General features: G+C 46.5%; 4 protein-coding genes across 4 annotated transcripts; 3 read left to right on the top strand and 1 right to left on the bottom strand.

Annotated features, from left to right (window-relative positions):
• The first annotated feature begins 3,952 nt into the window (after positions 1–3,952).
• On the top strand, positions 3,953–4,657 carry LOC136467854 (predicted GPI-anchored protein 58). Its single transcript, XM_066466656.1, has one exon. It carries the CDS (start codon positions 3,953–3,955, stop codon positions 4,655–4,657), a length of 705 nt encoding a protein of 234 aa, XP_066322753.1.
• A 7,567-nt stretch (positions 4,658–12,224) lies between these two features.
• On the top strand, positions 12,225–17,709 carry LOC136504198 (beta-glucosidase 6-like). Its single transcript, XM_066499050.1, has 13 exons — positions 12,225–12,541; positions 14,097–14,163; positions 15,005–15,063; positions 15,175–15,250; positions 15,386–15,457; positions 15,539–15,626; positions 15,736–15,991; positions 16,090–16,205; positions 16,284–16,507; positions 16,702–16,736; positions 16,840–16,942; positions 17,047–17,155; positions 17,261–17,709. Exons 1-13 carry the CDS (start codon positions 12,344–12,346, stop codon positions 17,433–17,435), a joined length of 1,578 nt encoding a protein of 525 aa, XP_066355147.1. The 5' UTR covers positions 12,225–12,343; the 3' UTR covers positions 17,436–17,709.
• A 12,545-nt stretch (positions 17,710–30,254) lies between these two features.
• On the top strand, positions 30,255–37,957 carry LOC136504207 (beta-glucosidase 6). The gene is made up of 13 exons (XM_066499059.1): positions 30,255–30,524; positions 31,854–31,920; positions 35,441–35,499; positions 35,601–35,676; positions 35,835–35,906; positions 36,004–36,091; positions 36,180–36,435; positions 36,544–36,659; positions 36,754–36,977; positions 37,077–37,108; positions 37,202–37,304; positions 37,399–37,507; positions 37,582–37,957. Exons 1-13 carry the CDS (start codon positions 30,378–30,380, stop codon positions 37,754–37,756), a joined length of 1,524 nt encoding a protein of 507 aa, XP_066355156.1. The 5' UTR covers positions 30,255–30,377; the 3' UTR covers positions 37,757–37,957.
• Positions 37,958–45,743: 7,786 nt separating this feature from the next.
• On the bottom strand, positions 45,744–58,516 carry LOC136550215 (26S proteasome regulatory subunit 6B homolog). Its single transcript, XM_066541707.1, has 6 exons — positions 57,929–58,516; positions 51,150–51,380; positions 50,149–50,307; positions 49,684–49,836; positions 47,094–47,177; positions 45,744–46,299 (listed from the first exon to the last, which is right to left on the bottom strand). The coding sequence occupies exons 1-6, from the start codon at positions 58,427–58,429 to the stop codon at positions 46,165–46,167; spliced, it is 1,263 nt and encodes a 420-aa protein (XP_066397804.1). The 5' UTR covers positions 58,430–58,516; the 3' UTR covers positions 45,744–46,164.
• Between the last annotated feature and the right edge of the window lie 2,432 nt (positions 58,517–60,948).

The raw sequence follows: 60,948 nt of genomic DNA on the forward strand, positions 1-60,948 counted from the left end.
ATAATGACAACCTTATTATACCTGCTATGGTTAATATTGATTGCTCCTAATAAGTGAGTGCTCTAGTACAGGTGCAAATCTAGTGGATAGGTAAATGATGATAAACTTGATGCGAAGTTTAAATTGGTCACTATATTCTTAAGCTCTTTTATGCAACTGTGTCCAGCTAGCCCACCTCATAAGCCTTGCATGACCCTTGGTGTCCTTTATTTCTGGTTTTGACGGGTAAGTCTAGCTGAGTATCTTCTCGTACTCAGGGTTTATCCCACCATGTTGCTGGTGAAGTTCTCGGCCTGTTGAAGATAGTGGCTAACCGCCGGTGGGCTCGGTGATTCTATAGTTACTTCTCGTCTATATGCTTTTGTCGGATGATGTCACTTATACTAGCAATATATTTGGAACTTATATCAATGTAATCATTTGAAAGCTATGATTGTTTTCACTAAGCGGTTTTGAAACCCAAACTTATACTATTATTTGTGAACCCATTTATAATATTATTTTCGCTGCAACTCTGCGTATGTGATATGTATTTGCTTAATCACGCGATCTTGGTTGTGATGTTGATTTATCGAGGTCTTTCGGGACACTCGGTGGACTACCGGGTTTATATGAGTGAAAGTATGCGCGTGTCAACATGTTAGCGGGGACATCCATACTTGATCTTGTATAAATTGGGTGGTTCTGTTGCCCGATGCTTTCCATGTGTCATCAGCTTCAAACATTGATCGTCCGATCTCAATGGTCATCAGTACATTTAAGTAGTGTCCGGACGCGCTGCTCAAAGTGACTGGACACAGGACCTTAGCATCCGGTCATTTCTAGTAAGCTTCTAGAGGTGGAAATTCATGACCGAACGCGTCCGGTCACCCCTGACCGGACTCACCCAGCGTTCGGTCAGTCACCCTCTTCTCTGTGCGCTGCCACATCAGCAGGACCAGACGCACCCCGTTAGTGTCCGGTTACGAAGTGACCCAGTATCCGGTCAAAGACCGACGTCAGCGTCTTCACTGCTTCCACTGACTGAACGCACCGGTCTAGTTAAAGCCAGCGTCTGGTGCACTCTATGAAATCCTATCTTTTCTGTATAGGGCACCAGTGGCACCGTCGGACCATCCGTACTCTACGGACGGACACTTCATCGGTGAAGTTTTTTACCCTTGCTCAAATGTGTCAACCACCAAGTGTATCACCTTGTGCACATGTGTTAGCATATTTTCACAAATGTTTTTAAGGGTGTTAGCACTCCACTAGATCCTAAATGCATATGCAATAAGTTAGAGCATCTAGTGGCACTTTGATAACCGTATTTTGATACGAGTTTCACCCCTCTTAATAGTACGGTTATCGAACCTAAATGTGATAACACTCGCTAAGTGTCTTGATCACCGAAACGAAAAGGCTTCTACCACTTATACCTTTGCCTTGAGCCTTTTGTTTTTCTTTCTTCTTTTCCAAGTCCAAGCACTTGATCATCACCGTAGAATTATCATCATCATGTCATGATCTTAATTTGCTTCACCACTTGGAGTAGTGCTACCTATCTCATAATCACTTTGATAACCTAGGTTAGCACTTAGGGTTTCATCAATTCACTAAAACCAAGCTAGAGCTTTCAGAGTGCCAATTTATATAAATTCTGGAATATGCTGTTCTAGAATTTGAGGGGCTTGAATGCCACTAGAAAATGGGATTCTACTAGAAATAAAGTGGTAGAGGCCACCTATGAGGTGGTTTGTTTTCAGGGATCCAAAAAGGACTACTTTGATTCAGATTTCATCAGGAAAATTCTACCAGTCAGTTTTGATAGCTTCCTGTTCGTCCCTTCTGAAGGTGCCTCAAGTGGTTTACTAGTTGCTTGGAAGTCATCCTTGTTTGAAGGAACTCTGAAATTTTCCAACACTTTTGCCATGGCTGTTCAATTTATTTCAAAACATGATGATTCAACCTGGAATTTAATGAATGTATATGGTCCATGCACAACTGAGGGAAAGAGAGAATTTACATATTGGCTAAAGTCCTGGACTTAACACAAGAGGAAGATTGGATGCTTCTCAGAGATTTCAACCTTTATATAGTGCTAGAAAATAGAAACAGACCAGGGACAGATAATGCAGATATGTTCCTTTTCAATAGCACCACCAGTTTGTTGGGCCTAATTGAGACTCCACTTCAAGGGAAAAATTTCACATGGTCTAACATGCAATCCCCTCCACTCCTTGAAAAGCTTGATTCGGTCTTCACAAATACTTCCTGGACCCTTTCTTTCCCCAACACCACCTGCAAAGCTTTGGTGATGGAAATATCTGATCACAACCCCATGGTCATTACCATATCTACAGGCCTACAGCTATCCCCAAAGTTCATATCTTCATATTTGAAAATTATTGGCTTCAACGACAAGGCTTTAATAAAATATTATTAGAAAGCTGGAACAACACCATTGCCTTGCCTGATAAAGCTAGAAGCATTACCAAAAAGTTTAAGTCCTTGAGAAGTGCTCTAAGAACATGGAGTTCAAAAATTTCTAATCTAAAATCCTCCATTGCTAACATCTCCCAAACCTTGCAATGGCTAGATGTAATTGAAGAATACAGAGATCTCAGTCTAGAAGAGTGGAACTTCAGATCTATTCTCAGAGAGAAAATGCTTTCTTTGCTAGAGCAACAAAGTATATACTGGAAACAAAGAGGAAGCATCAAATGGGTGACCCTAGGCGATGCTGGCACAAAATTTTTCCATGCTAATGCTACCATTAGACACAGAAGCAACCTGATTACAAAGCTACATGATGATTTTGGGAATTTTAAAACTGAACATGCTTGTAAGGAGAAAATTATTTGGGAAGCCTTCAAAAAGAGGTTGGGACAAACTGAATTCAGTGAAATCCTTTTTGATCTTCCTTCTCTCATCCATCAGGTCCAAGATTTAGAGTCTCTTGAACACCCCTTCTCTACTCAAGATTTTTTTTTTTTGAAACAATGGCAGGAGCTCTGCCTTTCAATTAAGACGAATGAAGTTTCTATACAAGCAAAGATAGCCAAGCGTGGCGCCAAACACCACGAAAGGTTACCCACCCACGCAACGTGGCAGAGTACACACTACCATGAGTCATCGTTGCCGAGCATAGTTGCAAAGCAGCTAGCAGCTCCGACTTCCCATGGCATAACTAAACACCGACGACCCATCCTAAGATATCAGACTTACGGGCCCGATGCAGGAGGCTGCAACAGGTCATCGTTGCCGAGCTCCACGGCTCCACGAAGAGCAGCTCCGACTTCCTGCCATGACCCCACGCCCTGCCCACGGCGAATGCCGAGCCTCTAAAGCTGAAAACCCAGCCGTCGGAGAAGGAGGGTACGACACGCGTCGTCGTTGCCGAGCTACATCCCCTGATGCAGCAGCTCCGACTACACGATGCAGCACCCGCCGTCTCGCAACAGCCGGGAGGACATCCGCCGAAGGAGACATCACAGCCGAGATAAATTTCCAAAGCGACACCTTCAGGAAGGGTACGGCGTCGAATGCGTCGCCGTCGCTTGTCCAGGAATGGACCGGGTTTTCACCCGTGGAAGACATGGCTAGGGGCACAAGAACACGACGCCCCCAACAAGGAAAACGGCGCCCACAGGCGTCGTCGTCGCCAAGGCTTTCGCCCGAGGTGCCCCTAGCACATACGTCGAGCCAAGATGCTGGACCGTAGCCTGTCTCCACCGTCGTCGTCACTGCCATCCCGTAGAAGCTTCTCCAGAGGGGCATTGACGCGCCGGCTGCTCTCAGCAGCCGCACAGCTGCGTCGGACGCCACCCCCTCCGATCGGGCAACATGCAGAACTGGACTTACCCTACCACGCGCATCACCCTGCCGCACGCCGAAGCCACCGCCAGCTAACGTCGCTGGCTCAAGCATCCGCCATCGACGCAGCCGACCTCCGCCAGCCACCGTCGGGCGCATGCCCCACCACGGGCGCCGCCCACCGGATGTGGCCGTGGCGCCAGACCCAGTGACCCCAGCAGGTGCCGCCGCCACCACGCATGGTGAGACGCACGGCAACCCGCGTCGCCGCACAGCAGACACGGTATCCCGCGCGCCACCGCACAGCACACGCGCAACCGCGGCCCAACCACTAGCGCCGCTGGCCGCGCAGCACACGCCGCCGGCCGCACCCGCATCACCACCAAGCCACCACCATCAGGAGGTCCACACCGGGCACGAGCCGACTCAGGACCCAGTCCAGCCGCAGCCAGACACCTACGCAGTAGCCCCAGCCACCGTCGCAGCAGTCCCAGTCATCTCCGGGCGCGAGCCGACCCAGGACCCAGATCCAGGCGCGGGGGCGACGGATCCGGCCGAGAGGACACCGGATCCGCACACCCCTGGCCGGGAACCGCCGACAGGCCAGGCCGGACGAGGCATCCCAGCCCAGCAGCCCCACCAATGTCCGCGCACCAGCCACCGAAAGCTGCTCCGTCTCCTGATCAGACCACCGCAGGACAAGCCGCAGCAGCAACCACCTGAGGCCACCGCCCTGCCGACATGCACATCCTGGCAAAAGAACCGGGGCCAAGGACGCAGATCCGGCAGCAGCAGTGGCGCCGCCACGCCGCCGCCTCCATTGAACGTCGGCACACAGCATCTCCACCGCCGCCGCCCGTGAGCCTGGTGAAGCCCACACCGGAGGACAAGGAGAGCGCAGATCCATGGGGGAGGAGCACGGATCGGGCCGTCTCCCACGCGGATCTGCTCTTTGCCCGCGCCGCCATGCCATCACCGGACATGAAAATCGGCAGCCATGGAAGAAGGAAGGAGGAGAAACTTGGAGAGGAGAGGGTGTAGGGCCCTGCTGCTGCTTTCATCGCCTCCGCACGGCCACCCGACGGCAAGCTCGAGCAGCAGCAGGGTGGGGACGGGTGGGAGGGGCTGGCGGCGGTGTTAGTTGGGGGGGCCGCCGCCCGTGTCGCCCACGAACGGGACGACGCGGGGGCCGAGCGGGCGGTATCTGATCGTCCTCCCTCTACTCAAGAAATTGATGAAATTATAAAGAAGCTGCCTAATGACAAAGCCCCTGGACCTACTGGATTTTCAAATGAATTCATAAAAAAATGCTGGCCAACTATTAAACAAGACTTCTATGATCTGTGCTGGGCTTTCCAAAACAACAATACTTGCCTCCAAAGTATCAACTCCTCTTTCATTACTCTGGTCCCTAAAACTGCAAGCCCCTCATGTATTTCTGATTTCAGATCCATCTCACTTCTTAATTGCTCAATGAAAATTATTACAAAATTGTTGGCTAATAGACTACAAATGGTCATCATTTCTCTGATCCACAAAAATCAATATGACTTCATCGAAACCAGAACAATCCAGGATTGCCTTGCCTGGTCTTTTGAATACCTGCACCTACGTCACCATTCTAAAAAGGAAGTCATCATCCTCAAGCTTGACTTTGAAAAAGCATTTGACAAAATAGAGCACCAAGCTATCATAAAGATACTAGAACCCATAGGTTTTGGGGCAACCTGGATTTCCTGGATCACCAACATTTTGTCCTTTAGTACTTCAAAAGCTCTTTTGAATGGTGTTCCAGGTAAAACAATTCACTGCAGAAGAGGTGTTAGACAAGGTGACCCTCTTTCACCACTTCTATTTGTTCTAGCTGCTGGCCTGCTCCAATCTCTCCTTAACAAAGCCAAGGACATTGGGCTCCTTAGTCTCCCAATCCCACCAAATGCTACCCCTGACTTTCCTATAATCCAGTATGCCGATGATATCCCCATTGTGATGGAAGAGGATGCTAGGCAACTTCATTTTCTGAAGTCAGTGCTTCAATCCTTCTTTGAATCTACTGGTTTAAAAGTCAACTACAACAAGTCAATGATGCTTCCAATCAACATCCCTCCGGAGAAGTTTAATCAGTTGGCCAATACATTTGGATGCTCAAAAGGGACATTTTCTTTCACCTACCTTGGACTCCCTCTTGGGATCACCAAACCAAGAGTTGAAGACTTCCTGCCCCTTGTAATCAAGTGTGAGAGAAGATTGGCTGCACATCTTCATTCCTATCTCAGGCAGAAAAAATTGAGTTAACAAATGCTGTTCTTTCTGCCCTGCCTACATTTCACATGTGTGCTCTGTCATTGCCTAAGGGAGTTATCAAACAGATTGATAAATTCAAAAAACATTGTCTATGGAGGGGGCTGATATTAACTCAAGAAAACCACCAAAAGCAGCTTGGGAAATGGTCTGTGTGCCCAAAGAAGATGGTGGACTAGGGATAATAAATCTAGAAAAGTAAAATGAGGTCCTTCTAATGAAAAACTTGAACAAGTTCTATAATAAAAAGGATATACCATGGGTTTCTTTGATTTGGGAAAAACATTATAGCAATGGAAAGCTTCCAAATAATATAACAAGAAGAGCGTCATTTTGGTGGAGAGACATTCTGCAGTAATAATTTTCTCCACTGTTCAAGTACAAAATGGAGATACATGCCTTTTCTGGCATGACAAATGGTTATAGCAACCTCTTGCAACCTCTGAAAGAAGATTACCCTAAGCTCTATTCTTTTGCCTTGAACAACAATGTGTCAGTTACAAATTATTATGCACATCAGCAACTGCAAGAGATTTACAGTATTCCTCTATCTACTGAAGCTTTTCAGCAGTTTCAGTTAGTACATTTCTTTATTGAACACTTTCCCTTAACAGATCAACATGATAAATGGTCATACAATTTGGGGGAATATTCAGCATCAAAAGCCTACAGATCACTGATGGGTCAAACAAATGTTCCCTAGATTTACAGTTGGCTTTGAAAAAGTTTTTGCTAGCCAAAACACAAGGTGTTTTTTTGGCTATTACTAAAAGACAGACTAAGCACAAAGAACATTCTAAAGAGAAAAAATATGCAATTAGACTCTTACCACTGTGATCTATGTCAGTTGTCAATGGAGGAAACATGTGAACATCTTTTCATTGGATGTCCTTTTGCAAAAGATTGTTGGAACCTGCTGGGCATTTCATTTCAGATGGGACTGAACATCTCAGATTGTGTTACACAGCTCAAAACTCAAACCCATCCAGTTTTCTACATGATGGTGGCAATACTAATGTGCTGGCAATTTGGACAGTGAGAAACGACTCCATCTTCAAGAATGTCCAACCAAGTGTTCAAGCAGCCAAAGAAACATTCAAAAAGGAGTTGTCATTACTCGCCCTAGGAGCCAAGGCTAATGTTTCAGTCACATTTGATTTATGGATCCAAAATCTGTTGTAATCTTCTTGATTTTGCTTATTTTTTTCTTCTCTCTCTTTGTTTCTTGAGCCCTGTTCTTTAGTTTAGTTTAGTCTAGTTTTATTCTGTTTGTACTGTACTGTTTCAATTTTAATAAATTTCTGTAGGGGGTGCCCCCCTCCAGTTTCATAAAAAAAAGATGAATTGTACTTGATAGCCACGTGAATAGGATTCTAGTTTATGACCACATGTGAATCTCATAAAATGCTAAACCTTTTTAGGATTACAAATCAGTGGTACAAAATTGCCAAGGTTAGAAACTTGGCAGGGACAATGAAACCCACAAGACACGATTAAATCTCATACCAACCCTCGTGGAGTGCTTCAGGAACTTCTCAGCGTAACGGCGGACACATGAGTCCTCTTGCTTGTCCAGGGTGTTGCGGCGGAATATGTCCACGCAGTGTGTGAAACACATCTCCACCAGGGAATCGTACATTCTTAGACCGCAAAGTGATAGAGCAAAGATGTGATCATTCTTGATATGCAATTTCACATATGTGAAAGGCGTGAATGACCAATGAAGCTAACCAGGCATTTGCAGGGGGGCTTTAATTAGACAAGAATGTAAGATCAAATCTTAGAGGAAACGCCACTTGAAATTATGTCAAGCATTATAGTATTTGCAACAGTTTTAAGTTACACAAAAGGCAAAATTAAATTTACAAGGAAACACCACTTGAAATTAAGTCAAACATTTCAGTATTTGAAGGAGTTCTGAGTTAGAAAAAAGGTAAAAAATAATAATTAGGAAACACCACTTAAAACTAAGTCAAGCATTATAGTATTTGCTACAATCAAGGACCATTCATTAATTTTACACGAAAAAAATTTCCCGAACATGCAAAAGGCTTGTACGTCTTTGTATTAAGGAAGGAGTTTGCAGTACAAACACTATGGTAACACTATAGGGGGGCTAGATCGGATTACAATGAAGCTCATGCCCTCCCTAATGATCAACGAGCTGTTCGGCTGATAGTTTCTTCAGCTAATAAGCCGACTGAAACTGATTTGTTGTAAGAGAAAAACGTTTTACTACGGTTGATAAGTTGAAACCCAAAACACCTAGGCTAGCGGAGAGGAGACAACCCAATGTGTTTGCGCCGGCCTGCACCCACTGCTCAGCTTCGTGATTAATAACTACGAGCAGCTGTTGAAGCTGGGTGAAGGCGCCATGGAAGCTTCTCGTGATTCTCTCCTTTCACGACTCCAGGCAACTAGAGCGAAGATGGTATCTGCTCCTCGCCTATTGGTGATGGTCCACATTGATCTCCAAGTGCTCGGAATATTGTTTCGAGGTTTGGGAGACCTTGCGGTTGTCCGAGCGCCACGAGAACGTTCCACCATACCTGCTTGCGGAAGGAGCATGAGACGGCGATGTGGTCTATGGACTCCTGGAAGCATGCCTCGTTGGCGTCTAGACCGTGCGTGCCTGTGCCGTCGGTCCGCCGTCTATTCCTTCGGTCGCAGAGCGAGCCACAGGAAGGCCTTGGAAGTTCCCCAGCTGGACTGAATTCGCTATGCTCTAGTTTTGAAATTTTGATCCGGCTGGTCAAATCAGGCCCGGGAAGAAGCGGCCGAGCACGTGCTCGATCCTCATGGTTGCGGGGGCCCGGCCCACTACGCATGCGGCCTACCGGGCTACCGCCGAGCTGGCGGGCGATCACGCTGGGCCGGTGGTCCTCTGCACCATTATTAGACTTGAAGTTTCTTGTGTCGTGCAGTGCAGCAGTTTGTTCCCATGTTTTGTGGCGTATTGCGTTTCTGTGTGGTTGCCTCTGCTATGCTACTTGATTAATCGTGCTTCGAAGCCTTTCTCAAAGCTACATCATTGTACTGTTGATCCTTCTTAATGCAACACGTACGGGATCAGACGTTTTCGTTTTTCCTTTTTTAAGAAAGTAATGGTGCGAGTGCGACGCACAGTCCTTACATAGTTACATACCCTGCCAGTGGATTGCAGTCGTCTGATCAGGACGGAAACGGGCCGGCGAGAATGTCGTCGCCGTCGTCGTGTGTACAGAGGAGTTGGAATATTAGGCCAAGAACAAGTGGCGCTGGGTAGCGTTCGGTGCAGAAAGAATGAAATGGACCTAGCTGCGTGCCTTTCCATTCTTTGCATTTGGATGTGAAACACCGCGACGGTGGCTGCGGCGTTTTTTGTTTCTGCTTGCAGTTGCAGCAGGTCTCTACAGCTCACGAGGCAGGCGAACGTACGAGAAGTCTGCAACCGCGTGAGCTCAGTTCACACTTCGGGTTCATATATTTTTTTTTTCCAGATCAGACATGCACGAGAGACAGAGAGGACCAGAGAGCATGCAGGGAACTGGGAAGGGCAGTCGATACAGTACTATGTGAGTGCAAAACAAACCGTCAAGCCCGGTTCGTTTTGCTGAAATTTAGCTTACGTTGCTGTTTATGCTGATTTATTGTGATAAAAAAATACTATACCTTTGCTAAAAATACTGTTGAAGTAGTGCTGAAAAATATTGCTTATGCATGTTCAAACATCATGTCCATTATTTATTTATCCTTGATCACTACAGAACCCTCTTAATTCATGATGGAAAATTTCTATCACGGATTAAAAAAACATCACAAAACAATATTTGCAATGGTTTCGGATATCATCATGGATGTACGACTCGTAAGTATGGAGAGATTTATTAGTGTGTTGATTGGTTTCTTGGCACGACATAATCCAGGCTAGGGGCGTACTGGTGTGCTCCCTCCGTCCAAAAAAATGCAATTCTAAAAACAGTGTCACGTGTTATTATATCAACTTTGACCAATTATAAATAAAAAGTATAAATATTTATAATATTAATTAAATATCATTAGATTAATTACAAAATATATTTACATAATAAATTATTTTGGAGTCATTAATGTGAATACTTCCTCCATCCTAAATTATAAGACGTTTGACTTTTTTGACACTAAGTTTGACCACTCGTCTTATTCAAAAATTTATATAAAATATCACTTCTAGTGTCGTGTCTTGCTTTATTAATAAAAGTTCTTCAAAATAACTTAAATTTGACTATATTTACATAAATTTTTTGAATAAGACAAGTGGTCAAACTTGAGGTAACAAAATCAAACGTCTTATAATTTGGTATGGAAGAAGTACTATTTACTAGAAACTTAGTTAAACGTAAACCACTTTACGTGGCACGCAACCCATAAGTTGCATTCTTTCAAGGACGGATGTAGTATCTACTCTCTCTGTCTCTAAATATCTGTCGTTTACGTTTTCTGAGAAACAACTTTGACTAAATATATATTAAAAAATATTAATATTTATAATATATAATTAGTTTCATTGAAAAGATCTTTGAATCTAGTTTTTTAATAAATTTATTTATAGATATAAATATTGCATATATTTTTTATAAATTAAGTCAAGTTTTTTGATACGTACACTAACAACGACAGATATAAAGGGCCGGAGGGAGTGGCCACAACCACAAGGCGTAGGGGTGGCCTGATTCTGTGCTCCATGGAAAATCCATACATATCTCTGCGTTGCTGTCCGGATTCCATAATCCATACGACGCAAAAATGCTACCAGTAGATAGCTAGCGGTTCGTTATCGGCAAGACTAGCGTGCTATTCACCCGGTTCGTTTGAGCTTTGCCTTATAAATCATATTTTTCAGTTAATAAATAATATTTTTCTCTTATATTAAATTAGTTAATAGTACTTTTAATTATAATTTATAAATCAAACAAGTCCAAGTGAACAGAGCTATTATAGCATGTAATAGCGTTACTCTCAGCAGTCCTAAAAAATTATAGTAGCTAGCCTGCCTGTCAGCAGTGCTAGCTAGCTAGCAGCGCAAGAAATAGTAGCGTGCCTTGATCCTCCATCGGTGATCCGTGCAATGAATGCTGGTTACCAATATGCATTTGTTTATTATGGCAAATGGAGCCAATATACAGTGTGATTAGCCAGCCTGGGAAGCAGCAGCACGAACAAGCTGCTAAGTAATCTTATTAATCTGATCTGATATCGATGGATCCACAATGCCAAACTAAACACTGTGACTGAGACGTCCAAGTACGGGCCTCCAACTTCGTTCGCCCTGTTCGCTTGTTGATTTCAGTCAGCCCAAACCAGTCGGCCAACAGTATTTTTCTCTCACAATAAACCAGCACCAGTCAGTCCAAACCAGCCCAGAAACCAACCAGCGAACGGACCGGTTGAAACAAGAGAGATCCCATGTAACAGTGGCCAGTGGGTGGTCATAGTGCAGACACAACAGGCGATAGAAGCATGCAGCTGTGTTGTCAGTAAATTTATGGTCATGCAGGTAGTTTTCACCATCAATCGGCTACTTGCTCTTCTGGTTTACTGCTCTCCATCCCTAAATAACTGTTGTCATTAGTGTGCGTGCCATAAGTTTGATTTGATTTTTAAAAAATGCGTATATCTTCAAATAAATTTATTAAAAAACTAGATTTAAAGATATTCTTCAATAGTATTTTTAATATATATTTAGTTAAAGTTGTTGAGTAGGGGAAATTGCACTGTGCCTGCAAGTCCTGCACGGCTACTAGCTGACGATCGATAGGCTTGCCGATCTTGGCTAGAACGTTGCACAGACGACAAGCAACACACTGGATGATGCATATATATAGCTGCATAGTACACATCAGCCAATTAATTTCACCTTTTTTTTCCATTTCTCACCCCCATGGCTATAACCAACCTCCACTGACATGTCCATATATACTCTAGTTCACATATTCATCCATCCCTTCAAGCAAGAGAACTACAGTGACTGTGACTGCCCGATCTGGTCCACTGGCCAGACTCCCTGCGAAATCGGGTGGATCATTAGCTATTGGGTGTGCATGGCCCATTGCTTTTCCTATAAATACCACAAGCTCAAGCTGTCACGCATCGGCAGTTTGGCACACAGCCTACGCGGCTACGCGCACCCACTCTCCGCTCGGCGGTTGTTCTTTGCTCGCCGCGCTTTGGAGCCCACCTCGGCCTCTCGCTCGCTCGCGCGTGCCGGCGTGCGTGCCTTTGGTGGCCCATGGGGAGGAGGATAAAGAGTGGCCGACGCACCATGCCGCCGCCGCCGCCGCTGCTGTTGCTTCTTCTCCTCGTCCTCGGCCTGTCGCTGCAAGGACGATGCATTGCGCAGGGCCAGGGCGGGGGCGGAGGAGGAGGGCTCACGCGGGGGAGCTTCCCCAAGGGCTTCGTCTTCGGCACCGCCGCCGCCGCTTACCAGGTCGGTGGGTTCTGTCGCCATCTCTCTTCCTCGATCGTCTTCCCCAAGGAATGGCGGTTTCTTGGTTGGTTGTTCTCCGTTGCGCTGAGACGTACGCTTTGTTGTGGTGTATGGATGACCCTGATCTGCTCAGTACTTGGAGCGACCCTGAGTAATCCTTCGATCGATCACGCGAGTGGTAGTATTTGCATTCTTCTCTTGGACTTGCTTCACGGCCACATTCATTTGACATTTAATTGTAGGAGTACCTTACTAGAACACACAAGAGAAACCAGTGATATCTTCCCTTAAATGTTTAGTGATATACTCCTATATGGTTTTTCAAAACAGCTGGCACCAGTAACCAATTGCCGCTACAAAAATCAAGCTAAGGGGAGATGAATTACTCCGAGAGGACCGCGCAATGGAAGGACGACGAAGAAGAAAAAAGAAGTCCGCGCTTTTCCTTTCTGATGACGAGTGACGAGTGCCCGACTGATGCCCGACCGATCGAGTGCAATATGATTATTCTTCCCCTCTCTGGCTTTCTTGTTCTTGCCACAAAGACACAAATTAAGTTGTATTCTTGTCTTGTGGCCTTGGGTTTGCCCGTTTGCCTTTGGATCCTTCTTCTGATTTGTTATATGCTGCATAAAATACTACTAGCTTGCTCCTATCCAGCGGCCTTTTCCATCCACCTCTAACATAACTATCAGTATACGCGTCGCAGTCGCACCGTCGCACGTACGTATACGGCAAATTTGCACTCGATGGACGATGGGCTCTGCTGATGAAAACATTTCCGTCTCCAGCCCCGAAACCGAAGAGCATAGCTGCATAGGGTGCATCTTGGGCGGCCAGTTGTATGTTCGACCTGTTTTTTTTTTTTCAAATGCTACTACTTGCGTACAAAGTATATATGCGGTATGCCTAAATCTAGGCTACCAGTGCCATCAGACAAAACGATCGCAGATAATCTAGAGAGCTGGCCTGGCCCACAGGCCCAACCCAATGGCCGGGGGTGGCAGGTGGTGCCGGGTCCAGTCGTGGAAGATTCGACGGGAACAGAACGACAGGAATCCTGGGCGTTCACGGTTCACGTGCCGCGTCCGTTTGCGTCGAAACAGGCTCGGTGCAAGCAACCCGCACATCCTGCCGTGCCCGTGCGTGGCCACGGTCCCACCCCACCGCCCGCCACGTGGCACCGACGGACCAACCTGTGAGACTCTGAGGCTAGTCTGAGCAGAGCAGGACCCACGGACGCACGCACGCCGACGCCGGCCGGATTGCCTGCCGGTGCCCACCCGGTCACCGCCGGCCACCGCAGCCACGGAGGCAGGCCCGGCCTTCAGCTCGCTGCTCGCCTTACCCGGTTACCCCCACCCCGCCGTTCGGCACATCGATCGGCGATCGGCGTCGAAACGAAACGGGTTTGTTTCATGGAGAAGTGTCTTTCTTTTTAACAGTTGTTGCATGGAAGCAAACACTAGACAGACTGTTCGTCTGCTGTTTACTGCCAGCCTGACACAGCCCATTGCCACATCTTCGATTCTGATCTGAACAAAATGTTTTGCAGTACGAGGGAGCCGTCAAAACGGATGGCAGAGGACAGACAATCTGGGACACGTTTGCGCACACTTTCGGTATGTATATATGCGCTGAGTTTTCTCTGGTTGCACTTGCACAAGCAGATGATTCTTTCTTCGTACGGCCATCGTTTTGTTTTTTCCCTGGCGTTTGGCGTGCCTTGTAAATGTTTGGAACTCTCTCACTTTTTTATAATTTATACACTATATGCAAGTAACTGGATATGAAAACTCGAGTCCCATAAACTTGCATGGTGCAAACTTGCACGCTTGCTCTCCTTTCCGGTTTTCTGTCCTTTCTGTTCTGCTCACCTTTCCCCTTCTTTCACTGTCGCTTAACCCTGCTTCCTGATAAAATTCAAACCCACAATAGAAGGCTTCTATGGTTAAGGATAAACATCTACATTTGCCATGGCTACACGCTTTGGCAGCTGCACCTGCACAGCTGCACTAGCTGCCATTATCTGGGCTAACAAAAATACAAAATCCCGGTTCCATTTTCTGAAGAATAGTGTGGCATTCCGACCATTGGCCCACCGCACTTATAGCATGTTGCCTGTCCACCTGTGCCATATCACCATGCGAGTATATGTGGCGCATGCATTCTTCCTTTTGCTAAAGTTGGACGCATAGTGCAGCAAACAAGACCGCAATTGTGCTCGTGCGAGGTGATATGCTCCACCTACATCATTCCAATGAGTGCATGGCCCATCATCTGTGCCCCTGTGATTGGGGGAATGGACGAAATGAATGTGTTTTTGTCCAACCTAAAACAGTGGGAGTCAGTTGGCATTTGTTCAGACTTGCCATGACCGTTAGACCAATGCAAGAGTGTCCGCTTTGTGATTGCAGGAAGCTGAACGCAAAAAGGTTTTTGATTTTCATTTTGATTCTGCAGGCAAGATTTCTGACTTCAGCAATGCGGATGTTGCAGTTGATCAGTACCACCGTTTCGAGGTAGCAGTTTGCTTTCACTTTCAGCGTGGCGTGTGTGCAAATCTGCACCGCATGATCTTTATGACCTCTACTAGGATGATCTACGTGACGTTTTGGCATTTCTGTTTTCAGGAGGACGTGCAGCTCATGGCGGACATGGGAATGGATGCTTATCGCTTCTCTATTGCCTGGTCAAGGATTTTGCCAAGTACGTGATGACTGGAATAGCAATGGTCCTTTAATTTGGTGTCATAATCCTCATATCTTTCAGCTTCTTTCGTTTGAACAGTTCGGTTACTGTTGTTTTACTCATTTTGGGCTTGAAATGTTCTTGTTGCTACAGATGGTACGGGCCAAGTCAATCAGGCTGGCATTGACCACTACAACAAAGTGATCAATGCACTACTATCAAAAGGTGAATGGAATGGAAACAGAACCTGAATACTGAATCAAAGTAAATGGTCTGAACTGCTTACATTTGATTTTTTCCCCCCAGGAATTCAGCCATATGTAACCCTGTACCACTGGGACCTCCCCCAGGCCCTGGAAGACAGGTACAATGGATGGCTGGACAGGCAGATAGTGTAAGCCCCTCAAACTGCAACTCTTACTCTAGTCAGCAGTTACACACTCTTCATGACACTTCATTGACCCTTCATAGCATAAGTAAAAATGTCAATGCTCAAAATGCAGTAATGACTTTGCGGCTTATGCTGAGACATGCTTCAAGGCGTTTGGAGACCGTGTGAAACACTGGATCACGCTCAATGAGCCGCACACGGTTGCCATTCAAGGCTACGACGCTGGGCTTCACGCTCCAGGGCGCTGTTCAGTGCTGCTCCATCTATACTGCAAGACAGGGAACTCTGGCACTGAGCCCTACATCGTTGCTCACAACTTCATCTTAGCTCATGCCACCGTTTCAGACATGTACAGGAGGAAATATAAGGTGAGCGACTCTTTCTAACCTTTTCAATATATCAGAGTTCTAATATTATGTCTATGCGACTATGCTAATAAGTTGGTATTCTTTCTATTAAATTGTAGGCAGCTCAGAATGGTGAACTTGGGATCGCATTTGACGTCATCTGGTACGAACCAATGACAAACAGCACGATTGACATTGAAGCTACCAAAAGGGCACAAGAGTTTCAGCTAGGATGGTGAGCGACTAAACTGAAGTTATTGTTGGGAAGTTATTACATGGATGATTTCTCACTCGGTTTATCATGGAATGGAAGGTTCGCGGATCCGTTCTTCTTCGGAGATTACCCGGCGACGATGAGAACTCGGGTTGGAGAAAGACTGCCCAAGTTCACGGCAGATGAAGCTGCCCTTGTCAAGGGGGCTCTGGACTTCATGGGCATAAACCACTACACCACTTTCTACACGAGGCATAACGATACCAACATCATCGTACGACTGCTGAATGACACTTTGGCAGACACCGGAACCATCAGCCTGCGTGAGTTCTCATCATGTCTGCACGTTCATTTCAACTGAAAAAAAAAACTGAAAATGAGAAACCTTAAAAACTGCTATCCTGCTACTGAGCCTTCAAACTTCAAACGTGCTAAGTTTCGTATCTGATTGTACAAAAACTGCTAGTGACACTTCAAATTTGAAACTGCGGTTGACTGATACTTTGCAATTTCACAGCCTTCGACAAGAACGGGAAACCCATTGGAGATAGGGTGAGTTGGGAAAAAATGACAACTTACTTGCATCATAGTACATAGTAATATCACATTCGTATCAAATCTCTCAATGTGAAACTCCTCTGACGTCGCTGCACAGGCTAATTCGATATGGTTGTACATCGTACCCAGCGGGATGAGGAAGCTGATGAACTATGTCAAGGAGAGGTACAATAGCCCAACGGTTTACATCACTGAAAATGGTAAGGCCATGTGCTGTGAAACCTGGATTATATTAGCTTTGCTTTGCTGGAAGCTGGATTACATCGGTGCTCTGAAACTTCACTACGGATGGATTCTGATGCAGGGATGGACGACGGCAACAGCCCTTTCACTTCAATCCAGGACGCCCTCAAGGACAGCAAGAGGATCAAGTACCACAACGACTACCTCAACAACCTGGCTGCCTCCATAAAGTACTGAGGATCACTGTGCTTCCTCATGTTTAATTTCCAGTTTAATTTCCTGCGATCCCTGGCTGCATACATGCCTGATACCTGGAAGCGTGATGCTGTTTGCAGGGAGGACGGGTGTGACGTGCGTGGGTACTTCGCGTGGTCGCTGCTGGACAACTGGGAATGGGCCGCCGGGTACACCTCGAGATTCGGGCTCTACTTCGTGGACTACAAGGATAACCTCAAGAGGTACCCCAAGAACTCGGTGCAGTGGTTCAAGACCCTGCTGGGCTCCAGCTGAAGGCGTCACGGATTGTCACTGGGCTGATTATTTATCCGATACCATACTCCGATTAGATAAAAGAGTGTGTCAAGCACCAATGTAAATGTTATCCCCTCTAGTCGAAGAACATGTCGTGTAGCACTACATTTAGTTGCACATTAAAAGGTATACAGATATCAATAACTTCAAATTTAGTTCGTTTGAAAACATACGTTACACGTCTGGATTTGTATTGAAATACACTTGTAATATTTCATGATGGCTGTAAATAATTTTAATAAACATGCTAATTGTATTGTTTTTGACCGACGAGAGTGAAAGATATGTAGTTTAGCAATCAGCTCTTATACTTTTTTTTTTGAATGAATGACACGAGATCGCGCCAGTTTCATCAATAGAGAAGAGAGTTTTACATCCGGTTAACCGGGTTTACAGAAGCCTAATATATATGGGACGCGTGATATTGTACTTGATCTTAGGGCAGTCCCAATGCTAAAAATTACGTATAGTTTCTATACCTATTAATTTTCATAGACACTATGTATAGAAACTATAGTTCCAATGGATAATTTCTACAGAACAACTTTTTATCCAATCACATACACTCTCTCTCCATTCGCTACCAATCACATTCCTTCGTGTCTTGGTTCTCGTGTAGACATGGTTTCTAACTTAGACCCGGTTTCTATGATTTTTGTTCTCTCTCTTCAATAACTACCTTGCCACATCAGCAAAATGCTTAGGTGGCAGTACAATTAATACCCATAAAAACTATAGTGATTTCTGCATTGAGAGTGCCCTTAGCCAAACGTTGAGAAAGATATGATTTGCCATATGTCGCTTTACGTAGCGGAACGTAGCTCACCTCCTGTCTCCTTAACACACAGCACGTTCTGCGCGTCCAGCTGAAAGCCAATGCATGTGGGCTCGTTTCCAATGCGAGGCCCAGCTTGAGAAGGAAACCTCCAAGCCCAATTGCGTGGTGGGTGGAGAACTGGAGATGCTTTGTTTCTCCTTCTGTTCTTTTCTCTACTTTTGTTAGAAGTCGAAAATCGAAATCGATCTCTGCACCGTACGGTACGAGATATCAGTGTCATCATCAACTATAAAATAAATAAAACTATAATAACAATACCAAAAATAGTTTGTAATAATATCCAACCTCGCAAGTCAGAACGGATTTGTACGGAAGTGCATGGCCATTGGCAAAGCATCCGAGGCTGGCGAGCGGAACGCAGGTCGTCGTCCAATCCAAGCCTCCAACTGGAGGTCCTCGCTCGCCCTCGTGCCGCCGTGGCCGTGGGATGCCGTAGCCCGTAGGCGCGTAGGCGATCGATGGCCCAGGACCTGCCGGCCGGCCGGCAGCGCATCTTGGCTAGAGGCACGAGGCAGCCCTCCCTCCGCGCGCGTAACTCGGGAATTCTACGCCTGCAGCCTGCTTCTTCCATGGGTGAAACGAATTCCCCTTGCGATCGCCGGTTCCGGGAGTTCGGCGCCGACGGTGCGTGTATGAACACATGTGGTCCAGTCGCCCAGAGGGCAGGAGAACGAACACCGGTGAATCGATCTGTGATTATTGCTGTCGTCTGATTGCGACGATTATTCTAGTTCAGTTCAGACAAGCCATGCATCGTCATTATCCCCTCCGTACGTAGGCCAGGTCATCTCGAACTTTTTTTTAAAAAAATGGCGTTACGTTCCTTGTGTTCATCAGTGTATTTATGTGAGTACAGTACGTGACACAAGCTGGCAGGTGGCAGCGGCGGCGCCAGCGGACAGGTTTCCTTCCCGTTCCAGTTATGCGGCGCGCCCAACCCAACATGCTTCCAAGCGCAGAGCGCCGCGCGCGCGCGCGCGGCCCAAACAAAGAATGCCGACGGGCGGGCTGCAAGTCGGAACGCCGCAAAGACGGGTTGAGCCCTCTCCCCTGGCGTGGTCGCCGGCGCTGTTCCCTACGGATAGTCAGTCTCCCGCGGTCCCGGCCGGCGTCCGGGCCGCCTCCTGCGTGCGGCCGGCTGCCGGATCTTACTGTTTATTTATCGTTAGGCTTACGCGGTGAGCACATTTACGCTGGTCATCCTTCATCATTATGCAAATGTTCACAGCATCTTGTCAGGCATTTAAATGGAATTTGTCCGTCGTACCCTCGTGCTCGTACAGATCCACAAGCTCTCTCTTTATCGCTATATTGCTAGCGTGCGGACATCTGACGCCCGCGCCAACACGTCTCTGCCCGTGCCACCAAACTGCACGCGAGGACCGTTCGCGCCCTCTCAGGTTTTTCACGCACATTTCAACATTTATTTAAAGACAAGAGAGCGTTTGGCCACGACGCGCGCGCACGGTAGCCACGCTAGCAAAAAATTTGTTGGCTCTCTGATTGAAATCATGCGGTGGCCAATGGAGCAAGGACGTTACCGTACGGTCGGTGCTTCGCTGTCGACCTCCGGTTGGGCAGGCTGAAAAATATCTGCCTCTCCACTCGCTTCTCCTTGGCTCCGCTCTCTACCTCACTGCTCCTCCCTCTCTCTCTTCTTTACGGTGCGGGCATACGGATGGACGGATCCGGCGGAGGCTCTAGTGGACGGCACAGCGGCCCCCGCATGCGGCCTCACCTAGGGCGGGCCCCACGCGGGGGCGGCGCGGGGCGAGCGCGCAGCCGGTGTGGTGGCGCAGCAGTGCGGGCCGAGCGAGCAGCGTCCCGGCTCATGGCCTCAGCAAGGGCGGGCTCCCACGCAGAGACGGTGTGGCGGTGCTGGGTGAGTGCTCTCCCCGGCACGGTGGTGCGGCGGCGGGGTGGGCCCCAAGGGTGGACGTGAGCTCAGGCAGGTCCCCCTCTCTTCTTTACCTTCACGGCTGCATCATGGGCTGCTCACTGGTGGCTGCTCCGGCGACTGCACAGCCGGATCTGGTGCCTCCATGCCTGATCCGGTGCCTCCATAGGCAGATCCATCCATCCTGGTAAGTCTTCTCATCTCCTTTCTTCTTGTTTGCCTGCTTCTATTTTCTTTAAGTTCTTGATTTGCTGGTAGTTATCCTCTCACCAAGAGATTTGTCAAGTTTGGTTTCAGCTGAACTGAGTCCACTACCACTAATATGCGAGATATTTGAATTAAATTTTCGCTGTTTAGAGTTCTGCTATTTATTTGCTCATGTACCTGCTAATTAAAGGATTGTTTTTAGCATTTCAAAGGAGCTTGACCCACTGTGGTAAAGAAGAGCACTAATTATGAATTGAACAAAGAACTTACACTCTGCAGTTTCTATTAGACCGGTATGCATTCACCTCCATATCTTATCTCCCTTTCCGTTCTTAATCTACCGTTTGTGTTCTTTTTCCTTTGTCCTTTCCAAACTAAACTAATTTTGGCGGATGTGGCAAATATTTGAATAATTTATGATGTTTAGAGCTCCGCTATTTAGTTCCCTGTGTGCCTGGGAACATAATTTATTTTGCTGTAAATTTAAGGTACCCCTATATCATGTTCTAAAAAATAGGCGTTGGATATGCAATTAGCTAATTTGTTTTGATGTAAATTTAACAAGCTGTCATACATATACACTTCATGTGGTATTTTATTGTGATTAGTAGGTTTGTAACTAATATATTTAGATCTAAAATATGGTTTTAGGTGCTATGGAAAACAATGGACAAAGTGTGAAGACAAATTGGCTCCATTCGAAAAGAATATGAGAGAGAGCATCTTAGCAAGTAGAGCAGAGAGAGTGCAAGGTACCCCAGCAGCAAGATGGTGATGTCGTATTCAATCCAGTCACTCAAAATACTTAATTCGTTTTGATAGATATGCATGTCTCATGTGTTTGGTCTGACACTTTGAATTTTTCATTGCTTTAAAACAATAAAGTGTGCCTAATTGTTCTATTTTTTCATTCCATTTACCAGATCTGTCCATCCCACCTCGCTGTTGGATCCGTTCATTCCCTCTCCAGATCTCTGTGTAATACTGGATGTGAGGCTTTCCTTTGTTACTCTTCGTTGTGGCGTGAGTAAGCTCTATGTTTTGGTAGGTTTCTTTGGTCTATTATAATTTATATATTTTTGCTTTTCTTGTCTCAGATTCTTTTTTCGTGCTTTTATGCTTAGTGTATCAATCTGTGAGCGATTTGTGAGAAAATATACTCTGATAGCGTTTGGGCAGCATATTGGAAATATTGCATGTAGAAATAATTTGGACTAATCTTGCAGCAACTGAGTAACCTCTGTATCAGCCTTGTGTTAGTATCACATTCCATGTTTATGTTTATCATATCCCAGATCATATTATTTGCAGGTTAGCAGCTTATCTTCTTTTTTTAAGCATTCTATTTCTCCTGTTTAATTTTCTTTCAAACAAATTTTCTCCTGATAACCTATGCTTGCCAGGGAACTGCTACTCTCCCTTCCCTCCTCTCCCCCTCCTGAATTTCTTAGAAAAGGGAAATTAGCACAGTTTGAGAAGCTATTTATACTTAAAATGAAATAATATAGATCTACAAGCAAATATGTCTTCATCTCATTTTATATATGCCATAGCACATTTTAGTAATATTTTCATGGCTGAGTTCCATCCCCTCTATATAAGTTTGCTGGTGTCAGATAGAGTCGACGCGTTAGAGCGTAGTCCCAAAAGATCTCTACATCTGTCAACTTGCATTACTGAATTGCAACTTGATTTTTGTTGCTCACTCTTCAGGATTTGCCTTGCTGGATTGCCACTTTATATAGTTCCTTATTAGCATTTTCAAATAATTTTCTGCGTGCTCGCACCTGTGCAGCTATGGGCTCCTGCCTGCTCCTTTGACCCTCTGCGGCTCTGCCTTTTGTCGATCTGCTGTATCTGGTGTTTTTTCGATTTGGTATGTGGAGTGGGCTGCAACCTGTGGTGATTCATGATTTGGAAATTTGGTGATGGCTGGGGTTAGGAGAAGAGATGGTTGTGGTAATTCTGATTTTGATTTCATGTGTGAGGTAGTCAGGTAGGATGTGGTGATTTTTGATTGTTTACATTTGGATTTGGTGATGACAGATTTTGTACCAAATATTATGGCACTAATGAATGATGATGGCAATGCAGGATGTATGCTTCTAAAAGGTTTGTCAGCTACTGGAATTTTGAAGCTCATAGCTCAACCTGAAATGGTACTACCAATGCTCCTGTCATTTTTTTCTTGGTTTTCATCGTGTATGCATTATATAAGTTACTGAATATTTTCGTGCTTACCTGTAAATAAGTTGCACATGTGCTAAGTGATTGGAGATTTGAAATAGCAGGTTTCAGTTATAGGAGTTTGGGACTGTCCATAATTTCAATACTCCATTTTTAAAAAAAAATTAGACAAGTGGGAAAGCTACATATTATATTGATACAAAAGAAGTTAGACCCTGAATAACTTCATATGAAAAAGCTACAAAATTTAGGTATATTGCATAATGTATTCAGCCACTACCATCGAATTAAAATGGTTTGAACTAAAATAACTCTGAATATGTGTTGTGCCATATGTTGAACTTTATGCTGTAAGAAGCATTTCAGGATTTCTCTGATTACGTTTTGGATACAAACCATAATTTTAGGTCTTCTGAAATAATATCTAAAGTTTGCTTCGATCTATCAACTTGTGAAGTTCACGATCCTGGTTTCAGTAGTCTATTAGCGAGTTGGCTGATTTATAATATGTAATCAGTGGGCTTTGATGTAGTACAATAGTGCTTAAGGGGCTCACGGTTTTGGACTATTGGTGAGCCCACTAACACATTCATTTTGCTTATGGACTATTGGTTTTTATTTAGAACTTTCTTGCCTTATCTTTCTTGCTATAGTACCAACTACATATGATTCACATGTATATATAGATACTTATATATTTGCTCCCATGTCTATCGCAGGGTAACATGTATGGTGAAATCCTAGGTCCTGAGGTGGAAACCAAGAAGCACTCATACTGGAGGATGACATCTACATTTTTAGTAGTTTCAGAGTTTCAAATGCAAAATTGGGTTATAGACCTGTTGACTCCCACTGTATGGTTGAATTTACATTGCGCACAACGGTCTCTGTTGTCCTCATGTGCTGGTGACACAAGAATTTTCCTTGGTGAGTTTTAGGCATCCAATGTGTTCCTTTCTTTTTTTAACCTAATAGGGATACAATTATAGATACCATTGGATTGCTGGTGGAAATGTTGGAGCCTTACATGCTTCACCTACCCAACAAACCTGCTCCTACACTCACCAGGCACATTATCTTCAGAGATATAAGGTTATGCTTGTTTATTGTTTGTGGATTGTGTTTAGCGATGTGCTTACACATGAATTGCTCCTAAGTAATAATTGTTGTGGTATATGCAGCTTCTCGGAGGTGCTAGAGATCAGAGGAACCTCAGAAGTTGATGTCACTTTCCTTAAGAGCTATGTCTAATCATCTGCTACTGTACTTTTGCTATGTGCGGTATGTTGTGGTGTGTTATCTCAAAGACTGTGCCTCCTTGGTGTTCTATCCGAAGACCGTTTCATGTAAAATTATGTACTATTTGGACATCTACCGTCTCGGTGTGGGACAGTTTCATGTAAGATATAACTATTTAGACACCCTCTGTCTCATGTAATATGTAGGTTATGAACATCTCACAACTGTTTTAGAAACTCAGTTTGAGATTTGGCACGCATGTTGCCGTGTTGTTGGCCTAACTGTGGTCTGAGTGGTGGAAACAAATACCTCCTGTGATAGAGCCTGTCATATTCATTCTTTATCAACGTTATTCCATTTCCTAGATAGAGTTGTGGCCATGACTTGCGCGCACCATCACTAGTGTACAACATCCGATCTACTTTTATAATATCAACAAACGTCCGAAACAGCTGAAACACTTGCAACATACGTCTAAGACACTTGAAAAACAATTGAAAAACACTTAAAGCCATTGCAAGCATATGCAACATCCAGATGTGAAACATATACAACATCCAGACAAACATAATTGTAACTTTTGTATCAAAATAAGCATTTTGAACAAACTCTTGTAACATACGTGTATAGCCATTGCAACATGTGCAACATCTCAATCTATTTTTGCAACACTCGTATGAAACATTTGCAACATATCTCTAAAATATCTGAAACATACTTTTGCAACATGCGCTTTCAGCGCAACATCTCCTTGCTGTTTGGGAGAATGGAGGCTCGTCGGCATGCGGAGTTCACGGGTGTAGAGCTTGCCGCTCCGGTGGAGAAGGCCGCGGCGGATCTAGCGCGTGTTGTCACCGCTCCGGTGGAGAAGGCGGTCCGTGCGCTAGAAAAAGCCACGACGGGCCAGAGGTGCGATGGAGATACAGGAAGGTGAGCGGCCACACTCCGGCGTGGGGTATGCCGGCCAGTGGGGCCAACGATGCCATGGAGAACGCTGAGGTGGAGCGCGGTCGTGGTGGAGCACAGTTGCGACGCTGCATTGGGGAGCCTTCTAAAGAATGGAGACAACAAGTTATGGTTAGAGCCGAGTGGACAAGAGGATACGACTGTTAGACGTTGGGCTAGTATCGCGGCCCACCAACGGAAACGTCCAGACGATGGGACGCGTCATTTCCGCTCTCCATTTGTGATGAGGACATGGCACCTTCGAATATGGACAATGATTATAAGGTGCGCTCGTTCCTACATTTGCATAGTGGCTTTGATTATAATTCACTTGGTTCCACATGTATATGTCACTATTTGATTGTAGGTTCAAATGTGTTTCATAATGGAAGTTCATCAAAGTTGAACTTTCGGTTCATCGGCAGCCCGATAGTGCCTCATTGGGAAGGCCATAACTCATCCATCCGGAGTGCGATCGAGGTCAACGAGCACTTGATGGAAAGCTTGTTTGATAAGCTTTCAAATAGATCTGGTTTCATCTCAATATCACATCGGCAAGGCCTCCAAATCACCAATATATTCTGTCGCTGTTTCTGCTGGGAGCTACACTATCGATATGGGCTTGTTATTCATCCTTGGAACCCTGGCCCAAGTGGGAGCACACCCCAAGGACTTGGAGAACCCACCAAGAAAGCCCTTGACGTCCTCCTCCTTGGCCACCACCTTAGGAGGCCAGCAAGGACGTCCAAGCCAAGCCAGAGGCCCAGTCCAATCCGAGTTCGAGTCTGCCTCGGCCATCAGGACCAGTCTACAATAAAACAGACGCCCAGGACGCATCCGAACTCCGTTTTCGATGATCCACATATGGATAGAAAGCTAATTTGATAAGGAAGCCAATCCAAGTGGTTTCACGTCAAAACCTCTTCGGAATCAACGGGAATCGTCGAAACAAGTCAGCGTCCAAAATCTGTCAGGGTGCTGCGACACCTACTTTTGGTCCGTTGGACCGTGTATCGTGTTTGGGCCCATTAGGGGGCGCGTCCAGGGTAGGCGACGACCCTAAGACCTTTATAATCATACGCCGCTACCGTCATTAGGTTTTGGGTTTTGCTTAGATTATTCTGTTAAGAAACAGTTTCGCCGTTCTTCGGTTTGTGAGACCCCAACTCGTGAGATTAATCATACATCTGCAATTTGGTTGCGATCTTTCTTGTTCTTGCTTGTGTTCTTTGTTGCGCAGGCAGGGATTAGCCTTCTTGGTGAGGTCAATCTGGTCCGTGACTTGGTTGATAACCAGAGGAGCTGTGGTGCTAAGATTGCAGGGTTCGATCTTTCGATCTGAAGCCGGATCGGTGTGTCATTCTCCGCCACAACGATAGTTACCATCACCTGACGGAAGATCGGGATCCCCGTCTCCATTAAGTGGTAATCAGAGCTAAGGTATACCGTCAGGTTCACTTTTATTCCCTAGTTTGAGAGTTTCGCATTCATCCTATAGTCCAGTGCCATACTTTTATTTTCTATCCTAAAACCTTCCGCGCCATAGCCTTTGCATATTTTAGTTTCAGAGTTTGCTTTGTTGAGTTTATATCCTAGGTCAAAGTCTTGTTGCTGGTTTAGATTGTGTTCTTTTCTAGTTTGTGTTGATCCCTTCACCCGCCGCTATTCCGTATCACCATCGGTTTGCATCTTGTGTCCACTAAATCCCTGATTCGAGCAGCTTCCTTAAAACAGTCATAACTTTTGCATCCGAACTCGAAACGGGGAAAAATTTATATCTACGAAGAACGCCATAAAATTTTAGATCTATTTCATCCCAACATAGCTGGGTTCGCAAAAATTAGATTTGCGAAATTTGATTAGGAAAATTGAGTTTCTGGGCCCATAAGTTTTGGTATGCTTTTTAGAGCACAGTCCTAATTTTCTATAGGCCACATCTTTTATTCAATTGAGCTCAAATTTTTTGTGGTTTATTCTTGTGTGCTCCTTGCTGAGAAAAAAATATCAAAAGAGCAAAAGCAAAAAAAAAAGATTGGACAAAAAAATAAAAGAAAAAAAATAGTAAAAGAGAATAGAAGATATCGAAAAGGAGCACATAAGGAACACTCAATAGCTCTATTGTTTGTGGTACCTTTTGCCTTGTTCATATCCATTGCTACCTTTAATACTTGTTTCCTTTCATCCTTGTTTCCTCTCTTGTTTATCACAACTGGTGATAGGAACACGTATAGGCCAGCAACTAGGACAAGTGCTCTGGACATTTATTCAATATTGCTGTCTGTCACTGACTTGTGTGCCACATATACATATTTGTTCTTTTGCGTGCCTCCCAAGCTCCACATATACTTCAGATCGGTACAGAAAAAGACCCTTGCAATCTTGGTGTCACACCCTCAGGTATCATGTACCAGCCACCGATTGTACCGTCCACTGCTTTGCGTTGGTAAGAACCTTGTAAGAGCTTGATAAGGTGTTTCCTTTTGCTGTGATCTTGAGAGGTAGCACCACTCCACCTGCGTAGTAGGATTATTAGGGATAACCTTCACTGTTTGTTCCTTGTTTTTGTGTTTACAATGACAGGTTGTTCGTATCCACCGACTTATGATGGTATAGGTGCTGATGAGTATATGGAGTGGGAAATTGCTATCGATAACATATTTGCTACTCGCCTTATGTGTCCAAGGAGGAAGGTAAAAAATGCAGTTAGTGTTTTACGACATTCTGCTTTATCTTGGTGGGAGTCTTTAGATCCTTCTGATAAGCCTCAAACTTGGAATGATATGAAACTTCTTATGCGAGAAACCTTTGTTAATCCACCTCCTGTTTTGACTTCATATGATGAGGTGCACCATTTAGAGGAAGAGTCTAGTGTTATTCCTCCTACTATGCCTAACCTTTTGCAGGACAATGTAGAAAAGAGCAAGGATGACATGACAGAAAATGAGAAGCTCACAGTCTCATGTGAAAATTCAAAACCATCAACTATTACCCCTGCTGAACATGAGAGCAAAGGTAATGCCCATGATGCTAACCTCACAGAAGGTGAGAGTTCTCTTGATGTGCTGAATTTTTCCACCAATCATCCTATGATAGAGCAAATTTTAGTAGAGCATTCGCTTGATTTACCTTTGTCACAAGATGATTTGCTTGATGTTTCTTGTGACAAAGATGACTTGCATGATGATATTTATGTTATACCCATGCAATTATTGAAGAATGATCACGCTATATGTGTGCTGAAAATGAGCATTTGTGCTGAAAATAGACTTGTTATTCATAATGCTAGTGAAGTTGATGAGCTAAAATTATTGTCTTCTTTAAATACTTTGGGTTACATTAAATTTGATGTTCCGTGTAATCTTAGTTCTTTAGAGGAGAAACTTTATACATATGCTGATTTGCCATGGTTCTCTAGACATACATATCATTTTATTGGAAAATATAATTGTAAAGGAGAGTATATGGTGCATCGTGTCTATATTTGTTCAAATCTGAAATCTCCTTATATTGTGCAAAAGTATGATCAACCAAAGGATTGCAATTGCTATAATCTTGTCATGTCAAGTTCCCCTAGTTTTGTTATAAAGAAACATGTTAAATTTCAAGAAGGGGAGCAATGTTGGCTACTACCAACAATGTTTTCTTCATCTAATCCCAAACCGAGGACGGTTTGTTGTCAAGAAGGGGAGGATGATGAGGACATGGCACCTTCGAATATGGACAATGATTATAAGGTGCGCTCGTTCCTACATTTGCATAGTGGCTTTGATTATAATTCACTTGGTTCCACATGTATATGTCACTATTTGATTGTAGGTTCAAATGTGTTTCTTAATGGAAGTTCATCAAAGTTGAACTTTCGGTTCATCGGCAGCCCGATAGTGCCTCATTGGGAAGGCCATAACTCATCCATCCGGAGTGCGATCGAGGTCAATGAGCACTTGATGGAAAGCTTGTTTGATAAGCTTTCAAATAGATCTGGTTTCATCTCAATATCACATCGGCAAGGCCTCCAAATCACCAATATATTCTGTCGCTGTTTCTGCTGGGAGCTACACTATCGATATGGGCTTGTTATTCATCCTTAGGACCCTGGCCCAAGTGGGAGCACACCCCAAGGACTTAAGAACCCACCAAGAAAGCCCTTGGACGTCCTCCTCCTTGGCCACCACCTTAGGAGGCCAGCAAGGACGTCCAAGCCAAGCCAGAGGCCCAGTCCAATCCGAGTTCGAGTCTGCCTCGGCCATCAGGACCAGTCTACAATAAAACGGACGCCCAGGACGCATCCGAACTCCGTTTTCGATGATCCACATATGGATAGAAAGCTAATTTGATAAGGAAGCCAATCCAAGTGGTTTCACGTCAAAACCTCTTCGGAATCAATGGGAATCGTCGAAACAAGTCAGCGTCCAAAATCTGTCAGGGTGCTGCGACACCTACTTTTGGTCCGTTGGACCGTGTATCGTGTTTGGGCCCATTAGGGGACGCGTCCAGGGTAGGCGACGACCCTAAGACCTTTATAATCATACGCCGCTGCCGTCATTAGGTTTTGGGTTTTGCTTAGATTATTCTGTTAAGAAACAGTTTCGCCGTTCTTCGGTTTGTGAGACCCCAACTCGTGAGATTAATCATACATCTGCAATTTGGTTGCGATCTTTCTTGTTCTTGCTTGTGTTCTTCGTTGCGCAGGCAGGGATTAGCCTTCTTGGCGAGGTCAATCTGGTCCGTGACTTGGTTGATAACCAGAGGAGCTGTGGTGCTAAGATTGCAGGGTTCGATCTTTCGATCTGAAGCCGGATCGGTGTGTCATTCTCCGCCACAACGATAGTTACCATCACCTGACGGAAGATCGGGATCCCCGTCTCCTATTAATTTGATCCTCAACCCGTGTAGTTTGACTCTGCAAAACCGAATCTTGACCCTTATTTTCACAAATATTTCATGAATATAGTTACAGAGCCATACTACTCATATAAATCAATGTAGTATCATTTTTCTGTCACGCAAGCAATTGCCGGTCAAAACATGAATTTGTAGGGTCAAACTATACCCTGTACAAAAATGATGAAGGGTATAGTTTTCAGGTTTTATTTCAGTCTTATTATATATTGCTTTCACATCTGCCGTGTGCATCCTTTGTGCATGTGGAACAGCTGTCATTATTAGAAATAAACCATATTCCTTGATTGATAACAATAATCTAGTACCCCATGCATCTCGCATTTGATCAATCATAGGACTCAAAGAAGGTTCCTACGTTTGGCAGAACTGCAGCAGGCAACTGATTGCCTTCCACACTTTTTGTCCCTCTCCCTCCGCCCAACAAATCTCAATAACTCGTTGAGCAGCGCACTAGTTTCATCCCTTAAAGCAAGAGATCACTGTGCTGACTGCCAGATTACCAGTGGAAATGGCGTAGCTAGTGCATTGACCCATAATCCATCACACTAGCTATACTATAAATACAATTGCCTGCAGCTTGGCACAGGACACTACACAGACCTCCCTCCACTGGGCGATTCTTTCCTTGTACCAATTCTCTGTTTCTCTCCGTCTTTTGTTCAAGGGGAGGAGAGAGAGGGAGGGAGAAGTAGGCCAGATATACGCCATGGAACTGACGAGGCTGCTTCTGCTTCTCTTCATCCTCGGCGTGTCGCTGCAAGGATGCATTGCGCAGGGCGGGGACGGAGGAGGGCTAACGCGGGGGAGCTTCCCAAAGGGATTCGTTTTCGGCACCGCCTCTTCCGCTTACCAGGTTTGCGACTTCAATTCTTCGACGACTATCTCGATCAGCGCTCATCTTCCTCGTAACTGTACTACGGAGCATATCTAATCTCTGCTTCTAGCTATCTAGTCATCTAGATGTTGTTGGCGAGTGGAAATATTTTCCCTTGTTTCTTCCTCCTGTGTTTTTTTTCTTCTTTTTTGTTTGTTTACTTTGCCTCTCGTGGTTTGTAAACGGACCAGCATTTCAAAGAGACCCGAACGGCCGAACCCTCTACTCAACCGAGAGCTGAAACACAGTCTAGCTCTAGCTACATGAGTAATAACATGAGGCTCATGATCTAGCAGCATGGCAATTTCGATAGCGTGTGCGTGACCAAGATACCGCATGCATATGCATGTTGAGGTATACTGTTATCTTTTTTTTTTAACAAAAAAAAAATGTTCGGGGTACAGTAACTAGTATACGTACAGCAATAATACAGCAGCACAAGAATATACCCAGGTTAGATTGGGCATCTTGATGAAGCGGGCATGCACCCACCAGATCGAGCACCCAACCAGCCCAATCCAGTGGGGCTGGAGCCGTCCTCCTTTTCTCCGAAACCCACCTGTCTGTTCGTGTTTCGCCGTGGAAAGAAAATTCGGCGGACACAGCCGAAGCCGCCAGCGTCAGCGTCCGCTTGCGCAGGTCGCGATCGCCATAGACGCCAGACTAGGGGCCAGCCTCGCATGGCATCAACCCGATCCCGCCGCGTCCCCCGTTCACGAGCGCATGTCCGTCGCGAGTCGCGACGTACGACGCCATGATGAGCTTCGCGCCGCCCTGCCGCTGCCCACCACATCGCTGGACTCTGGATTAGCCAGCCAGCAGTTGCCGTATGATCTATCGTATCCTCTGCTCTCCTCCTGGGGGTGTTTGTCCTCTAGTCGCTTCTAAAATTCATGTCACATTGAATATTTAGATATTAATAAGGAGCATTAAATATAAAGTAATTACAAAACCAATTATATAGATGTAGACTAATTTGCGAGACGATTTTTTAGCCTAATTAATCTGTCATTAGCATAGGTTTACTGTAGCACCACGTTGTCAAATCATGGACTAGTTAGGCTTAAAAGATTCGTCTCGCAAATTAGTCGTAAGTTGTGCAATTAGTTTCATAATTAGTCTATATTTAATACTCCATGCATGTGTCCAAACATTCGATGTGACAGGAATTTTAGGAGACACCGCAGGAACCAAACAGGGCCATAGCAACTAGTGATCTTTTCGATTTGACATTTGAGTTGTGTTTTTGCTGCCTGCTGAAAGCCTGAAAGCAGCCTGACACACTTGTTTCTTGATTCTGTTTTGTAGTACGAGGGAGCGGTGAAGGAGGACGGGAGAGGGAAAACCATCTGGGACAAGTTCGCCCACACGTTTGGTATGAACCTTTGGTTCGATTCTCTCATGCATGCATCTCTACCTGCTCAAACAGGCCGGCTTTCATGCGTGTAGCATCGTATCATATCAATCCAGCAATAATAAGTATGGATGAAAATGGTACGGATATTTATTCGACCGTCCGTTCGACCGAACAAATATGAACATTTATCTGGATAGTTACTCGGATATCCGTATTTTTTTTTCGAATACGGATAATAAAACGGACATCTTAGGCGGATATCAAATACGGATGTAATATCATCGATATCCGACGGATATCGGATAATCCGACTAAGTATCGGATATATCCGGTTATTCCAAACGGATATTATCCGGATATTATTCAAACGACCTTGGATGGAGAAATGATCTAAAATTTAAACCGTCCAAACTTTCTCAAATGGAAAGTTGACCAAAACAACAATTGTAGATCTTGATGAGTTGAACAAACTTGGTATTCAAAACTTTTCAATTTGAAGTCATTTAGAGTTCATAATACTAGAGTCAAAGTGTTATTTTTTCATTTGACCAAATTTGACTCGGTCAAACTTGCTCAAATGAGACACTAAATGACCTCAGATGAAAAAACTCTGAATACCAAGTTTGATCATCTTAGCAAGATCTACAATTGTTACATAGCTCATTTTTCCATTTGAGAAAGTTTTATCAAACACTAGTCACAAATTCTTAAATCTCATATAGATTTTCTAAAACTATGTCACACACTTGTGAAATTTGAACTACATTTCATTCAAACTTTCTCAAATGAAAAAATGGCCTATATAAGGATTGTAGATCTTGATGATCTGAACAAACTTGGTATTCAAAACTTTTCAATTTGAGACAATCTAGGGTTCCGAAAACTAGTTTGTAGGCGTTGAAATTTAAAAATCACAAATTTGAACCGTCCAAACTTTCTCAAATGGAAAGTTGACCAAAACAACAATTGTAGAGCTTGATGAGTTGAACAAACTTGGTATTCAAAACATTTCAATTTGAAGTCATTTAGAGTTCATAATACTAGAGTCAAAGTGTTGTTTTTTCATTTGACCAAATTTGACTTGGTCAAACTTACTCAAATGAGACACTAAATGACCTCAGATGAAAAAACTCTGAATACCAAGTTTGATCATCTCAGCAAGATCTACAATTGTTACATAGCTCATTTTCCCATTTGAGAAAGTTTTATCAAACACTAGTCACAAATTCTTAAATCTCATATAGACTTCCTAAAACTATGTCACACACTTGTGAAATTTGAACTACATTTCATTCAAACTTTCTCAAATGAAAAAATGGCCTATATAAGGATTGTAGATCTTGATGATCTAAACAAACGTGGTATTCAAAATTTTTCAATTTGAGACAATCTAGGGTTCCGAAAACTAATTTGTAGGCATCAAAATTTAAAAATCACAAATTTGAACCATCCAAACTTTCTCAAATAGAAAGTTGACCAAAACAACAATTGTAGATCTTGATGGGCTGAACAAACTTGGTATTCAAAACTTTTCAATTTGAAGTCATTTAGAGTTCATAATACTAGAGTTAAAGTGTTATTTTTTCATTTGACCAAATTTGACTTGGTCAAACCTGCTCAAATGAGACACTAAATGACCTCAGATGAAAAAACTCTGAATACCAAGTTTGATCATCTCAGCAAGATCTACAATTATTACATAGCTCATTTTCCCATTTATGAAAGTTTTATCAAACACTAGTCACAAATTCTTGAATCTCATATAGACTTTCTAAAACTATGCCACACACTTATGAAATTTGAACTACATTTTGTTCAAACTTTCTTAAATGAAAAAATGTCCTATATAAGGATTGTAGATCTTGATAATCTGAACAAACTTGGTATTCAAAACTTTTCAATTTGAGACAATCTAGGGTTCCAAAAACTAGTTTGTAGGCATTGAAATTTAAAAATCATAAATTTGAACCATCCAAACTATCTCAAATGGAAAGTTGACCAAAACAACAATTGTAGATCTTGATGAGTTGAACAAACTTGGTATTCAAAACTTTTCAATTTGAAGTCATTTAGAGTTCATAATACTAGAGTCAAAGTGTTGTTTTTTCATTTGACCAAATTTGACTTAGTCAAACTTGCTCAAATGAGACACTAAATGACCTCAGATGAAAAAACTCTGAATACCAAGTTTGATCATCTCAGCAAGATCTACAATTGTTACATAGCTCATTTTCCCATTTGAGAAAGTTTTATCAAACACTAGTCATAAATTCTTGAATCTCATATAGACTTTCTAAAACTATATCACACACTTATGAAATTTGAACTACATTTTGTTCAAACTTTCTCAAATAAAAAAATGGCCTATATAAGGATTGTAGATCTTGAATCCATGACCATGACTCCATGAGACCCATGAAGCCATGAGCTTGGCTATTTCTACTCATGCCGTGAAGATTAGTGTTTGTATGATGTTTGATGTATGATGTATCTGTATCTTTATCTTATTTGTTGCTTTACTCTTTAGTCTTTTGGCTTAATCTAGATGGATTATGGACTCATAGAGTGGTGTAATGGTTTGCGCACGTATGATATATATATATATATATATATATATATATATATATATATATATATATATATATATATATATATATATATATATATATATATACTGCTTTTACTCAATATCCGAATAGATATTTGTATCCGACCTTCTCCGAATCCGATTCATACCGTATTCGATACTCATTATTCGTATCCGTAACCGAGTCAATCCATATTCGTATATGTATCCGAACGCTATCCGTGTCCGAATCCGAATCCGAACATAAATATGAAAACAAATATAATATGGGTGATATCCGTTCGTATCCGATCCGTTTTCATCCCTAATAATAAGGATGCATAACTCCGTTATCAGTACTCCAGAATTTCCCATTTTGGGCTACAGTCAGTTACGGCAGTACATGTTACAGACATATATATGTTACTGCACTAAAGGTGACAGCCTGACAGGCCAAGATAGCCATCATTGGCCCATAACACTTCTAAGCTGCGTGTCTTCTAGCAGATTAGGACAGTAGTTCCCTCTGACCATGCCACTACATATCTGATATATGCTGATGCATCAATCATGCCTTTTCTTTTCCTAAAGTTGGGCATATAGTGGAGCAGAACAAGACCATGGTTGTGCACTCATATGCTTCGTGCAATCGTGCTAGCGATATATCTCACCAACCATTTGCAATGAGCATATGCACGCCAGTGATCGGGAGGAACAGATAAGACGCATTTGCTTTTGCATTTTGGTTTGGTCACTCATCTGGACTAAAACAGTTTATCACAATCAATCAATTACTGTCATTGAATTCCATGCGTGGCTTTTATATTAGCAGTTGTTCAGACTTCAGACACTGGATTACTGACTGATCTAGTGATCTGGGACTACTGATGGTAGAGGCTGCAGCAAGTTGATCAGAGCCACAACCAAAAGTTTTGCTTTTAATTTTTTCCATTTTCCTCTTCTATTGTGCAGGGAAGGTTGCCGACTTCAGTAATGCTGATGTGGCAGTCGATCACTACCACCGTTTCGAGGTGAGTACTGGGCTCTATTGCCTGACGTTGCAATCCTGATAACATTAATGCCCCATTACAAAAATCGGTTTATTTCGACATGTTCAAATGGCTCCTGGCAGGAGGATATACAGCTCATGGCAGACATGGGGATGGATGCGTATCGGTTCTCGATTGCCTGGTCGAGGATTTTGCCAAGTAAGTTTTTGGGAAACGAAAGAAATAGCGACGCTGCCGATGATTTCAGACTGATCTTGACGGCTGGTGCAGAAAGAATCTTCTTTGGTTTTAACAGTTTCTTCAGCTACCGTTGTGATACTAGTCTCATCCTTCAATTGTTGTCGTTTGTTCTTCAGATGGTACTGGCCAAGTCAATCAGGCCGGCATCGACCACTACAACAGATTTATCGATGCATTGCTATCGAAAGGTAAACGGGAAAACAGAAATACTGTTGCTGTAGTACTAAATCAAATAAATGGCTACAGCTGCTGACTTAGGTTAGTGACATATGTGAAATCTTTCAGGGATTGAGCCATATGTAACCCTCTATCACTGGGACCTCCCCCAGGCCTTGGAGGACAGGTACAACGGATGGCTGGACAGGCAGATAGTGTGAGCCCCTTAACTTTTGTCACCTCACCTCCTTAGTTGATCATTCTTAACATAATTATTAGTAACCATTTTCATGACCAACATGCAGCAATGATTTTGCCGAATACGCCGAGACATGCTTCAAGGCTTTCGGAGACCGTGTGAAGCACTGGATCACGCTGAACGAGCCGCACACGGTTGCCATTCAGGGCTACGACGCCGGGCTTCAGGCACCGGGGCGCTGTTCTTTGCTGCTCCATCTCTACTGCAAGTCAGGGAATTCAGGCACTGAGCCCTACATTGTCGCCCACAACTTCATCTTGGCTCACGCGAAGGTTTCAGACATCTACAGAAGGAATTACAAGGTGAGCACATCTTTCTACACATGTAATAAAAATCTTACACAGTTCCACTTTGATTTGTCTAAAAGACAAGGCTCATGAGTTGCTGATCTTTCCTCCATGGAATTGTAGGCAACTCAGAATGGAGAACTTGGGATAGCATTTGACGTCATGTGGTTCGAACCGATGACGAATACTACTGCCGACATCGAAGCTGCCAAGAGAGGGCAAGAGTTTCAGCTAGGATGGTGAGCCTATAAACTCCAGTTGGCAGGAAATGTTTGTTCTGAAACTATGCATGGATGATTGATTGCTGAGTTGGCAAAATTAAATATACTGAAGGTTCGCGGATCCTTTTTTCTTTGGCGATTACCCTGCATCGATGAGATCACGGGTCGGGGACAGGCTCCCCAAGTTCACAGCGGATGAGGCTGCCCTTGTCAAGGGGGCGCTCGACTTCGTTGGCATAAACCACTACACCACTTACTACACCAAGCACAACAGCACCAACCTCGTGGGCCGCCTGCTGCATAACACATTGGCAGACACCGGGACCATCAGCCTTCGTGAGTTGCCATATTCTTCGCCTGATCTTGTACAGTTGTACACTTGTACCTGACATGAAACCTAAGAACTCCCTGCTGACGGTTTCAGCAATTTTGCAGCATTCAGGAACGGGAAAGCCATTGGTGACAGGGTGAGTTCGACAGCACATCCTCCTTGCACATAGAAGAGCAATATGGTGTAGACATTTTATGTGAAAAGAAAAAACTGTTACCGCGTTGCGCAGGCCAATTCGATATGGCTGTACATCGTGCCCAGCGGGATGAGGAGCCTGATGAACTACGTCAAGGAAAGGTACAACAGCCCACCGGTATACATCACCGAAAACGGTAAGGCCATGTGCTGTGAAACCTGTATTATATTAGCTTTGCTGGATTACATCATATGGGTGCTCTAGAATTGCGCTGCCGAATTCTGATGCAGGGATGGACGACGGCAACAGCCCTTTCACTTCCATCAAGGACGCGCTCAAGGACAGCAAGAGGGTCAAGTACCACAACGGCTACCTCACCAACCTGGCTGCCTCCATAAAGTACTCAAAGAACTGATCACGGGCTTTTCCTTAACTTGTTTGGCATTCATAATCATAACAAGGAATGTCTGCAGGGAGGACGGGTGCGACGTGCGTGGCTACTTCGCGTGGTCGCTGCTGGACAACTGGGAGTGGACGGCTGGCTACTCCTCCAGATTCGGGCTCTACTTCGTGGACTACAAGGATAACCTCAAGAGATACCCCAAGAGCTCGGTGCAGTGGTTCAAGAACTTGCTGGGCTCTAGCTGACGGCTGGATATATGGCTTGCTCTGTTTCGCATTGCCATTTCTTCTTCAGGGCCTGGCCAAGCGGCCATCTCAAATCATGTACATTGTGCCGTACCCACGTCCATGTGTACTTGTGTAGGATGGAGCACGCCGAGCTGCAGTGTGCATGTTTTTAGAACCTTTTCCGGGTTATTAAGCATTTCAATTCAATGACAAAATTTAAAAATGAAATTTACATGTGAACTATATTTTCAAAAAAATAATTTAAAAAAAACAGAATTTAAAGTTAAATTGGCCCTCACATTTAAACACTTGAATTTTGACCATTTAAATATTCAGCATTTGAAATCTAAAAGCTCAAAATTAGAATTTAAATTTTAAAAATGTTGAACACGAATTTGATATTTAGAATCTACTCACTCCGTCTGTTTATATTGATCGTCCTCCCGGTGGCGTCCGGTTGATGCGGACGACACGGCCTCCGCTCGGTCTGTTTCAACGGGCCGTTCGCCATCAGTGCCCCGCTGCTGTGCCCCGCCTACCCCACCACCGGCCCCGGTTGATGGGTCTCCTAGCCCTGTCCCGGACGCCCCGGTGAAGGAGCAGGCTGCCATTGACGCGCGGGTGTCGCGGCGCTTCATGGAGCTGGTTGTCGTGCCTCGCTCTGCTGAGCTTGAGGCGGCGGGAGCAGACCTCAGGCTTGCATTGGTTGCTGTCGTCGCTGGCACCAGACCTCCGGTGTCTCCTGCCATGGTCAGCGCCTACCTCGCCACCCACCTCGGCATCGGTGGGGTGTCGGCTTCCGTGCGGCGCCACGACCTGGAGGACTTCGTCGTGAGGTTCTCACGCCGTGAGGACTTAGAGGTGGTGCTACGCACTCCTGTCCATGACGCCCCGTTCTCCCTGATCTGGCGGCCATGGCGGCGGACGTCGCTTGCATCTGCCGGCTCGTTCCATTTCAGGGTGCTGGTTGGTATGCGGCGCGTTCCCTTGCACGCGAGGAGTGTGGCGGTGGCGCAGACCATCCTGGGGTCGGCATGCGCCCGCGTCGTGCTCGCTCCGCCGGATGTTGCCCCGGCCGATGATGACCGTGAATTCTTTGTCGCTGCTTGGTGCTTACACCCGAGGTTCATACCCGATGAGAAGACCATTTTCATCCCAGAACCCAATGTGTGCGTCGCCGGGGAGGCGTTCTACCTCCACGCCGATGAGATCGTCCACGATAAGCTGCCTGGGCTGCGCTGTCGAGTACCAAGACTGGAACTCTCCGCTGCCGTCCTCTGCCGACGACGAGGGCCACGGCGGAGGTGCCGGGGATGACGATGACTCTGGTAGTAGCAACAACAACGGTTATCATTCCAGCCTCGACGGCGGAGGCGGCCAGTCGCGTGGCCGTGGGCCTCGATTGTTTAGGTTCGCCGGCGACGGCGACGACGAGCCGCGCCTGGGAGGACGTCGCGGGCCAACCTTCCAGTCGCATGGTGCGGTGCACGTCGGATCGCTTGCTTGTCCGTTCATCATTGGACGACACGTCGAGGTGGGGCCCCGTGCCGAGCGCGCTAGCCCACGCGCTGACGGGCAGTCGAGGCGCAGAAAGCGCATCTGCTGGATATCCAGGCGCAGAAAGCGGACCTGCTGGCTGACAATTCCACTTGTTGCCAAATTTTTTTGCAAAATGTTACTGTATTGTTTTTTTTATTATTTAGTAATTAGTATCCAATCATAATCTAATTAGGCTTAAAAGATTCGTCTCGTGGATTTCGTCTAAACTGTGTAATTAGTTTTATTTTTTATTTATATTTAATACCTCATGCATGCGTCCAAAGATTCAATGCGACGGAAAATTTTGAAAAATTTAACATTTTGGAGGCGAACTAAACATGCCCTTGGCCTGTAAAGTCAAAAGGACCGAGGGAGATCTGGGAAGAGATTTGGACCCAATGCTTACAGAGGCAGCCTTACAGCCATATGAGGTAGAAAAGGGGGACCACCATGCCAAGGAAATCAATGATGACGTCTCCCTTGTTGGTCGCCGTGCTGTGTACAGCGACCCGCACGGCTTCCTCGGGAGCCTGCTGGCCACTATAGATGGCCAACGGGCCGTGTCGGCCCGGCATGGCCCGACGTCGTGCCGTGCTGGCCCGATGGGGGTCTTGCCTCGACGGGCCGTCGTGCCATGCCTCCACGGGCTTCGTGCCTGGCCTACGGCCCATGGCACGGCCCGTGGGCCGTCTGACCTTGCCGTGTTGCCCGTTGGGCACGGCCATTTTTTCCGTGCCGTGTCGGTCCACAGCCCGACAACCAAAAAAACATCTCATTTTCATCATATTTTCACCGAGTGTTTGAACCACTTCTTCATTTTCACCAGTTTTGAACAAGATTCCATCATTTTCATCACCATTTTCACAAAAGCTCACAGATTCATTCACATTCACATTCACCACAGTACCACACAATCACAAATCACAACACAAGAGAAAAAGACAAAGTTATATGAAAATGATGATCAAAAGGAGCTGTTTTGTACAATGCTGCCTCATTAAAAACCTTTCTAGGTAAAACTCACCCTTATGAGAAACCCTAGAAAGGAAAAAAGAGTGCAGCTAGCTCACAGAGTCAAAGTCTTAGTAGTAGTGTCTTATTACAAAAGCCAACCAAAGTGGCAAAGTCCTAGTGACTTAGTGAGTCCACTCTCATCTCACACTCACTCACTCAGTCACAGCAAAAGACCAAAAGTACCTGCAAAATTGTACATAATTCATGTCAATATGTCATTCTTTTGCCATCAGTCTGATCTAAACAGGAAAGAGGAAACATGAAAGAGTCACTACCTCTCCAGTTCTCCTTCATCGGTCATCACTATCCAGCACCAGCAGTACCGTCGCTGCCGCTGCCTTCGCCTTCTTCGTCTAGGAACAGGTTCTTGAATGCCTCCTCCAGGTCCATGTCCTCAGGTGCATGTTGTTCTCTTCTTACTCCTTGCTCCCAGTCCTTTATGCAGGTGAGCATCTCCATATGCTCAGGCAACAAGCGTCGCCGCCGGTCTTCGAGTATCCTGCCTAATAAGCTGAAACAAGACTCAGAAGAGACAGTAGATACAGAAACAGACATGATATCTCGAGCCATAATAGATAGGATTGGATAGGTTAGCTTGTGGTCACGTGCACCAGAGCAGTATGTCAAAGGATTCCTCATAACATGTGATAGGGTCACTGTCCAAGTAAGCTGAGAGCTCACTAGCACCAGCTCCAGCTGGAGTAGATGAAGATGAGAGGGAACAACCAGGGGATGCACCAGGGCCTCTAAAGATCCTTCCCCATGCCTGCTTTCTCTTACCAGAATGAGCTGAAGGCTGTGAAATCCTTTGAGACCTAGCTGCACCACCAAATTTTTGCTCATACTTGTTGAACAATCTATACATTTCACCTTTCACATCAGCATAGTATGAACTATAAGTGGATCCAGTATGTTGAGCAAGTAGTTCAAGCACATTAAAGAATCATTTCATCTTAGCTCTAGGATCAAGAATGAATACATATGAATAAAGTAGTGGAATTTTCTCCCAATATTTAAGAAATTTAAGCTTCATAGGATAAGCAACCATTCTAAAATTCTGATCTCTTTCAGCTTTATGCAAATGTTCAGCAATGTCAAGAATATGGTGCAAAACAAGTGGAGCTGTGGAATAATAAACACCAGACAGAACACTAGATAGAACAACAGTAGAATCATAAAAGAGTTCCAGGAACACCATTATCTGTTCAGCAACACACCAATGCTGTGCAGTCAACAATTCTGAACCATAATTAGAGTTAAGCCACACAGAAAAGACTTCCTTCTATGGCAGCAAATGTTTAAGCATTAAATATGTGGAATTTCATCTAACATCCATATCCAAGTCAAACTTTCTAGGTCTTATACCCTGAGCAATACAATATTTTTTGAACAATGCAATTCTTTGATTAGAGGAATTCAAAAAGTTTATTGTAGTTCTGAAATCTTCAGTAAAAGGTTTCAATCTCGTCAAGCCAGATTTAACAATCAAATTAATGATATGACAGGCACAACGCTGATGCACAAGCAAATACTTAACCTTATGAGGATCATCACGTGTAGGTGCAGGATAAGAACCCAAGTAACCAAAGAAGATAGGTTGCAAGATATCATAAGTCTTAGAATTAGATGAAGCATTGTCTAGAGTGATAGCAAAGATCTTATCAATCAAACCAAACTCCTCAACCACACCAGCTATTTTTTCATCAATGTTTTCACCAGAATGTGATACCTCAGTTAGCCTAAAACCAATAACCTTTTTCTGCAACTCCCAATCAGCACTAACATAATGACCAACAACAGAAATATAGTCCTCCTTAGCATTACCAGACCAAATGTCAGATGTCAAAGAAACAGATGAGCAAGCAGGCAACAATGAATTCATAAGCAAAGAACGTTGATCAGCAAACATTTTGTCCATATCTCTAGTAGTGGTCTGCCTAGAAACCTTTTCAAATCTAGGGTTGTGAGCACGCTTAATGTAATCCCCCCATGCCTATGTCTCACATATGCCTAATGGAAGGTCCAGCCTAGCAATCAACCGGCACAACTCAGTACGAGCAACAGCAGGGTCATACACCCAGTTATGCAAACCATCAGCATTCAGAGCAAGCCTAGACTGGACCCTCTTATCATTATCATGTTTTGCCTTACATGATTTTTGGTGCCATTTCAAATGACCAGTTCCAGCAGCAGATCTAGCAGAATACCTCTTACCACACATTTTACAGATGGCAGCAACTCTTATGTTACCTTCCTTAATCTCAGTGAAATCCTCCCAAATAGGAGATATGAGCTTACCCTTACCAGTACCACCAGTCGATGAGGTACCATGAGTGCTGGTCGAGGCTGCCACCCCACCGTCGCCGTCGCCGTCGCCGGCATCGAGATCAATCGGATGGGTGCCATCACCGAGATCGATGCTGAACAGCCCGTGGGCATCCTCACCGATTTCATCATCGTCCTCGATTTCTAGCTCCTCCTTGGCCTCGGGGTGCTCGCCATCGGCTAGGTGGGAATAGACATCTACCACCACCGGCATGGTGACCCCAGCTGAGGAAGGGCCAGACGACTGGCCCCGGCCCTGAGTCCCCTGACCTCTAGCTCCAACACCGTCCCTCAATGGTGGACGCTGGCGCTTTGGCGCTGGCGGCCTAGCCATGGCGCCTCCAGAGGAGGAAGACGCGGCGTTAGGCACCACCAACCTACGAAGAACAGAGGACAGAATAGAAGAACAGGTGTGAGTCAGAGAGTGAGTGAAAGATGGACAGACACAACACAGATCTAAGGTTAGGGTTAGGGTTAACCCTAACCTACGCCACCGGAGCCTAGTGTCGAAGAAGAGGCTAGGGAGGCAGCCAGAGGAGGAGATAGACAACAGTTACAACGACGACGAGCGGCGGTGGAAGGACAGACAGGCACGACAAACTCACATGGTACACCGGAGGAGGGAGGAAGAGGGGATAGGAAGGGAAAGGTGAGCGGCGGTGAGCTCCAGGCGGTGGATCGAGAGCGAGCGAGATGAGACGACTGCGACTGCAAGCGGTGGGAGTGGAGTGGGATTAGGGTTAGGGATGGGGGGCCGAGGGGGGCAGAGCAAGGCTGGCGAGCCCAAGGCGAGCGGCGACGAGCTCCAGGCGTCGGATCGAGAGCGAGCGAGACGAGACGACTATGACTACGAGCGGTTGGAGTGGAGTGGGATTAGGGTTAGGGACGAGGGGGGGCCAGGGGCAGCATATATACGGCCGCGGCCGCGCGGGGGAGGCGGCTTCATGGGCTGGGCTGCTCACCGGGCCGCCTCTTTCACTAGGCCGTGCCCGTGCCATGCCGCGGGCCTAGGTGGTGGCCTAGGCATGTCATGGTCCTTCGAGCCAGGTCGGCCCAGGCCCGATGGCCACCGGGCCGTTCCATGCTTGGGCCGGGCCAAATTGCTGGGCCATGGGCCGGGCCACGAGCCCGCGGGCTGCATGGCCAGGTATACTGGCCACTGACTTGTCGCTGATGGAGGGGGCCCCGTGCAACCAGTCCATGGTCAGGGCCATCACACTCACACCGGACCTTCAGCTCCTACTTGACGGCCCTTATTCGTAGAGGCTTTTAAATGTACGTCATTAAAAAACTTTGAAGTTATACGTAAGTCATTAAAAATTAACCGCACATGAGTTCCATCGTTCTGAACTTCTTTGTTCTCCAAGCCATTTCGTCGGTGTTCTGTTCGTTTTTTATCGTTACATGTGGACCCGGTCAGTATAAAGGTCCAAAATACCCTTCTCTCGTCCTATCCTCTTGCTTATTTAGTCCACACCGCTCGAACTCGCGTCCGCGCCCGGCGTAGCTCGCGTTCGCGCTTGCAGCCGGTAGAGCCCTGCTCGGCGGAGCTCGCGGCCGCCATCCCCTCCGTCAGCGGCGGCGGCGTCCACGCCCGGCCTCGTGCTCGCGCTCGTGGCCGCCTATCCCCTCTGGCAGCGGCAACGTCGTCCACGCCCGGCCTCACGCTCGTGGCCGCCATCCCCTTCGGCAGCGGCGTCCTCGTCCACGCCGGGCTTCCCCTCGCACTTGCGGCCGGCAGAGCCCCGCTCGGCAGAGCTCGCGGCCGCCATCCCCCTCCGTCAACGCTCGTGCTCGCGGCCGTTTAACAACTCGAAAAACGAGAACGATATTTATTTTTGGATGGAGTATGTCTGAACCAAGGTGAGGGGCACCGCACGCGCCTCCTCGGCTGCTTCTTAACATACGGGATTGGGTCGTTGTGAAAAGAAAATGGCGAAGGTGCGGATGACGCAGCGCACGTCGGTCTTCGCCTTGTTGGGGCCATGGTCGCCGCTTGGCCCCATGTTAGCCCCGCGCGATTGCTGCGACACTCGGAGAGAATGGGATAGGAGGAAGAAGAGCAGAGCAGGGGCAGAGGAGAGGATAAAGCGTCGGCAGAGGGCCTCTTCCATAGAAGAGTCGGATTGTTCTTAGGTTTAAACTTGATTACAGCTTCTCTCTCCCAGTGTACCTATCCTCTCTTCTCTTGGGCCTCGCATTACAAGTGTTACAAGCCCACTTAGATCCACTCAGACGCACATTCTTGGACTTGGCTCTTCCTGACTTCCTGGGCTTGCAACTACAGCTGGATCACCTGGGTGTGGGCTGCTGACATCCCCTCCTCCTTGGGCCGCGGCACGTCCCCATGCCGCAGCGGGAATGCTGCCGCATAGCGACTTCATCTTCCCAAGTGGTGAGGTTGTTGTCGAGGCCTGACCATTTGATCAGGAGCTGAGGCACGGATCCAGAGCGGCGAGGATGAAGGCGCCGCTGCAGCACTCGTTCTGGTACTTATAGGCGTCGTCAGGCTCGGGAAGCTAAGCGGAGATCGTTGGCGAGGAAGCGGTCGACGGCTTGAGCAGGGATACGTGGAAGGCTGAGTGCACGGAGGACGGGAGGAGCCTGCTGGCGACTGAAGCTTGTACGCTCGTTGATCTTGTCGACGATATAGAACGGGCTAAAGTACTTGAAGCAGAGCTTGTGATGCAACCGTGGCACCAAGGAAGCTTGGACATACGGCTGGAGGCGCAAGTAGACGTACGGCCCCGTTCGGCTTACCCTATATTCGGTTTGTTCGGCTTCTTTTTTTCAGCTAGAACAGTGTTTTTCTCTCACAACAATTCAACCAGAGCCAGTTTCAGACCAGCGAAAGGGGTCATAGTCACCAATGTTGAAGGACCGCTTCATGCGCCGCGCTTGTCTGCCTGGTGCTTCATGCGCCGCGCTTGTTTGTCTGGTGCTTCACGGGCTGCTGCGCGCGGAGCAAATGTTGGCGCACCGCCGCAAGCGTAGTGGAGCGCTCAACCAACATAGATGCCACATCAGGGACAGGGGAAACAGAGTCATGAGAAATACCGAAATGACGTGGAGCGCGACCATAGAGTACCTCAAGGGAGAGCGCCCCAGGGCAGTGTGTGGAATGACATTCAACAAATTCTCATATATATAACCTCATATCCCGGATAATCAATCTACTATCTCGTGCAGAATCTTACAAGTTTGATTAGTGAGGATTGGACTATCTTGTGCATAATCTTACAAGTTTGATTAGTGAGGATTGGCTTAAGGCCAAGCCCTGCCGAGCCGGTAAAAAGGTTAATCTACCTTAAATAATCATAACTTCCATAACACTCACGTAGCTTCACCAGGTAAAAACAATTGACTCCAAATCTGATGAAGCATATCACCATAAACATTGCGACTGGCAAACTATCCAGAAATTCATTACAGAACACATATCACCATTGAGCAACTTGAACATCGTGATATTGGCAGTTATCCTAAAACTTCATCTTGATGCTAAAAGATATTCGATTGCAAGAAACCAGTTCAACAGTCAGGTTGGCTCATTTGTAGAAATCGAAATCTGTCTCGGGCTTCTTCACATTGGTTCGGTAGCCCTTCTCAAAGTCCTTGGGGAGGATGACATATCGGTTTTTACGGACAGCATGCATGCCAGCTTCTTGACATATAGCACCAATCTGTAAAAGCATAATGCGAGGGGCATTCAGGGTGACAGGAAAAAAAAGATTATCTGATTTTACATCGTCAAATCAATAACTAATGCGAGGAGCACTGAGGGTGACAGGGAAAAAAAGGTTATCTCATTAAACATCATCAAATCAATTATCAATAACTAATGCGATTGGCATAAAAGTATTATCTGATTTACATCACCAAATGCCCTAAGAAAATATATCTACTGCTACTGCAGAGGTAAGGAGGAAAATAATTTACTAATATGTGTTTACATGACTATGGTCTATCATGCTAAGAACAATAAAAGATCTAAGATCATAAGCATTACCATTGTAATGTGGTTTGGCCATCCCCATTAAACAAATCATGTGCATTATTGGATCCAAGGTTTACTGGATATAGATTTCATCAATACTACCTCACTTTTAAATTTTCAAAATGCAAGGTGTACCTAAGTGGTGCAGTTAACACCACACTTTGAACACTATTATCTCTTATATTATAACTCTAATAACCATGAAATTGATATCATATGAAAGTGCTTTTAATATGAATTAAACAATAGTAAAATTGTATGGTACAATCTAAAAAGCTTTGGAATACTGTGTTGCACACACACCTTTAATAAAAATAAGAAAAGGAGGGAGTAGAATATAAGTGTACTAGATATGCAATAGAAATCACAAAAGCACCCAATTACATGTCAAAAACTATGGGGGAAAGTGGCATCGGATGCAATGAATTTCAAGTGTATTTATACTATTAATTTAAAATGTAACAATGAAAAGAGACTCACATCAGCAGCACTGATCTTATCTGGTCTGGAAACATAATCTTCCAAATCAACCTCGTCGCTCAAGTTCATTTTGGCAGTGCAAACCTGAAGATTAGATGAGCTAACTATCAAGTGTGAAAAATAGATGACACAAGAAAATCTAGCGGCCCAGAAAACCAAAACCAAACAGCATGAGTTGACAAACGAATTTGTAAAACGTAAAAGTGGTAAAACAGAATTGTAATAAAGTGGAATTGTTTGTAAATCCTAGATAGAGAAACCATAACACAGAAACAAACAAGTAAACTGTTACTTTTTATAGCATGAAGATAATTTAAAGATGGTACATATCTATACATCACAAGTCTTGTTGTTGGTATGACAATCTCACTACATGTATAATTATCACAGATAGAGTAATGAAAAATGCTACATGTACAACCCATAACACAGAAGCCAATAAAGCCTTTCCCAGTGCTAGGTTCTATTGCACTGTTTCCAAGAGTGAGGTGTGGGTGCTAAAATTAAATAAGACCCACAATACACAGTTTCATAGGCCTATTGTATTTAAAAAATGTTGCATGTTTTTTTAAATGAGATGCTCCCAGTGGAGTTTTGCTCAATTTCCAACAGGCAGGGATGAAACAAACCGCTCCTGGTGGAGTTTCACTCAATTTCCAATGCATTGGAAATGGTGTGCGCAGAGTTTCATCTAGATAAAACTCATATCCTCTCTCATAATTCCCATGCCACGTCAACATTTTTGCTGATGGTCACCTCATTAAATGGGAATGAAACTCCCACTGGAACTGGCCTAACAGTGCTCAGAAATCATCCACATGGTCCCACCAAGGAAGCAACTCTATAGCAATCGTATCTAGGACAAACGTAATAGGATGCATGGTTATTTCCATAAATAATTCCGTGTAGAATAAATAGCTATTAACACTAGGCAACTCATACATCTGGATTGCTCAAAGTTGGTCGTGTATCCAAAGGAACTCTTTATTCCTAATTAAACTTAGGGAAAATTGGTTTCATAACATCCAAAGATCACGACATTCGAAAAATACCATCAAAAGACGTCCGTCACGTAAAATACCACAGAAAGAACGAACTGTTCTTCAAATAGCATTCTGTCACGGTGGCTGCTGTTGCCGTGAATTCCTCCGTTGAGACACCTTTCTTCCTCAACCCAGCTGCCTGGTTGGGCATGGACACGCTGATAGGCAGCGACACATGCCCTACGTCGCGTGGCTACCTCGCATGGCCCAGCCGCGCCGGGTCCGCACAGCGGCGGCCGCAGCTGCCTCAAGCCCTCACCTCCGTGGACACTGCAGGAGACCAGTGCCCTGTGTGCGATTGTGCGTACGTGCATGGATCATCTATCAATGAGCTCACGGCGCATGCAAGAGCAATCGAGTTTGCGTGCATGCATATAGGAGTACTCGCGATGGCTGGGACCTGGGACGACGGTTGCCTGTGCCTAGTCCACTCACCTGTGCCTGTGCTTGGACGCCAAGCTCGGAGCCGCCGATATGCTCTCAGCTCTCACCACCACCATTCCCCACCGTTGGCACCACCGTGCCAAGCCGTGTGCCCCACCATCTCTGCCAGCATGTTCTCACCCCTGCGCACGATAGCAAACAACTCCGGCCCAGAGCCACGCCATGTCGCCAAAACTGTTGCCGTCCGCCGCCATGGCCAGCTCTCGGTCCGCCGTCGCTGTTCCCATGGGTGTAGACCACCAGCGCCTCGGCCGAGCGTACCACCACGTCCGTCCGGACTTCTTCCGACCGCGGCTCACCTGAACTGGGCGTTGTTCCAGCTGCTCGCCATGGCCGCCGCGTGGGGAACTCCCGCGAACAGCTCCAATCGGAGGCGCCTCCACCAAGCTAGCTACACTGCCGCGTCCACCACCACCGCGTGCACCTCCTTCGGCCGCTGCTTCGCAGGCCGCCTTCGTCCTACTCGACGCCGGCCGTAGACGCTTGTTTTTTCCGCATGGTGAGCCGCCCCATCGCTCTTACTCAACCCCGCACAAGCCATGCCCAGAACAGCCCCTCTAGCACCCCCACGCATCTGACGTGTACCCGTGCCGACCTTGTAGTCGTCGGGTTCGCCATTGCTGCATGCCGCCGCCGTCTCCCGTGTTGCATGCCGCGCGGGCACGGGGCCATGCTCCTATGAGCCATATCAGGCCACGCCACTGACATTGATAGGTGCGGCCGGCCACCGCGAAGGCCGCCAGCTGGTCAGTCACGGCCGTTGTGCCCTCTCCAGGGCGAATCGGGCTGTGCCTGTACGTCGGCGTGTGTGCTCTGTTTCTCTGAAATAGGGGAACAAATGTGCCTCAACGGAGGAATTCACGGCAAAAGCGGCCACCGTGACGAAATGCTATTTGAAGGTAACAGTCCATTCTTTCGGTGGTATTTTACGTAACGGATGTCTTCCAATTTTCCCTTAAACTTATTTTATTATCCCTTTGAAGTGCAATCTGATATGACCACATGTGAATGAGCAAGAACCAAATAATTACATAGTAATACTATACAAATCAACAAATACTTATAACTCAGCTCTTGTAACATTATCACAAAACATAACTTACTTGAAAAACAAGCCTCTTCTGACGCCGGTCTGGCAGAGGGAACTCAATTTTCCTGTCAAGTCTACCAGGACGCAACAGAGCAGGATCTAGAGTGTCTGCCCGATTAGTTGCCATTATAACCTTCACATTCACTGTTTGATCAAACCCATCCATCTGCAACATAAATAACCACATTACTAACAAGAAATAAAATGAACTAGTAGGAACTATAATCTAGGAAACTGTAGGAATTCCCCAAGTTAGCTTTTAGAGATAAGAGTTGTTTTCTAAATTCATTTCACGTTGTTCTCTTTTCTAATAAAATAGAGGTTCTCAAATTGAATAATATAATGAAAATTGGTTATTTTAACTTGCAAATAACCACTTCTTCAATGTTTCAGGTCTGTTGCTAAACGTTTTCTAACAAAATAATAAATCTGTTAAGCCCTAAAAGTTCATCCTGGTCTTATAATAGCTAAGCTTTACCTGATTGAGTAGCTCCATAAGAATACGCTGAACTTCTCGGTCAGCACCAGTCTGAGCATCAAAACGAGCAGTGGCTATAGCATCAACCTCATCAATGAAAATGATTGCTGGGGCATTCTCCTTAGCCAAACGGAACACATCACGCACCATTCTAGGGCCCTACAAAGGAGTACAAAGATCATAACGCGCCAAGAATAGGACTGACAAATATTGAACAGCTGAAAAGAACAAATTGCAAATTTTTACGTCGACGACAAGTATCTATGAGTGACCACTAATCATACAAAAAAAAAAGGCATGCATAATGCTTGTACTAGTCAAACATGATACAGGAAAAATAATAAAATATTACTCCCTCTGTTCCAAATTGTAAATCATTCTGGCTTTTCTAGATACATAGCTTTTGCTAGGCATCTAGATATACACTAGTTTAAGTTGTGTATCTATAAAGGCCAGAACAACTTATAATTTGGAACAGGGAAGTACCAGTTACCTTGGTTACATTATATGGAGTACCCAATATAGATTGGGTTAAGGAGAGCTTTATGGACTCTCACAGATACAGTTCCAATGCTAGCATGAAACCAGAATGCAACAATTATGACACAGATGAAGAGCCCATTCAATAGCTCTATGGACCATCACAGATACTGTTCCAAAGCTAGCATGAAACCAGAATCCAATAATTTTGACAAAGCTTAGAGCACATTCAAGCTTGTACTGGACAACTTAGAGAATCTATGAACACCTTTCTACTTGATGTTTTTACTTCAGTATAGAGGATGCATATAGATACCCATCAGTTTCTCCCCAACCTTTTTCAAAAAAGCAATGACAGCAGTATCTACACTACCAGAAGAACTGAGCAACTATATTTTATTATCCAAAAAGCATGAGTGGGCATAAATTAACTCATTAACCTCATAACATGCATCAATTCACTACATTTTATATCCAAACCAAAGGAATTCATATTGGGATTGTAATAGCTCCCAAATTACCTCACCCAAGTACTTCTGTACAAACTCCGAACCGACGACTCTGATAAAAGCAGCAGTGGTGTGATGTGCAACTGCTTTGGCAAGCATGGTCTTGCCAGTACCCGGAGGGCCATACAGAAGCACACCTCTTGGAGGATCAATACCAATCTGCTTGTACAACTCATGATGAGTCAAGGGTAACTCAACCGCCTCCCGTATTTCTTGCTTTTGGATGTCGCATCCTCCAATATCCTGCAAACCATAAGAAACCAATAAATTGTAATGCACTGAAATTAAATGCATAGATATACTTCAAGAAATTAGAGCCAATTCCTTACAAGCCACTAGCAAAGTTCCAAATTACGTCTTGACCACTGAAAAGTTCATGTCATTTCTGCCATCATTTCATTTTTTTTTCACACCCTTCTATGCCGCTGTTGTCTTGTCTGTTAGTTGAAGATGCCGTTACGACACACGTGGATGTCAGTTTTTTTTAAATGCCCATTTTAACCCCAGCAATGACTGGAGGCCTAGAGTCTGTTTCATCTTCACTCATTCTCTCATCTTCCCCACTCCCCCTCTGCTCCCATCAATCTGCCATCCTACCAGCTCCGCCTGCGGAGCGTCTGCTCTAGAGTTTTGAGATGGAGATCCGCTTGAGAAGAGTGAGGGAGGCGTCAGGGCCGGGGAGCAGCTCAGGGGTCGCCCTGCTCGATTCGCGCACTTGACAAGCCACATAAGGGACAGACAAGGTCACTATGCCGCATGGCCACATCATGCAGGACAGCGTTGAGTTCTTCAACACTGGGGACTGCTACAGCAGCGGCATCTACAACTTGCTTGTCCTGTTCATGTGGCCGTTCATGTTGACGATGAATCACTAGTCTTATCCATTCTTGCTTCTCATGTTCTCTGGTTCTTACCACTGCCAATGTTGCAATGATCCCAAACATCCATGGCCACATTCATTTGAGGGTAAAATGGACATTTCGTCCTTTCGTTAGGACCATTACACTAGAGCATGACAACAATGGCATAGAAGGGTCAAGGGTGCAAAAAAATGAAATGATGGCACAGAAGACATGAATTTTTTCAGTGGTCATGACGGAATTCAAAACTTTTCTAGTGGCTTGTAAGGAATTGACTCAAGAAATTAGGAGACACGTTTCACTTCAGATGCCAAAACAAAACCGCAAAGAGCCATATTTTGTTTCCTATTCAAAGAAATTCCTAAAACAATTGAAGCACAGATCCAACGTTAATGCGGCACATATACTTAAAACCCACTGAACCTACAAAAAAGAAGAAATCAATATGGTTTCCATTGCAGCAGAACCGTGATATTTTACATGAAAATTGAACCAGTTTCTGCACAAATTTCCACCATTTTCCAAAACTCATCTATTGAGGTCGTAATAAAACCTGCTAGTATCTACAAATTGGCACAGAACCAAGTGAAACCATCCCCATTTTGTTGTTTGAGGGCATGCTCGAAAACTTGTTTTCTGTGGTCCTCCAGGTTGACTGATTTGATGTCGTTTAAAACTTTAGTGATTCTTCCGTCCAGTCTTTTTTACTTCCCACAATGCCCTTGCACTTCTCTTTGTCTCGTCTGGGACAAGACTCATGACCCTTGCTTATACAAGTCAGAATCGCGTGTGTTGGTGCGTCCAGTGATGGTAGGGAATCCAATTCTAATACATATTGATGACTCGACCATTATATAAAGAGTTAAATACACTGACAGCCCTTAAACTTGTGGCTCTGTGCCACTTAAGTCCACGAACTCTCAAAATCGAAATTCACCTCCCTAAACTTGTTAAGTTGTGCATGGCAGGTCCATACCCCTTGGGAGCATGGTGACTAGGTTAAAAAATTTATAAAAAACACCCTGCCATGGTCATCTTCTGCCTTAGCACTCCTTCCCCGTCGTGCTCAACATGCTGGCCAACGTCCCGCACGCCACGCGGCTGCTGCTCCCGGGGAAGGTGCGCATTCTCACCGCCGGCGCGCCGCCGCTGGCTGCCGTGCTGCACCGCACCGAGTCCATCGGCTTCGAGGTCACCCACGGGTACGGGCTGACCGAGACGGCGGTGCTGGTGGTGCGCTGCGCGTGGAAGCGGGAGTGGAACAAGCTGCCCACGTTGGAGCGCGCACGGCTCAAGGCGAGGCAGGGCGTGCGCACGCCCGACATGGCCGAGGTCAACATCGTCGACGGCGAGACCGGCCGCAGCGTGCCCCGCGACGGATCAGCGATGGGCGAGATCGTGCTCCGCGGCGGGTTGTGTCATGCTCGGCTACCTCAACGACGAGAAGGCCACCAGGGCATGATCATCAGCGGCGGGGAGAACATCAGCAGAGTCGAGGTGTGGTCCGTGCTCTACAACTACCAAACGGTGAATGAGGCGGGCGGTGGTGGCGAGGCCGGACGAGTTCTGGGGCAAGACGCCGTGCGTGTTCGTGAGACTCAAAGAGGAGGGGTTGGGGTCGGGGTCCGTGCCGGGCTGCCAAAGACCTCCACCGGGAAGATCCAGAAGTACGTGCTCCGGAACCTTGCCAAGGAGATGGGGGCAACCCGCAAGGGCGCCAGCAACAGCAGCAGGTTGTAGTGCTAGTCCTGTGCTCTGCTCTGCTGCAGCTTTGCCGTTGCAGCATGGCGTTGGCAGACATTCATTTTCTTGAGATCATCAGCAAGCACTCTTACCGATCCTTGGAAAGGATTTCTAATAGTGATACCACTGGTTCCCGGCATGGTGACGCCTGTGGTGTTTGACGCGGAGATGCTGAACCAGGAGGAGCGCATCCCGTTGCAGACTTGCAGTTCTTGTGGCCCGCCGAGTCGACTTCGTGGTCGACCTCAATGCAAGCTTGTCCGTCGCAAGGGGCTCCAGTGCGGCGGAGGCGTCCATCCAGCCAATCAGTCAAGCACAGCAGGCCGACTGCGCACATGCCAAAAGCCCATGTCCATGATGGATAAGTCTCATGTGTGGCTGGTCTTTGTGGGGCTATGCTGCTCATATGGTCCTTGTGGTTGTTTTTCTGTTTTTTTTTCATTGAGAAGTAAACCAGAAAATTGTCCCAACTCCTAGTGTCATCCTCTCTTGATGAGAGTAAGAATTCTGCTACTTCCAAGAGTGAGAATTCAGCGACTAACAAGTGGTATCAGAGCCGTATTATCCTGTAGCCTGAGCATCTATTGCTCATCTTCTCTCCCAGCCCCACAACAGCCCCAGCTGTTGGCAGCAGCAGCTCCTCCGGCCGCTCCTGTTCACTCCTCTCCCAGCTCGTCTGAAGCAGCCCTCTCCCCACACAGCAGCTCCCCGGTAGCGCGTCATGTCCGCAGGGCAGTCTCAGCGCTCGGTCGCCTCGAGCACGCGGCGTCGGCAGGAGGCCGAACTTGCCACGGCAGAGGAACGCGAGCGAGTGGCGGCAGAGACCGCTGCAGCGGCGGCAAGGGCGTCGAGGCTGGCAGCGGCGGAGCTGGCAGCAGCCAGAGCGGAGGCGGAAGCAGCGGCGACGGCGAATGCAGCGCGTGCGGCGGCAGCGGAGGTCGAGGCTCTGCGCGGCAGCATCGGCAGCTCCATTTCCGCTAACGACACTGCCGACGCGGATCTCGAGCTGCTAGAAAGGGAGGCAGCGCGAGCGTGGGCAGCGCAGTGGGCAGCCGCGCACGCCCACGAGCGTGGCGGCAGCCCAGACAGGCGCGGACGCGCTGGCGGCGCTCCTGGAGGAGGCGCACACGGCGGTGGCGCTCCTGGGGCAGCCGTGCACGCCCACGAGCGCGGCAGCAGCCCAGACAGGCGCGGACGCGCTAGCGGCGCTCCTGGAGGAGGCGCGCACGGCGGCGGTGCTCCTGGAGGAGGTGCGCACGGCAACGGTGGCGGACGGGTCAATGGACAGCGCGGCCTTCACAGGCAGCGTGGCTCTCTCTCCCCGGATCGGTACCGTGGTTACCACGGGCTCCAGGCTGTTGTCAGGGACGTCGGTCCCGGTGGTGGGTGGCCTACCCTCACCAAGACCAACTACGTCGAGTGGGCTGCGGTGATGAGGGTAAAGCTCCAGGTGCGGCACATGTGGGAGGCAGTCCGGTACGGCGACGTCGACTACGACCTAGATCGACAGGCGCTGGATGCTCTCATCGCTGCAGTCCCGCCCGAGATGCAGTTGGAGATGGATGCGGTTGAGAAGAACCACGCCTGGGAGCTTGCTGACCTTCCTCGTGGTCACCGCGCGATCACCCTTAAGTGGGTGTACAAGCTGAAGAGGGATGAAGCCGGCGCCATCGTCAAGCACAAGGCTCGCTTGGTGGCACGAGGTTTCGTGCAGCAGGAGGGGGTCGACTTCGACGACGCCTTTGCTCCCGTGGCACGGATGGAGTCCGTGCGACTCCTTGCGCTAGCTGCCCTGGAGGGCTGGTGTGTTCATCACATGGACGTCAAGTCGGCGTTCCTTAACGGCGACTTGAAGGAGGTCTACGTGCACCAGCCGCCGGGATTCACGATCCCCGACAAGGAGGGCAAGGTACTCCGCCTGCGCAAGGCCCTCTATGGCTTGCGGCAGGCACCGAGGGCGTGGAATGCCAAGTTGGATTCCACGCTAAAGGGGATGGGCTTCGAGCAAAGCCCGCACGAGGCGGCCATCTACCGACGGGGCAATGGAGGAAATGCCCTGCTGGTGGGTGTCTACGTCGACGACTTGGTGATCACCGGCACGGCATTCAAGGAAGAGATGAAGGCCACCTTCCAGATGAGTGACCTGGGGCCTCTCTCCTTCTACCTGGGAATCGAGGTGCACCAGGATGACTCTGGGATCACGCTTCGACAGACCGCCTACGCCAAGCGCGTCGTTGAGCTAGCTGGGCTCACCGACTACAACCCAGCTCTCACTCCGATGGAGGAGAGGCTGAAGCTGAGCCGCGACAGCACGACGGAGGAGGTGGACGCTACGCAGTACCGGCGTCTTGTGGGGAGCCTTCGCTACCTCGCCCACACACGGCCGGACTTGGCATTCTCCGTCGGCTACGTTAGTCGGTTCATGCAGCGACCGACGACGGAGCACCAGCAGGCTGTGAAGAGGATCATCCGCTACGTTGCGGGGACTCTCGACCACGGCCTCTACTACCCCGGGTGCCCTGGGGCGGTACACTTCGTCGGGTACAGCGACAGCGACCATGCCGACGACATCGACACCAGCAAGAGCACGAGCGTGGCCTCCAAGTACCTCTCCCTCGAGGCGGCGGAACAAGTTGAGCACGAACCCGGAGCCATCAAGGTTTCCAGAGGTAGTTCCGCCAGAGGCCCTCGGAGACGTCGAAGAGGTAGTTCCGCCGGAGGGCGGAGGCCTCCAGTAGCTGCGTCCAGCTGCAGAAGAAGTCGGAGGGCAGGCGAAGGCAACGATGAGCACCAAGGGCAGGTGCTTGGTGCTCTCGACGCCCGCGGGCAGGGCATGGTGGGAGGGGAACGAGAACGTGAGCACGCGAACGACGTCGGTGGGGGTGTGCAGACAGGAGCTGTGGCGGGCGTGGCGACGATGGTCAGGCTGAAGCCGGTGAGGTCGAGGAGCGTAAGGCTAGACGAAAAACTCGAAGCTCGTTAGCTCACTCGGCTCGTGACTGGCTCGACTCGACTCGGCTCGTTATGATAACGAGCCGAGCCGAGCCAAGATTTTAGCTCGTTAGCTATAATGAGCCAACTTGAGCCAGCTCGCGAGCTAAACGAGCCAAGCTTCAAGAAAAAAAAAGTATCAAAACTTATCTTAGTTTTTGTATTACTTCATGTCTTACAATTTACAATTGACTGGTAACTGGTCTAGACTCTATAAATTGACTGGTAACGAGTCTATGCATTTCTTTTATATTATTATTATTCTCAAACTTTAGATAAATGCAAATATTATATTTTGTGTATTTTTTATACCTGGCTCGTGAGCTTAACGAGCCAGCTCGAGCTTTTAACGAGCCGAGCCGAGCTAGCTCGTTATCTTAACGAGCCAGAACGAGCCGAGCCGAGCCGAGCCGAACCGAGCCAGCTCGTTATCCAGCCTTAAGCGTGAGCATGTGGACTGCGATTGTCTGTGCCAGCGCGCGTGCGGCGGGCTTGCCTCCTGTACCTCGCCGTCGCTGCCATAGTGCCAACTCTTCAAGGATGGCCATCATGGCGTCCACGTCGTACTCGTACAGCATATCCCAAGGGGTGGGGAAGGAGTGCTAAGGTAGAAGTTGACCATGGCAGGGTGTTTTTTATAAAATTTTTATCCTAATCACCATGCTCCCAAGGGGTATGGACCTGCCATGCACAGCTTAACAAGTTTAGGGAGGCGAATTTCGATTTTGAGAGTTCGTGGACCTAAGTGGCACAGAGCCACAAGTTTAAGGGCCGCCAGCGTATTTAACTCTTATATAAATATACGAGCCACAAGTCATTCAGGTGTGCGCAATAACATGTGTGTTCGGTTGCATCACATGGACACCGTTTGCTAGTAACGATAATAGGAAAAGATGCAGCCTTTTGCAAGTTCTCAAAATTAGATTTTGCCTATTTGTATACCGTAACAAGGAAAACGCCCACTGCAATCAATAACATCGACAGATATGTGGAGCCTGACCAATGAAGAAGCAGAACTCTACTGCAAATGGAAACATAGAAAGATCTAGGGCCCAACCTGACGGATATATAAACTAATAAGCACATATGATTCGGGATAACAATGTAACGACCAAGTTATTTTTATCATCAAATCCATAATAAGTCAAATTAACCAAGGGCTTCATGCGGATCCGGCAAATTCAAGGATAAACTTACGTTATAGGTGACGTTGGGCTTCTCCGACGATCCCAGCAAGGAGATGCTGGAGTCGGCCTCAGGCGGCAGCACGTCGACTAGAGCGTTGGAGTGACGATGCAAGGCGACGGACGCTGACGGCTTGAGCAGCTCGCGGTTGATGGTGCTGAGGATCCGCACGTAGTAGTTGCTGCCCGTGGTAGAGCCCACGATGCCGTTGTTGCCGTCGACCATCTCCATAAACTGGCCGATGACGAGCGGTACGGACTGGATCCGCTTGACCTCCTCCTGCGCACGGAGGAGTTCGCGCTTGAGGTTCTTCTGCTCGTCCTTAACGTACTCCTCCTGGATCTCGACGAACTCCATGTGGCGCTGGAGCGACTTGAGGCGGCCATAGAGGTCGTCGTCGTCCTCGACGGACGCCGCGACGGCGGCGGAGGCCGTGGAGGAGGCCGGGTAGGACGGAGGGGGCGCCATCGGAGTGGCCACCGGAGGGGCTGGGCCGGTGGTGGCGGCCGACATCGAGAAGGGCGAAGGTTAGGGTTTCGACTTGGTGGCTTCGACTTTGGGGATCGGGGAGGAGCTCGATTTGAAGGCTAAGAGCATGAGTACTCCAAAATTTGTTCCATGCTGTTTTGTACTCCCAAAAGAAGTATGGCAAGAAAAAAAAAAAGAGATCATCTCTAAGAGTATCTCAAATTTAACTTTCAAAATATCAAAATTATGGTCCCCACACTTTTTTCTTCCTGTTTTTTTTGGCGCCACATCGCGATCCCTCGACACAATTAGGTCGCCGCCGCCTCCATTGACCGTCCTGCCGACCTCCAGCTTGCAGGAACCGACGGCAGCCTGCCACGGCCGGCTACCTGGTGCCTCTCAGTCGACCGTCGGGACCTCTTAGACCATGTTTACTTCTCTTATAATCCGTCCTTTCAGCTTGTTTTTTAGCCGAAACAGTGTTTTTCTCTCGCAGCAAATCAGCCGGAACAGTATTTCGGCTTGTTTTTTTTTCAACGAAACGAATGGAGCCTTAGCCGGCAGGTAGGCACTGCAGGCCGACCATCCTTGCCCACCCACTTACGGTGTCGACTTATTACTCGATGAACTCTGTGAAAGGATCAAGATGTCCAAGAGAGGGTGAATTAGGCTAATTCTAAAATTATTTGCAATAATTAAACCCTACACTTAGTCCACTTCACCCCTTGTGCCTAGAATATGTTCCTATTGTCCTACCGCACAAAAGTTTTACACCCTAGGTTCCAACCCTACTCTAGCATGGCAATTCTAAGAATATAAAGACAAGAATTAAATTGCTCAAATGTAAATGTTTAAAGTAAAGAGAGGAGAAGAAACGCGGCGATGTTTTACCGAGGTATCGGAGAGTCGTCACTCCCCACTAGTCCTCGTTGGAGCACCCGCGCAAGGGTGTAGCTCCCCCTTGATCCGCGCAAGGATCAAGTGCTCTCTACGGGTTGATTCTTCGACACTCCGTCACGGTGAATCGCTCACAACCGCTCACAACTTGAGTTGGGTCATCCACAAGTTCCGTCGGATGATCACCAAACTTCCGATCACCACCAAGCCGTCTAGGCGATGGCGATCACTAAGAGTAACAAGCATGAACTCTCATTTGACCATAACAAGCCTAATGAGAAGAGTGGATGCACACTTGCTACTCTTCTTGCACTAATGAGGCATTAATCTTGGATTCTTAAATCTCAATCACCTCACTAGGCTCTTGCTCTCCTTTGCACTCTCAAGGATGTTTCTTAGCTGAACAAATGGGCAAGAGACCTCCCCTTGATGAATAGAGGAAGTATTTATACCCCCTCATTCAAAATAGACAGTTAGGAGGTTGAGTCAGCACTCTACGGGGTGACCGGACGCTCCGGTCAGGATGACCGGACGCTCCGGTTAGTTATCCCCGCCAAAGAGCTGTTAAGTTATGACCGGACTCTGACCTACGTCCGGTCATGAAAACTGCTCTCTGGAACATTACTGATGTTGACCAGACGTTGGTATCCAGAGTCCGATCATTTCGCTGTTCAGCGTCCGAACAGTTACCGGATCCTGACCAGCGTCCGGTGGCACTAACCGGACGTGTCCGATCAACACTCTCCCTCTCTGGAACCTCTCTAGAGTTGACTAGATGTAGGCACCCAGCGTCCGATCACTTTTTACTAAGCGTCCAGTCGCAACCAGATGGCTCCAGTTGATCAAATGAACTGACCAAACTCACCCTTCAGCGTTCGATCACAACCAGACCACCATCCGGTCAGTCATTTGACCCTCCATTCACTTTCAACTCGAAAATCATATATGAATGAAGTTTGCTCCAATTGATCTTAGGGCTACTTCGGAGCTAGCTAGTGCTAGATTTGACAAACGCGCACCACACCTAACTCACTAGACTCACCTAGGTCAAGCTACTAGTCTATACCCCTTAATAGTACGGCCAAAAGAAAAACAAAGTCCTAAACTACTTTAAGTGTCTCTTCAACACCAAACGACACTTAAAACTAGTCCATCCTTAATCTTGTTGTCCATCTTTTGAAAACCGAAACGATTTCCATCGTAGGGGTATGACAACCATGATTGCCCAATCAATTGCCATTACCATGACTTAACTTAATTGCCTCTATAAAACACATGCTAGTCATAGTAATCTTATATTGTCATTAATCACCGAAACCCAACTAAGGGCCTAGATGCTTTCACTCTGGTGTGTGTAGAGATTTCCAACTCATCCAACATCGGGCTCCATCTCACTCACCTCATCGATAGAGGAATCAGTACATGCCAGAGTCCGAGGCCTTGCAGAATCGACATAACGAGCAATCCTTGTCGTGCAGCGCCAGTGGCCGGTTCATCACCGTCGCGACATCTGCCTGCCATCGACCTTGACAGAGCACGCCATGCCTCGAAGATGCTCCTATATGGGTCTTCTACATCATTGTTATCCTCCATGGGAACAGTGACAGAGAGTCGTTGTTTGTCGACGCGATCATCACAGGGCCGTAAGGAGCCAAGCCATTACGAAC

The sequence above is a fragment of the Miscanthus floridulus genome, chromosome 1, assembly GCF_019320115.1.
Source record: "Miscanthus floridulus cultivar M001 chromosome 1, ASM1932011v1, whole genome shotgun sequence".
Classification (NCBI taxonomy): domain Eukaryota; kingdom Viridiplantae; phylum Streptophyta; class Magnoliopsida; order Poales; family Poaceae; genus Miscanthus; species Miscanthus floridulus.

Excerpts from the sequence above, each read along its gene's own strand:
- LOC136467854 (XM_066466656.1), top strand. The coding sequence starts at position 3,953 with ATGCCCCACCACGGGCGCCGCCCACCGGATGTGGCCGTGGCGCCAGAC.
- LOC136504207 (XM_066499059.1), top strand. The coding sequence starts at position 30,378 with ATGGAACTGACGAGGCTGCTTCTGCTTCTCTTCATCCTCGGCGTGTCG. Across the intron at positions 30,525-31,853 it reads CCGCCTCTTCCGCTTACCAG|TACGAGGGAGCGGTGAAGGA; the intron begins GTTTGCGACTTC and ends TCTGTTTTGTAG. Across the intron at positions 37,305-37,398 it reads GGTATACATCACCGAAAACG|GGATGGACGACGGCAACAGC; the intron begins GTAAGGCCATGT and ends ATTCTGATGCAG.
- LOC136504198 (XM_066499050.1), top strand. The coding sequence starts at position 12,344 with ATGGGGAGGAGGATAAAGAGTGGCCGACGCACCATGCCGCCGCCGCCG. Across the intron at positions 15,458-15,538 it reads CAATGCACTACTATCAAAAG|GAATTCAGCCATATGTAACC; the intron begins GTGAATGGAATG and ends TTTTCCCCCCAG. Across the intron at positions 15,992-16,089 it reads TGTACAGGAGGAAATATAAG|GCAGCTCAGAATGGTGAACT; the intron begins GTGAGCGACTCT and ends ATTAAATTGTAG.
- LOC136550215 (XM_066541707.1), bottom strand. The coding sequence starts at position 58,429 with ATGTCGGCCGCCACCACCGGCCCAGCCCCTCCGGTGGCCACTCCGATG. Across the intron at positions 50,308-51,149 it reads TACAGAAGTACTTGGGTGAG|GGCCCTAGAATGGTGCGTGA; the intron begins GTAATTTGGGAG and ends ACTCCTTTGTAG. Across the intron at positions 47,178-49,683 it reads AGAAGAGGCTTGTTTTTCAA|GTTTGCACTGCCAAAATGAA; the intron begins GTAAGTTATGTT and ends TCTAATCTTCAG.